This window comes from Schistocerca cancellata, chromosome 3 (genome assembly GCF_023864275.1).
Source record: "Schistocerca cancellata isolate TAMUIC-IGC-003103 chromosome 3, iqSchCanc2.1, whole genome shotgun sequence".
Taxonomy (NCBI): domain Eukaryota; kingdom Metazoa; phylum Arthropoda; class Insecta; order Orthoptera; family Acrididae; genus Schistocerca; species Schistocerca cancellata.
The window spans coordinates 39,498,160-39,560,825 of NC_064628.1; the positions used below are offsets into that span (position 1 = coordinate 39,498,160).

The 62,666-nt window shown below is 43.7% G+C and overlaps 1 non-coding gene across 1 annotated transcript; it reads right to left on the minus strand.

Annotated features, from left to right (window-relative positions):
• Positions 1-40,331: 40,331 nt before the first annotated feature.
• LOC126178673 (U6 spliceosomal RNA) lies at positions 40,332-40,438 on the minus strand. The gene has a single exon (XR_007536555.1). It is a non-coding gene; the product is annotated as a U6 spliceosomal RNA (small nuclear RNA).
• Between the last annotated feature and the right edge of the window lie 22,228 nt (positions 40,439-62,666).

Below are 62,666 nucleotides of genomic sequence, written 5' to 3' on the forward strand. Positions count from 1 at the left end.
TTCGATTCCCGACCGGGATGGGGATTTTCTCTGCCCGGGGACTGGGTGTTTGTGTTATCCTCATAATTTCATCATCATCCTCATCATTCATGACAGTGGTCAGATTGGACTGTGAAAAAACTTGGGACTTCGTACGGGCGCTGATGACCGCGCAGTTGAGCGCCCCACAAACCAAACATCATCATCATCATCATCATCATCACCATCATCGGCTCTCTGAACCCTCTGTGAAGAGTACCAAGTTATATTAAGCGTATATTACAAACGGCGTATGTGGATGTGATTTTATCTCTAGTTTTCCCACTATCCCTGGTTGTCTATTCTACTGCGACCCAACTTATATTAAGCTAGTTTTTGGGCAGTATAATCTGTTGATAGGGCTCTGGCAAATCGCGGGACATTTGTAAAGGAAATCGCATCCAAACGACAGTGTGAAAAATTCTAGACAAATGCTCCCACACTTGAAGACCTGTTGCCTGTCCGCTTTTCTCTCGAGGCCTTCGGCCGACGTTCGTTCAACGATTTTTCTCACGTTTCGCCACGACAAGCCACTGTCAAAGTTTCCACTGCTGGTGGCGGAGTGGAATTGACCGACCAACCACTGCGTCTGACAGAGACGAGTCCCCTACAGATTCAAGGCGCGGGACACACTGAGTCCCATTCCTTTGGTCGAAGAATTAGGAGTTTGGATGAAGAGACTTGGCGTATAAATGAGGCATGGTATAAGTGCGAAAGGGTTCAGAGGAGTCGGAGAAGGAAATTATTATTAGTTAAACTGGCGAGTGGCGAACATGTGGGGGAACTGTGTCCTTGGGATAGTTGCCACGACTTGGAGCTTGAGGAGAGGTCCTGGAATGTTCATAGGAGGAGATGGCATTGTGTTGGATGATGTGTGTCTTTCTGAAGTTTGAGTGTGTTTTACGTATAAAGTATTTGGAAGGAAGCATGGAGCACCCGTTGCTACGCAGAAAAATCGATTTAGGAGATGTTGTTGATAATTCTTCCGAGTTATATGGCCGTGGTCCATGGAATTCTTCTATTCCTAGCGTTTCGTCCAATACTACGTTGGACATCCTCAGAGGTATGACTGGTCCTGCCGAGTCCTGCCGACTGACGAGTCGGGCGTCAGAGAGCGGCCTAAATACCGAGGAAAGTGGGCGTGGTCTAGCTTGCAAATAGTAGCAGAGAGAAAACTAGTCAAAGATAAAATGTAACTATCGATAATAGTCCGTCATAGATAAAAATCACTTATCGATTCTGTAACGCCACTGTCCATATCTCTCTTAATTTCAAGGCCTCTTCTTTTCTATTAAAATTATCTTCAAGTTTATAACTTTCAATAGCCTTCCTATACAGTAGTGGATAATAGTTCGTGGTAGCACTTAAAACTGTAGTTTCAGAAAACTTAACTACACGGTCACCTGACTGAAGTGCATGTTCCGCAATGGCCGATTTATCTATTTTTCCCAGTCGGCAAAGACTTTTATGCTCCTTTACGCTCGTATTCACACTTCTTTTCGTAGTACCAATATAGACCTTGCCACAAGTACACGGAATTTTATACACACCGCTAGATGATAGTGGTGGCCTTCTACCTTTAACAGAAGGAAGTACTTGTCCTATTTTTCTGGTACGTTTGAATACCGGTTTCACTTTATGTTTCAGCAAAATTTTGCCGATTCGATCTGTAACCTTACTAATGAAAGGTAAAGACACCGTGTTCTTCCATTGCTGTGTACCATCCTTGTCCTTTGGCCTGCTGTAATTAGGTCTTAAAACTCTATTAATTTCTTTGTTTGAGTACCCATTCTTTTCGAAAGGCCTGTTTCAGATGATTCAGTTCCGTATCCAGTTCCGTATCCGTATGCAGTTCCAACGTACAATTGGACGAAACGTTAGGAATAGAAGAATTGCATGGACCACGGCCATATAACCCGGAAGAATTATCAACAACACTAGCATCCGGTCGAGAACGCCTTCACTGTATGATTTAGGAGATGTTGAACTATTTCGCTGTTGGTGTCCGGAGCTATTGCACAAATTTCCGAACGTGGTGTAAACCAATTCTAGTTTCACCCTGGTGGAGAGCCCAGCGTTCTATAGAAGCGGATACAGTTGAGAGAGCAGTCCTGGACTTTTATTGTTGTGTAGATTTGGGGAAACGGTACTCGAGAAAGAGTATCAGATAATTCTGCTGCCACCACAGTGTACACAGGATGTTACAAAAAGGTACGACCAAACTTTCAGGAAACATTCTTCACAAACAAAGAAAGAAAATATGTTATGTAGACATGTATCCGGAAACGCTTACTTTCCTTGTTAGAGCTCATTTTATTACTTCTCTTCAAATCACATTAATCATGGAATGGAAACACACAGCAGCAGAACGTACCCGCGTGACTTCAAGCACTTTTTTACAGGAAATGTTCAAAATGTCCTCCGTTAGTGAGGATGCATGCATCCACCCTCTGTCGCATGGAATCCCTGATGCACTGATGCAGTCCTGGAGAATAGCGTACTGTATCACAGCCGTCCACAATACGAGCACGAAGAGTCTCTACATTTGGTACCGGGGTTGCGTAGACAAGAGCTTTCAAATGCCCCCATAAATGAAAGTCAAGAGGGTTGAGGTCAGGAGAGCGTGGAGGCCATGGAATTGGTCCGCCTCTACCAATCCATCGGTCACCGAATTTGTTGTTGAGAAGAGTACGAACACTTCGACTGAAATGTGCAGTAGCTCCATCGTGCATGAACCACATGTTGTGTCGTACTTGTAAAGGTACATGTTCTAGCAGCACAGGTAGAGTATCCCGTATGAAATCATGATAACGTGCTCCATTGAGCGTGGGTGGAAGAACATGGGGCCCAACAATGCCCAACAATGCCTGCCCAAACGTTCACAGAAAATCTGGGTTGATGACGTGATTGCACAATTGCATGTGTGATGTCCTTAGGTTAGTTAGGTTTAAGTAGTTCTAAGTTCTAGGGGTCTGATGACCATAGATGTTAACTCCCATAGTGCTCAGAGCCATTTCAAGCATTTTTTGAACAATTGCGTGCGGATTCTCGTCAGCCCTCCCAACTGGCGGTGACTCGAGGACGTACAGTACATACTGACGAAACTAAAATGAGCTCTAACATGGAAATTAAGCGTTTTTCGGACACATATCCACATAACATCTTTTCTTTATTTGTGTATGAGGAATGTTTCCTGAAAGTTTGGCCGTACCTTTTTGTAACACCCTGTATAGTATAGGCAACTATTGAATAACATACCAGAGGTTAGGGCGCGTCTGGAGTCATACATTCAGTCATTTTTCACCAGCCAATATTCCATTGGAATAGTATAGAAATTCGCTAATTTCTGTACGAAGTACACTCTGTCATGCACTTTGCGTGGGCACACGATGTAGTCGGCCGCCTTCCTCACTTGCAGCCCTGTGTTTACAGCGCTGTTCTTTCCGGCTCGTTTATCAGGGGAGACAAACCGCGCTGGCCGGAGACACGCTTGGCCGCGGCAGCTCCCAGGTGCGTCTGCACCGGGCCTGCGGCGCCCGCAGGTGCCTCTGCCGGCGATCACGCTGTCCGCAGCCGCTCACTCACGAGCGCCGCCGGTCTTTGTTTGGCTTAGCTGGTACGAGGTGCATTCAAGTTCTAAGGCCTCCGATTTTTTTTTCTCCGGACTGGAAAGAGATAGAAACATGCGCATTGTTTTAAAATGAGGCCCCGTTCATTGTCAATACGTCCCAGAGATGGCAGCACCGTACGGCAGATGGAATTTTACCGCCAGCGGCGAGAATGAGAACTGTTTTAAATACTTAAAATTGCGACGTTTTCCTTACTTGAACAGCGTGCAATCATTCGTTTTCTGAATGTGCGTGGTGTGAAACCAATTGAAATTCATCGACTGTTGAAGGAGACATGTGGTGATGGAGTTATGGATGTGTCGAAAGTGCGTTCGTGGGTGCAACAGTTTAATGAAGGCAGAACATCGTGTGACAACAAACCGTAACAACCTCGGGCTCGCACAAGCCGGTCTGACGACGTGATCGAGAAAGTGGAGAGAATTGTTTTGGGGGATCTCCGAATGACTGTTGAACAGATCGCCTCCAGAGTTGGCATTTCTGTGGGTTCTGTGCACACAATCCTACACGACGACCTGAAAATGCGAAAAGTGTCATCCAGGTGGGTGCCACGAATGCTGACGGACGACCACACGGCTGCCCGTGTGGCATGTTGCCGAGCAATGTTGACGCGCAACGACAGCACGAATGGGACTTTCTTTTCGTCGGTTGTGACAATGGATGAGACGTGGATGCCATTTTTCAATCCAGAAACAAAGCGCCAGTCAGCTCAATGGAAGCACAGAGATTCACCGCCACCAAAAAAATTTCGGGTAACCGCCAGTGCTGAAAAAATGATGGTGTCCATGTTCTGGACCAGCGAGGTCGTAATCCTTACCCATTGCGTTCCAAAGGGCACTACGGTAACAGGTGCATCCTACAAAAATGTTTTGAAGAACAAATTCCTTCCTGGACTGCAACAAAAACGTCCGGGAAGGGCTGCGCGTGTGCTGTTTCACCGAGACAACGCACCCGCACAGCGAGCTAACGTTACGCAACAGTTTCTTCGTGATAACAACTTTGAAGTGATTCCTCATGCTCCCTACTCACCTGACCTGGCTCCTAGTGACTTTTGGCTTTTTCCAACAATGAAAGACACTCTCCGTGGCCGCACATTCACCAGCCGTGCTGCTATTGCCTCAGCGATTTTCCAGTGGTCAAAACAGACTCCTAAAGAAGCCTTCGCCGCTGCCATGGAATCATGGCGTCAGCGCTGTGAAAAATGTGTACGTCTGCAGGGCGATTACGTCGAGAAGTAACGCCAGTTTCATCGATTTCGGGTGAGTAGTTAATTAGAAAAAAAAAATCGGAGGCCTTAGAACTTGAATGCACCTCGCACGTCTCGCATCAGGAGCAGTCCCAGGGAAGCCCTCTTAGCGGGATGTCTCCAACCCTTTGGCTCAAACTGAAACAGGTGACGGTGGATCTACAACGATTATAGTGAGGCAGGGAACCCGTGTTAGGAAATGCATATTTATTGTGTTACGGTCATACACAGCGTACACTGCCCAACAACAAAGTGGCTCACATAATTGTTCAAAGCGACGATCCTGTCTCAGTGCATGTACTGCAACAACGCCTTCAGCTCTGCTGCACTCTCTCGAAGATCCCTGGTGTGTGTTCTACCAGAAGACAGGCTGCCTGGAGCGCAGCAAGCAAATCTTCATCAGTTTCTACGGGGATCTCATACACCAACGTTAAGAAGTAACCCCAAAGAAAAAAGTCCTGAGGTACGAGATCCGGCGATCGCGCTGGCCATGGTACAGAACCTCCCCTTCCGATCCAATGATGAGCTTGCTTACTCTTCAGGTGCTCGCGGACGTCACCATCGAGGTGGGCTTGTGCACTGTCATGCTGAAACCACATCCTTTCGCGGACAACAAGGGGTACAGTTTCCAAGACATGTGGCAGCACATCTACATCTACATAGTTACTGCGCAATTCACACTTAAGTGCCTGGCAGGGGTTCATCGAACCATTTTCATACTACTTCTCTACCATTCCACTCTCGAACGGCGCGTGGGAAAAAGGAACACCTAAATCTTTCCGTTCGAGCTCTGATTTCTCTTATTTTATTATCATGATAATTTCTCCCTACGTAGGCGCGTGTCAACAAAATATTTTCGCATTCGCAAGAAAAAGTTGGTGACTGAAATTTCGTAAATAGATCTAGCCGCAAATAAAACCGCCTTTGTTTCAGTGAGTGCCACCCGCGTGTCATATCAGTGACACTCTCACCCCTATTCCGCGATAACACGAAACGAGCTGCCCTTCTTTGCACTTTTTCGATGTCCTCCGTCAATCCTTCCTGGTAAGGATCTCACACCGCGCAGCAGTATTCCAGCAGAGGACGGACAAGTGTAATGTAGGCTGTCTCTTTAGTGGGTTTGTCGCATCTTCGAAGTGTTCTGCCAACAAAGCGCAATCTTTGTTTCGCCTTCCCCACAATATTATATAGGTGGTCTTTCCAATTTAAGTTGCTCGTCATTGTAATTCCTAGGTATTTAGTAGAATTAAAAGCCCTTAGATTTGTGCGATTTATCGTATACCCAAAATTTATCGGATTTCTTTTAGTACTCATGTGGATCACTTCAGACTTTTTTTTTGTTTAGTGCCAATTTCCACTTTTCGCACCATAGAGAAATTCCCTCTGGATCATTTTGTAATTGGAATTGATCGTCTGATGATTTTACTATACGGTAAATTACAGCGTCATCAGCAAACAATCTAAGGGGGCTGCTCAGATTATCACCTAGATCATTTATGTAAATCAGGAAGAGCAGAGGGCCTATGACACTACCTTGCGGAACGCCAGATATAACTCCTGTTCTACGCGATGTTTTACCGTCTATCACTACGAACTGTGACCTCTCTGAGAGGAAATCACGAATCCAGTAACACAACTGAGACGATACTCCATATGCACGCACAATATCAAAAGCCTTCTGGAAATCTAGAAATATGGAATCGGTCTGAGATCCCCTGCCAACAGCACTCATTACTTCATGGGAATAAAGAGCTAGCTGTGTTGCGCAAGAACGATATTTTCTGAATCCTCCGTGTTCGTTATGTATCAATAAGTCATTTTCTTCAAGGTGATTCATAATGTTCAGGTACAGTATATGCTCCAAAATCCTACTGCAAATTGAGGTCACTGTATGGGTCTGTAATTTAATGATTTACTCCTATTTCCTTTCTTGAATATTGGTGTGACCTGTGCTACTTTCCAGTCTATAGGAGCAGACCTTTCGTCAAGTGAGCGGTTGTATATGACCGCTAAGAAAGGCGCTATTGTGTCTGCATACTCTGAAAGGAACCTGACCGGTACACCATCTGGATCGGAAGACTTGCCTTTCTTAAGTGATTTGTTTCGCAACACCTAAGATATTTACTTTTATGTCACTCATGCTAACAGCTGTTCTGGTTTCGAATTCTGGAATATTTACTTCGTCTTCTTTCGTGAAGGAATTACAGAAAACTGTATTTAGTAACTCCGCTTTAGTGGCACCATCATCGGTAACATTTCCATCGCTATCGCGCAGTCACGGTATTGACTGTTTTTCGCCACTCGTGTACTTTACTTGCGACTAGAATCTCTTTGGGTTTTCTATCATACAGGGTGATTCAAAAAGAATACCACAACTTTAGGAATTTAAAACTCTGCAACGACAAAAGGCATAGCTAAGCACTATCTGTCGGCGAATTAAGGGAGCTATAAAGTTTCATTTAGTTGTACATTTGTTCGCTTGAGGCGCTGTTGACTAGGCGTCAGCGTCAGTTGATGCTAAGATGGCGACCGCTCAACAGAAAGCTTTTTGTGTTATTGAGTACGGCAGAAGTGAATCGACGACAGTTGTTCAGCGTGCATTTCGAACGAAGTATGGTGTTAAACCTCCTGATAGGTGGTGTATTAAACGTTGGTATAAACAGTTTACAGAGAATGGGTGTTTGTGCAAAGGGAAAAGTTCTGGACGGCGGAGAACGAGTGATGAAAATGTAGCACGCATCCAGCAAGCATTTGTTCGCAGCCCAGGAAAATCGACTCGCAGAGCTAGCAGAGAGCTGCAAATTCCACAATCAACTGTATGCAGAGTCCTACGAAAAGGTGAACGTTTTCTGTGCCATTTCAGCCAATAAAGTTTTTGGTCCCTTTTTCTTTGAAGGTGCTACTGTAACTGGACTACAGTATCTGGAGATGTTAGAGAATTGGCTGTTCCCTCAGCTCGAACAAGAAGCACAACAATTCATATTTCAGCAGGATGGAGCGCCACCACATTGGCACTTATCTGTCCGTAACTACCCGAACGTCAACTACCCGAGGCGATGGATCGGCCCCCAGGCAGCCCGTGACAGAGCACTTCATCACTGGCCTCCAAGAAGCCCTGATCTTACTCCCTGCGATTTTTTCTTATGGGGGTATATTAAGGATATGGTGTTTCGGCCACCTCTCCCAGCCACCATTGATGATTTGAAACGAGAAATAACAGCAGCTATCCAAACTGTTACGCTTGATATGCTACGTAGAGTGTGGAACGAGTTGGAGTATCGGGTTGATATTGCTCGAGTGTCTGGAGGGGGCCATATTGAACATCTCTGAACTTGTTTCTGAGTGAAAAAAACTTTTTTAAATACTCTTTGTAATGATGTATAAGAGAAGGTTATATTGTGTTTCTTTCATTAAATACACATTTTTAAAGTTGTGGTATTCTTTTTGAATCACCCTGTATTTTGAGACAATCTTTCATTGTGGAAACTATTAAAAGCATCTCGCATTGACGTCCGCACTAAATTTCGAGCTTCCGTGAAACGTAGCCAGTCTTGGGGATTTTGCCTTCTTCTGAATTTGGCATGCTTTTTACGTTGCTGCTGCAACAGTGTTCTGACGAGTTTTGTGTAAGATGGTGGATCAGTCCCGTCTCTTATTAACTTATGCAGTATGAATCTATCTATTGCTGTCGACACTGTATCTTTGAGTTTGAGCCACATCTGGTCAACGCTTACATAATTAGCTTGGAAGGAATGCAGCCTCTCTCTTGGGAAGGCATCAAGCGAATGCGCAGGAACACTAGGTAACGTCGATTAGTCAAACGGAGAGGCAGCAAATAAGGTCCTATTACGTCATCTTGGACAATGTCTGCCCATACGTTGACAGAGAATCGTTGCTGGTGGCTACCAATGTGGGTGGCGTCGGGATTGCCCTCGCTATAGACATGGCTGTTGCGGCTGTTGAAAATACCATCATCTCGGGTGAATGAGGCCTCATCCGCGAACAATACAAACTGTACGAAGTTCAGCAGTATAGCACTGCGGTGGACAATCCACTGACAGACATAAAAACGGGGGCACAAAATCCGTTGGTCACAGAGTTTGGGCACGTTCTTTGTGACAGAAGTGAAATACCTGCTCCACCAGCGTTCTCCACACGGTATCCTTTGAAGTGTGTGTTTCACTGGCAAGTTGACAGGTGCTAATTGGTGGGTGGCCGGCCACACGATCCAACACCATCTCCTCAAAGTCTGGTGTTCGAACACGTCTTTCATGGGAAGCTTGACCGACCCCCTGTCGCATGAACGACCCCGGCTCTCGTAAGTTGGTACCCATGGAGATAAACTTCTTTCAATTAGCATGACGCCTACTGGGAAAGCGTTCTTTGTACACTCATGCTGCTTTACGGGCACTACATCATACCACACCCGTACGTTAAATTGCATCTCTGCCAACTCTCGTGACTAATAACTTTCCATCTTTGCGAGACAGCGGCAGAATTGCATGTGCTGTTGCAATACTTGCACCAAGACTGACGGTCGTTGCTTTGAATAATTACTATGAGCCATGTAGCTGTTATGCGGTGTATGCTGTGTATGTCCACAACACAATAAATATGTATTTCTGGCGATTGGTTCCCTATCTCAATATAATCGGTTGTACTTTCAGTTTCAGTTTGACCCAAAACGTATTCGATATTCGTTCCACTATATTGGGTATGCTTTAAAAAATCCTGCTTCAATGTTTGACATGAAAATTAAGTGTTTACGATGTTGATACCAATTACAAAACAAGCGCTACTTCACTTCCAATGTCCTGAAACGACGATGCAGGATTAACATCAAGAAAAGCAAAACGAGGATTATGGTTCAAATGGCTCTGAGCACTATGCGACTCAACTGCTGAGGTCATCAGTCGCCTAGAACTTAGAACTAATTAAACCTAACTAACCTAAGGACAGCACACAACACCCAGCCATCACGAGCCAGAGAAAATCCCTGACCCCGCCGGGAATCGAACCCGGGAACCCGTGCGTGGGAAGCGAGAACGCTACCGCACGACCACGAGATGCGGGCGAGGATTATGGAATGAGTCGAATTAAATCAGGTGGTGCTAAGGGAATTAGGTTAGAAAACAAGACAGTTAAAGTGGTACATGAATTTTGCAGCAAAATAACGATGGTGGTCGAAATAGAAAGGGTACAAAATGTAGAGTGGCAATGGCAAGAAAAGCACTTCTGAAGAAGAGAAATTTGTTATCATCGAATACAGATTTAAGTGTTAGCAAGTCTTTTCTGGAAATTTTTATAAAGTGTAGCCCTGTATGGAAGTGAAGTAGCGCTTGTTTTGTTATTGGAAGTGATGTACAGTTTACATTACAGGGTGTAAAAATGTTCCACATTTTGCGAGGTGGTAGTGTGGACCAGGACAAGACAAAAAAAATCAGTAAATAGAAGCTCTAAAATGCATACCTTAAGAACTGTGAGCAGTTTTTCATCTTCGTCAGTTTGAAACACGTTTCTTCTACTGAAATCTCTTTGCAGCGAATATATCGTATCTAATGAAAACAGTTTGTTTTCTGACAAGTTTGTGAAATGCTTTTACATAGCAGTTTTATTTTTGCACGCACCAGCGTATTGGAAGCCTATTATTCCAAAAGCGAACTGGCAGACATGATATTCTGTTGTTGTTGTTGTTGTTATAATCTTCAGTCCGAAGACCGGTTTGACGCAGCTCGCCATGCTGTTGTAACCTGTGTAAGCCTCTTATTCTTCGAATAACTACTGCAACCTGCATCCTTCTGAATCTGCTTAGCGTATTCATCTCTTAGACTCCCTCTACGATTTTTATCCCCCACACTTCCCTCCGGTACTAAACTGGTGACTCCTTGTGACTCAGAATGTGTCCTATCAACCGATCCCTTCTTCTAGTGAGGATGTGCCACAAATTTTTCTCTCAGGTTCTATTCAGTACCTTCCCATTAGCTACGTTATCTCCCCATCTAATCTTCAGCATTATTCTGTAGCACCACATTTAAAAAGCTTTTTTTTTCTCCTCGTTGAAACTGTTTGTCATCAATGTTTCACTTCCATACGCGGCTACACTCTATAAAAATTTCCAGAAAAGACTTCCAAACACTTAAATCTATATTCGATGATAACAATTTTCTCTTCTTCAGAAGTGCTTTTCTTGCCATTGCCACTCTACATTCTGTACCCTTTCTATTTCGACCACCATCGTTATTTTGCTGCAAAACTCATGTACCACTTTCCTGTCTCGCTTCCTAGCCTAATTCCCTTAGCACCACCTGATTTAATTCGACTCATTCCATAACCCTCCTTTTGCTTTTCTTGATGTTAATCCTGCATCATCGTTTCACGACATTGTCCATTCCGTTCAACTGCTCTTCCGCGTCCTTTGCTATCTCCGGACAGATTTACAACGTCATCAGCAAACGTCAAAGTTTTCATTTCTTCTCCCTGAACTTTTTCTTTGGTTTTCTTTACTGCTTGATCATTGTACAGATTGAATAACTTCGGCGATACACTAGAGCCTCGTCTTACTCCCTTCTCAACTTGGGCCCCTCTACTCTTCAAATGTGGTGTGAATTCCTAACTGCTTAGGTCATCGGTCCCTAGACTTACACACTACGTAAACTAACTTATGCTAAGAACAACACACACACCCATGCCCGAGGGAGGACTCGAACCTCCGGTGGGAGGGGCCGTGCAGTCCATGACATGACGCCTCAAACCGCGCGGCCTTCTGGTTTCTGTACAAGTTGGAAATAGACTTACTGTCACTGGAAATCACGCCTGCTACCGCCAGAATTTTAAAGAGAGTATTCCACTCAACATCGTTAAAATCTTTCTCTAAATCTACAAACATAGCTTTGCCTTTCCTTAACCTATCTTCTAAGATAAGTCATTGGGTCAGTTTTGCCTCGCGTGTTCTTATGTTTCCCGGGAATCCAAACTGGCCGTCCCCTTGGTCGGCTTCTACCAGTTTTTCCATTCTTCTGCAAATAATTCCGTTAGTATTTTGCAGTCATGACATATTAAACTGACAAATCGTTAATGTTCACACCTGTCAGCACCTGCTTTCTTTGGAATCCTTCTGTTGTGGTCTGACAAATGGAAGAAGCTTTTGAGTAAGTAATAGCAAGCAGCCTATTTCTGAAGCTCGGCTGTTCTACAGTAACACAGTAATGTTTTCATATTTATTTACTGCATTCTGTCGGTCGTTCGTTACAGCGAACAGCCTGCAGTAGAAGAGAGATATTTCACAGTAGCGTAGATGAAAAAGTGATCGTAGCTCTTCAGGTATTCATTTTAGAGACGATACTTACAGGACACTGACTTGCTTTGTTCCATACTACCACCTCTCAAAACATGGAAAACTTTTTTAAATTCCTCTAAACACGGGGCATTTCAGAATTCCCGTTACAGGCTACTAGGCATTGTAGAGTGGACTCAGCAGATATAGTTTTGATAAGGAAATCATTTCCGGAAATGTACCATTTGGAAGTAAAATAAATTTGAACATATGATGACTTTCAAATAATAATAATAATAATAATAATAATAATGTAATGTGTTTCCTGATTAGTCGCCTGAGGACGGGCTGGAGCTCGACGAGGGCAGCTACATGTTCTGATTAGTGACGAAATGTACATAATGCGAAGTAATACTTGTTTTGCGACTGGTATAGGAATTGGAAAAACTTAATACCCTCGATAATACAGTGGCGAGTCAAATAATGGCCCAGGGTAAATCAAAATCGCGATGCACCATCACAACGCACAGCGATGACTGAACTGGCCTGCCCATAAGGGAATATTTTATGCCTATCAAGGGCAGGTAACACATTATTTGCTACATGACCATTCCACAATACGTGCAGATTCCAGTAATAACCTTTTTGGAGCCAGTAACTTCCCTCTTCTCCGCGTTTTTTCCGACGTGTCCCACGGTGAACTATGATTTACTGACTCCGTACTAAAGCGAGATGCACAGAGCGTAGACTGCTAGACTCATATTCAGAAGAATCAGCTTTCAATTCCTCGTCTGGCCAGATCGATTTAAAGTTTCCCGTGATATCCCCGAATCGATTAAGGTGTGTGCAGGAACGAGTACCATGAAACGCACACGGCGTTCTCTTCCCCCATCCTTCTCCAACCACAGCTTGTCCGTCTGTATCGAGCTCGACATCGACGGGATGTTTTCCCTCTTCCACAATGCAAACTTGAAAACTTCAGCAACTGGAGACCCCAACCCAACGTTAGTAAAATGTTAGCCACTCTGTTTCAATTAAGGACAGAATGCATTTAATGAATTAGGCCTAGTGTTTATAATTCTTCTAAATGTATCTCAAATAAAAGGTGAAACTTTTGGGTTTACTCGAAATTTACTCTTCCTTGATTTACGGCACCATCTCACGCATTTGTAAAGTCTAGGTTTCTTCAGTTACCATATTCTGTTCCCACTTCTTTGACGATAAACCATTCTGGTACTGTGATAAATGACGCGTTTGTGGAAAGATTTAAACAGTTTTGAGTACTTGTGTTTGTGTGGGCGAGACTGTAGTTAGTTAATAGCGCGATTATTCGTACAATGTGTATACTGCAACTATCTCACACCCTGCTGGCGGCTATTTTGCATGTAGAACATCGTATTATATGCCCGTGGTTTCTCGCTTGCCGATGCTCGTTCCTTCGGAGGGATAAGCCGCATTACAGACACATTACACTGGCAATATTATAGACGCCGAAGGCCTAACAATCAGTACACACAGACACACACGAGTATCACGTTCCGAACAGAATAAAACAAAATAAAAGTTTGTAGCTAGATGCAACAGCAAAGCCGCATCTGAGAGAACGAAGCGAATGTCAGCCCTTGTTCTCCGAACACCTCAGCCACAACGGAAGGCCACGCAAGAGGCATGGCAAGTAGAAATGGCTACAGACACACAGCGAAACAGATTTACGTAAGGACAACGAAAAGCATCTGCCTGCTCCTGTTACTGTATTCCATGACAGATGAGTGTTTCACGCTGTGCTCACTTCCGAATAAAGCTCTCCAAAGTAAAAAAGGGAGCGAATCCCCCCCCTCCCCCCGCGCCTGGCCGCCAGCAGATGATCGTGCCGCTGTCAATCTGGCGTGTTTTACGTAACGGGTTGTCCGCGCCCGATGGAGGGGAGGAATGAAAACACCGGCACAAGCACCTGTTGGACTCATTCAACTGGCTTGCCCCCCCCCCCCCGCTCCCTCCTCACACTCCAAATGAAGTGGCAGAGCAGGGCGTGCACGACCGGGGGAATGCGCTCCTTGCATCGCGTAAGGAGGGGCGAGGGGTGACCGGAAGCGTCCAATAACCAGGTCACCAACACGGGTTTTACCGCCAACCCCTCTCACAGCATTTGTATATGCCGGAGGGAGCTACAGTGGACGGTAACTTGAGAAGATGAAGGTGCGTTAGCCAGGCCGTGTTCTCTCAGTCGGAGTAAAACCGTCGTGAAGAAGAGGCACCGTACAGTTCAAGCACCGTAGGTATACGAGACAATACATTATGGGGAACTTTTACGTTGGCTACAACGTATCCTGGCACTGGCCACTGGAACTACTCAGCTGTAATTTACAGGGTGAGCGTAAACTTTTCCCCTGATTACGAAAAAAATATTTCTAAGGAACTACTCCAGATAAAGCTGTGCGGTTTGTTGCAAATGCTAGCTTACCTCATAAAATTTTTGTGCATACACTTCCACATGTCCCCTATTCGTTGCCCGTAGAACATGTAGGCGATACTCAGTTTCTCTCCATATCTTTGCCAGAATCTCTCCCGTCACCGTCCTTATAGCATCTCATATTCCTGCCGAAAGACTTTGCACATCAGAAACTGGTGAGTTAAATAATCAAAAACAACACCAGTTAGTTAATTTTTTAATTCTTAGCACTGAACGTTTCGTGAATTTATTCTAATTTTCAAGTGCATTTGTCCACATAAACATTTTTTTTAATGTTTGCATGTGTGATTTTGCTTCTCTTGCGCTGTAGTTGTCGTCTCGAGTTTATACTGCAGTCGCAAAATCTGACAAAATATTCTACGCAGGGACAAACTGAGAGGAATTTTGAAAATAGATACGCTGAACATATCAACTGTTACCACACATAACCAATTTACAAAATCAGCAGTAGCAGCACAAATAAAAAACACGGACACCGATTCAAAAGCACAGACGATCTTACGATAGTCCACCACTTCCCAAAATAGCACACAGTGGATTTAATGGAGTGCTTGAAATGTCTGTGCACCGCAAAAAGCAAGGATAAAAGCATTCTCAATGACAAACTAGATAGCGCATCAGCAAATTATTTCAAATGTTTCTCCTGTGTCTGATATCTGTAGTACCTTTTATAAATACGTGCACACAGATGAAGAGGGAGAAAGAGAGGGACAATGCAATCGATAATTCATGCTCAGTAATGGTAAAATAAATTTTGTAATCGACAACCTGGTATAAATAATGTAATCCACAGAAAATGTAACACCTGTGACTCAGCGTCAAACACTTTGTGAGACCCTAATGTCTTAATACCTGCGTAGCATGTTATATTACAAAAACGAAGAATGGAAGTGACGATTTGCTTGTGTGCGATATTCTATGTACTGCAGCAGGCACAATAATTAGAAGCAGACAAAGAAAAATACCATCTGTAACATATCATACAAAATCATTCGAAGATTCATTTAGTCCGATTTTCCGATTAGAATATAATCTAAAAAATACAACTAAAGTGCTAGAGAGGCAGAAAATCACACATGCAAACGACACAAAAAATACTTATGTAAACAAATGCTCTTAAAAATTAGAATAAATGTTCGAAAAGCGTTGTGCTAAGCATGTAAAAATAAGTAAACGCCGCAGATTTTCATTATTCAGATACAAATGGCGCTGTTGCAGGCTTTCGAGAACATCGATTACGGTAACGAAATTAAGAAACGTTAACGTAACTACCGTTCGATGCTCTTCACATTTGGCGGGATCTCGGTCATAGGTATTCACTTCTTGTTATGCAACCACAGAGCTCAATAAACAATCGTAACAAAATGTGAGCAGAGCTGTGAGTCATATCAGATGCCAGTTCAGACTCACTGGCAGAAACTTAAAAAAATGTAATTCATCTACTAAAACTGTAGCTTACAAAACACATGTTCGACCGATGCTTGAATATTGTCCATCATATGTTTGGTTGCATTAGTAGAAGAGATACAAAAGATCCAACGAATCTCGGTGAGTTTCGTTCGGTCGGCGCGAGAATATTACGGCGGGTGCTCAACAGACCCCAGTGGCCGACGATTTAAGAGCGGCGTTGTGCACCACTGCTGAATTTCAGAGAGAGCATTTCCTTTTTTTTTAATTTTTTTATCGCATGGCGCCTAGGGACCTAATCAGTTTCTTACATTCAAATATAAAACATTTATATACTGAGAATTATGCAACATTCGCAAAAAACGCGTATAATACAGGGTTATTACAAATGATTGAAGCGATTTCACAGCTCTACAATAACTTTATTATTCGAGATATTTTCACAATGCTTTGCACACACATACAGAAACTCAAAAAGTTTTCTTAGGCATTCACAAATGTTCGATATGTGCCCCTTTAGTGATTCGGCAGACATCAAGCCGATAATCAAGTTCCTCCCACACTCGGCGCAGCATGTCCCCATCAATGAGTTCGAAAGCATCGTTGATGCGAGCTCGCAGTTCTGGCACGTTTCTTGGTAGAGGAGGTTTAAACACTGAATCTTTCACATAACCCCACAGAAAGAAATCGCATGGGGTTAAGTCGGGAGAGCGTGAAGGCCATGACATGAATTGCTGATCATGATCTCCACCACGACCGATCCATCGGTTTTCCAATCTCCTGTTTAAGAAATGCCGAACATCATGATGGAAGTGCGGTGGAGCACCATCCTGTTGAAAGATGAAGTCGGCGCTGTCGGTCTCCAGTTGTGGCATGAGCCACGCGTGAAACTTGCCCGCACGCGTTCAACCGTTTCTTCGCTCACCGCAGGCCGACCCGTTGATTTCCCCTTATAGCGGCATCCAGAAGCTTTAAACTGCGCATACCATCGCCGAATGGAGTTAGCAGTTGGTGGGTCTTTGTTGAACTTCGTCCTGAAGTGTCGTTGCACTGTTATGACTGACTGATGTGAGTGCACTTCAAGCACGACATACGCTTTCTCGGCTCCTGTCGCCATTTTGTCTCACTGCGCTCTCGAGCGCTCTGGCGGCAGAAACCTGTAGTGCGGCTTCAGCCGAACAAAACTTTATGAGCTTTTCTACGTATCTGTAGTGTGTCGTGACCATATGTCAATGAATGGGGCTACAGTGAATTTATGAAATCGCTTCAGTAATTTGTAATAGCCCTGTAAATAAAATGTAAGTCACTGAATATTTAGTGGTGACAACAATATTTAAAGATTAATTAAAATCTGGTTTTTATGTAGCACTTCCTTTCTCAGTGTGCGTCTGGCACAGTGCTATGTCCAGAGAAGTCAGCCATTCAACTGCTTCTGCAGGCAGATCGTCTCGCGTCCCCTGTGGAATTTCCTGTGTGCACCGTCCGTCACTATGCGCTATATTGCCTGTTGTTGAGCGCCACAGCCGCACTGAGGACATTGAGCCTTTTTTCACTTAAAGAGGACAGCTTCCGTTCTGGCATGCCATGTTCTCTCGGGCGGCTCCATGATTTCAGAGCCCGGTGTTTTCCTCGAAGTGGTTTGTTTGGATGTGTGTAGGCCGTGTAGTTGTGATTCTGAACGGATGTCCGTTCTGATCCCATAGATTTTTTTTTTCAAGTCATGGGTGGGTGGAATTTGGTTCCAGGTAGATTTCCTAGGTTTAAGCCTATTACGGGATAAGGAGCTCAATGTATTATTTACTGGCAAATCTTTGGAGACCGAGATTTCTTGTTCCACTCTTCTATCATCTGTAGGGGGCAATCTTCGAGAGAACTGGTAACCATGGAAAAGGCGTGGGCTTGAATGTTCCACACGCTAGCCCCATAGTGGAAGATAAGAGTAGGGAAGCATGTTCAAATGTGTGTGAAATCTTATGGGACTTAACTGCTAAGGTCATCAATTCTAAGCTTACACACTACTTAACCTAAATTTTCCTAAGGACAAACACACACACCCATGCCCGAGGGAGGAATCGAACCTCCGCCGGGACCAGCCGCACAGCCCGTGACTGCAGCGCCAAAGACCGCTCGGCTAATCCCGCGCGGCTGGGTAGCATGTTACTTCCTCCCATTCATGTATCGAGAAATGACTGCAACGAGAAAAATCAGAGAAATTAGCGAACTACGGAGGTTTAACGACAGTAATTCTTCTCACGGGCTATTCGCGAAAGGAACAGTGCAAAAAGGGAGCGGTGGAGTAGACAGTGCCACCAAAATTACTGTCCACCGTGTGGATGCAGACGTCAGACAGCCGTAGTCGCATTGTTGCTACGATGCTCCTGGTCATAATCAAGCAAGATACACCACATTTTTTGTGTCATCACAACAAAAGGCCAATGGACTGGTCCTCGACTCTATTTTGGGAAGGTATGAAAACAAAATGGCGAACATGCAAACTGTTACGTTCCCGGCTCATCAGATTTGAATCATACGGTGTACCGTTCAGGAGCTCTACATCAGAACCTTCCCTTTCGCACGCGGGTTGTAGCAAAGTCTGTAAAAGCATTGCCACCGAAAGGCAAGGCTCGGAGAGTTGGTTCGGGGACAGTTGTTATTTTTCAACTAGATGTTGCCAGGCATGCATTAAAAAGTATCCTTTTCTTTCTAATTTGATACATATATACCAAGCTATGTTTACACTCCACCGACGCTGACGTTCCACCCGAACGAAGCCAACAGGGGTTGTCAACAGACCAACAGTGCATGTTTCGGCGGTTTACCTAGCGATCATTGGCAAATATGGCTTCATCACTAAACAAGGTACATGATACATCTGGAGTATCCTGTCTTAATGCCCATGTAAGCAGCGAGAACACATTTTGTCGTTACTTTTCCGTCCGTTACGTTGTCTAGCTGTTACACTATCACTTTCACGTATGTGGTCGAAGAAATTGATAAATACCTGCAGAGATGGTTGACGTCTACAGGGATGTCTTGCCGCATACACCGTACAAGGACGAACTGTACTCTTCCTACACTATCCTTACATTATGAGCATATCGGTTTTCTCTGCATTTGGTAAATCACATCGTCCACTAACGATCTACTGCTTGGACTGTCACATACTAACTACCAAGTGGCAATGCACTCAAGGAAAACAAGCAAACTGTAAGCAAACATGGCAGCATCGTACCTAGCAGCTGCGCAGGTTGAATGATATATACAAACAAGTGTCGGTGCGGGAACCTTTCAAAATACGATATCGCGAAAACGAATCGCACTAGCATCCTGCAACAAACACCACTGACATTCTAATCTACCCTACTTTAAATCTGTTGAAGTCAATACAGACTGTTCCATTTAAAAAAGTGTATGTTAGCACAAAAAATACTCTTTCTAACTATTATTATAATATCTTGATTGACTAATAACACGAGCCCCGGACTACCAACCCATTCTTTGGAAACTGCTCATCAATAGTACTTTCCATTTCCGCAATATCTGCGGTGCAAGTGATTCACCCTGTACACGTACACAAAATTTGACCGAAACTGGCCCAGACGTTCCTCAGTTAAGCTTGTATGTCACCCCCTTTTCACCCCCACCTCTTTAGGTGGCAGTCGGTGCTTAACCCCTCCCTCCCTCCCCCAGAAACCGTTCACGGGTGTGCGCACAACATCTTAACGAAGTTTCAGTATAGTCAGATGAATGGTACAGGAACGCACAAACACAAGGTGCATAGAACGAACAAAAATATTTTTTATGAATGAAATTTCCTCCACTTGACTATATATTGTAATATTAATTTATTTCACTCCATCGCGGTTTGAGCTTCATACCGGGTGCAAAGCTGAAATATGACTAAATGTCATGTCATGTCATCGTCGAAATATTACAACGTATACCTGGCCTTATAAACCAGTAGTAACATGACAGGATATAAGAAGATAAATATACGTAATGCGCTTGAGACTGTGCACGGCAGACACAATTTAACACACTGTACTGTGTATAAGACGGCCGATACCTTGCTCCGATACGCATGCGTCACGTCCGTACGTTAACTAATGTTGACTGTAACGCGGCAAGTCGTTTATAGGACTAGATATATGTTTTAATATTTCGATGATAACATGTCAGGCCCGTCGGAAATTTTGTGATATTTCAGCCTCGCAATGATAAGGGCTATAAAGCACAAATCGCGGTAGTGTAAAATAAATTAAAATTTTATTTTTATTGAGTTCCACAGCCTCAATGTCTTTTGAGAATGAAATACATGGTCCAAGTCGGCTGTGTTCTGTTTATTACACGTACAATTGGCCATTTTCAAAAGTGGGCCATTTTTCGAGCATATATTTTAAACTTAATCCTTCATTTCACATTCTAATACATCACTGGTATCTGTGGACAAGTATACATCGTATTTCTGTTCGTATGTGGCATTGTATTGCATTGTTTTTGTGCAACATACGCAAAGAAATACGCGGTATACTTGTCCACAGGTACCGGCAATGTATTACAATGCCAAATGAAGCGTGAAGCTTAAAATATGTGCTTGAAAAATGACCTACGGTTGAAACTGACTAACTGCACGGATAATAAATAGAACAGAGCCTACCGGACCATTTTTTCATCTCAAAATATTGAAATATATAGTCAAGAGAAATATAAAGTCAAGTGTAGCCATGTATGGAAGTGATAAATGCACGATAAACAGTTTAGACGAGAAGAAAATAGAAGCTTTTGAAATGTGATGCTACAGAAGAATGCTCAAGGTTAGATAACGTAAATAATGAGGAGGTTCTGAATAGAAATGGGGAGAAGAGAAATTTGTGGCACAACCTGAATAGAAGAAGGAATCGGTTGGTAGGACAGATTCTGAGGCATCAAGGGACCACCAAATTAGTAGTGGGGGAAGCGTGGGGGGTAAAAACCATAGAGGGAGACCAAGAGATGAATACAGTAATCAGATACAGAATGATGTAGATTGCAGTAATTACTCGGAGATGAATAGGCTGGGACAGGATAGGGTAGCGTAGAGAGCTGCATCAAACCAGTCTTTGGGCTGAACACCACAACAACAAAATAGCCAAAAGTGGGAAATTTCGTTCAGAAAGTTCTTGGCTGCGAAGAAGGGGAAAAAATTCAAGTTTATGTATTAGATACGTTTCAATACAGGTTGCACACAGACGGCCTCCTGTTATTTATTTCGCTCAATGTCATGTAACGATATTCGGTAACAGGATTTTTTCTCTGCTTCTATTATATGTTCCACAATATCGACATCTGGCAAGTCATTCTTGCCGTTTCCGTTTACTCCTCATAACTCCTGTCTTTGCTTTTAGTTGGCTTCATCTGCATTCTGTTTTGAATGGTACGTCCACGCTACAAATTTTGGATATTTCCCTCGGCGAGTACGTCTATCGCCGAACGTGCAGTGGTGGTCTGGTCTGCAGTTTATTCAGACAGTAACGAGACACACGGACTGGGAGGCCCGGTTACACAATAGACGATGCCGGCAAGCGTTAAGCCGCCGGCACACGGACCGTGCTGTCGAACGTGAACGTTGAGCGCGCTTAGTTCAACGTGCTGCTGAACGCTCAGGAACGATGCGACTTGTGCATACGGCGCGTGGGCCCCAACGTGGTACACGCGATCGCAACGCACTCCGGCGGCAGTTGCGGGAAGTTTCTAGTTCGTAAATCACACTGTTTACTAAGCGGGCGCGCGTAAAATGTGCGCTCTTTTAAAACGCACATTTCCTCCATTGTCCATGAAAAGGAAAGTACCATGTCCAATCAGTAAGGACACAGGCTTATAAAAGTTGCATTACAAACAGTGCGATACAAATTTGCGATACTTCTTCACATAAGATAAACATTATTTCACCATTCCCACATTTTAGTAAAACTCGAAGGTTCGTCTTACTTGATCACTGTTCCTACCCAGTAGCAGAATCTTTGCAACACGTGAATTACGAAGCGTAAAAGAAAAAGGAGCAAAACAGCTTTACACAAGTAGCGCAACGTGTGCTGTAGATCACGCCAATCGTACAACCAAAGAAAGGTGAACCTATATTTACGCATCAAAAATTATGGTATATACTTATATTCAACTAATAATAAAGTAACAGAACCTAATAAAAACGCAGATGTTAGGCAAAAAAATTTACGTACTGACGAGTCACGAACCACCGCCCAAACATAAAAATTTCACTATCAGTAACGCTATTCACCATGCTAAACCAACATTTGGTAGTTAATTGCTATTCCTAGGATCTTACGAATCTCAGTACTTGTTGAAAGCTTTTATCGTAGCTATGTTACTAACTGAAATTTAATTATATCAAATTGTACCAAGAACAATGCGTTTTGGGTGCATCTTCAGTGCATTGGTGCCTTCAAATAGCATACTCTCATAATACGCAAGTTGCAGTAATTCTTTTACCACGAATATGATGTTTCTCATTATTTTATTACAACGGATCACACAGTTAACAACGGATTTTCAGTGATTCTCAATTTGCTGGTGCTCAGAAACGGCATATATACGTGTAAGCTTGAAATGAATGCCAATATGTCGCCTCACAACTTTGTGCTGAAGGGAGATGGCGTGCATGTGACGTAGGTGGTGTTGTGCCATCGCATTGGTCAACGCTCAGAATATCTGACATACCAGATATTGCTCTGCACGTTCGGAAAGGCCCTCGAACGTGCTATTCCACGCTATGACGTCAGAAACTCGGCACGCTCAACGCTCAACGTTCGGATGCACGGTCCGTGTGCCGACGGCTTTAGGGAGGAAAGTCACCATTTGGGCAAACTGTGACAGTAAAAGTGCTCTGCTTAGATCGCTGAGCAGACACAAGTTTCGTGTGTCTAGGTGGGAATCGCGGCGTCATTTTCCGCCTCCAAAGGACGGCGTAAGGGCGATTTCTGCGACGCTGCCGCCATCCCTTTAATCCGGCAGCCAGGCCGGAATGCAGCGAGGGCTGCGAGATAAGCAGCACGGCGGCGTCAGCATCCCGCCCCACGTGAGCGCACGGCCGCCGCTCGATAGTCGCTAGACGAGGAGCAGCGGAGCCGGGAGAGAGGCGCAGAGAAGACGAAGCAGCGGAAGAAGCGGGAGAAGGGAAGAGGAGGCGGGAGAGAGGAGAGGTGGCGCGTAATGAGGCGTACACCCCTGCGGCGCGGAGGGTCCGGCGGCGCCAGACCGCCCTCCCAGCCGGGCTCTGGGCTCTGCTCAACACAAACACCTCCCAGCCCAGCCGCGCTCGCAGCTGTCGCACGACGGCTAGTTCTCCGCGACACACGTCGCTGCACAGAAACACATCAAAACCCCACGTACGGAACAAGGCGCGAGCTGAGAGGAACTTTTGCAAAGAATGCACATTCACACAGGCCAAAGACGGTGCAAACAATCCGTATATGGGGTTAATCACCTAACACTTACCACCTAACACCGTAGAAATGTTGGAACACGTGAGGCAATACTGACCCTACGTCTTATCTTAGAAGGCAAACCTACGTTTCTAGCATTTGTAGAGTTAGATAAAGCTTTTGACAATGTTGACTGGAATAAAATGGTTCAAATGGCTCTGAGCACTATGGGACTCAACATCTAAGGTCATAAGTCCCCTAGAACTTAGAACTACTTAAACCTAACTAACCTAAGGACAGCACACACACCCATGCCCGAGGCAGGATTCGAACCTGCGACCGTAGCAGTCCCGCGGTTCCGGCCCGCAGCGCCAGAACCGCTAGACCACCGCGGCCGGCTGACTGGAATACTCTCTTTCAAATTCTAAAGGTGGCAAGGGTAAAATACAGGGAGCGAAACGCTATTTACAATTTGTACAGAAACCAGATGGCAGTTATAAGAGTCGAGGGACATGAAAGGGAAGCAGTGGTTGGGAAGAGAGTGAGACAGGATTGTAGCCCGTCCCCGATGTTATTCAATCTGTATATTGAGCAAGCAGTAAAGGAAACAAAAGAAAAATTCGGAGTAGGTATTAAAACCCATGGAGAAGAAATAAAAACTCTGAGGTTCGCCGATGACATTGTAATTCTGTCAGAGACAGCAAAGGACTTGGAAGAGCAGTTGAGCGGAATGGACAGTGCCTTGAAAGGGCGATATAAGATGAACATCAACAAAAGCAAAACGAGGATAATGGACTGTAGTCGAATTAAATCGGGTGATGCTGAGGGAATTAGATTAGGAAACGAGACGCTTAAAGTAGTAGATGAGTTTTGCTATTTGGGGAGCAAAATAACTGATGATGGTCGAAGTAGAGAGGATATAAAATGTAGACTGGCAATGGCAAGGAAAGCGTTTGTGAAGAAGAGAAATTTGTTAACATCGAGTATTGATTTCAGTGTCAGGAAGTCGTTTCTGAAAGTATTTGTATGGAGTGTAGCCATGTATGGAAGTGAAACGTGGACGATAAATAGTTTGGACAAGAAGACAATAGAAGCTATCCAAATGTGGTGCTACAGAAGAATGCTGTAGATTATATGGATAGATCATGTAACTAATGAGGAGGTACTAAATAGAATTGGGGAAGAGTTTGTGGCACAACTTGACCAGAAGAAGGGATCGGTTGGTAGGACATGTTCTGAGGCATCAAGCGATCACCAATTTAGTACTGGAGGGCAGCGTGGAGGGTAAAATCGTAGAGGGAGACCAAGAGATGAATACACTACAGATTCAGAAGGACGTAGGTTGCAGTGAGTACTGGGAGATGAAGAAGCTTGCACAGGATAGAGTAGCATGGAGAGCTGCATCAAACCAGTCTGAGGACTGAAGACCACAACAACACCTAACACTTACACCGATAATATTTCGGACACGGAAGGCACGGTCGATATGCGGTTTTCAAAGAATTGAATTGTAGGCAAAGGTGCGTATTTGCAGACAGTACACAGTTATGAGACGTTGACGAACGTGCAGGTTTTTACAACAGCCACAAATTTTTAAATGGGACAACGTCTATCGCAGTAAAATCCTAAAATGAGAACGCCAATGATGTTTGTTGCAGGAAACTAGTGCAAGCAGTTTACGAATTTCCAGAATGAAATTTTTCACTCTGCAGCGGAGTGTGCACTGATATGAAACTAGCCGGCCGCAGTGGCCGAGCGGTTGTAGGCGCTTCAGTCCGGAACCGCGTTGCTGCTACGGTCGCAGGTTCGAATCCTGCCTCCGGCATGGACGTATGTGATGTCCTTAGATTTGTTAGGTTTAAGTACTTATAAGTCTAGGGGGCTGATGACCTCAGATGTCAAGTCCCATAGCGCTTAGAGCCATTTGATATGAAACTTCCCGGCAGATGAAAACTATGTTTCGGACCGAGACTAGAGTTCCGAATCTTCGCCTTTCTCGGAAAACTGCTCTACCGACTGAACTACCCTCCTCACAGCTTCACTTACGCCAATACCTCTCATCTCATACCTTCCGTAAACCACGTCTCCGTAATACAGTTTCTTCGAGGAGTACTGATCTTCCAAGTTTCGCACGGGACCTTGTGTGAAATTTGTAAAATAGGAGACGAGGTACTGGTGGAAGCAAAGCTGTGAGGACAAGTCGTGACTCGTGCTTGGGTAGCTCAGACGGTAGAGCACTTGCCCGCGAAAGGCAAAGGTCGCGAGTTCGAGTCTCGGTCCGGCACACATTTGTAATCTGGCAGGTAGTTTCAGTTAACAGATTGTGAAGATTCTAAACACTGAAAAGTCTCCTTAGAAAAATTATGACTGACAGTGTTGGAAAAACTCCTACATTATTTGATACTCAAACAGCTGCGTAAATCTCAACGTATTCAGACAGTTTTCTCTTTACGTATTCTGATCATCACTAAACTGACACGCAATATTTTTAGCGCAACGCAATGTGACTTTCAATAATCCCTACAGAAGAATGGCCCTGACTAACAATAATCTATACCTTTCATGAATCACTTACCTCAAAAATCTTCGTTACTCGAACTACAGCAATACAGCGAGCGCCAATAATAAATAAAAGATTCTAACTACTGAATGCACTAACTACTGATGGGCATAGTCAGCAAATGAAAGATTTTGTTAGAGAACAAACAATGTATTTACCTTAATAGCGTTCAAAAGTCATTATATATATATATATATATATATATATATATATAATTTTGTGACATCCAATTAAAGAAATTTCCTTTTTCTGACGGACGCACGTCCTGATCGGCCGCTCAAAACTGGCATCTCTCTCCCTACGTCCACCACTGCTGGCGGCTCACATCTTACTGCCCAACACTACAATATCGAATATTCCAACAATGCCAACCAGCCACAGACTGCACACAGCACAGTCAGTGATTTTCATACAGAGCGTTACGTGGCGTTACCAACATAAAAACCTAAACAGCCTACTTGCAACACCGACAGCTGTTTGTTCCACCCTATTGCTTAGATGCTAGGCGTCGATGTTATGCTTGTTTACGTTGTATTGTGTGTACACTGCGATTGTATTGCGACGACCCTGTCACTCACTGTGTAACAGTGAACGTAGTATGACGTGCTTGGAAGATGGTATTTCCCAATGAGAAAAAAGCGGTCATGCTTACGGTTTATGGAGAATGGAGGAAGTATGCCGTTCGTTCGTGCGCCGTGTACGCCGAAAGATATCCCAACACACGTCAACCTCTTCAAACAATTACAGATGATATGAAACGGCGCATTACTGCTGCCTGCGCTGCAGTTTTCGCTGAAATGCTAGAACGTGTTCAGCAGTTATTGTATGGCAGAATGCAACCTTCTAATGACGCTGGTGACGGCCATTTTGCCGGTCGCGGTGACCGAGCGGTTCTAGGCGCTCAGTCCGGTACCGCGCGACTGCTACGGTCGCAGGTTCGAATCCTGCCTCGGGCATGGATGTGTGTGATGTCCTTAGGTTGGTTAGGTTTAAGTAGTTCTAAGTTCTAGGGGACTGATGACCACAGATGTTGGGAAGTCCCATAGTGCTCAGAGCCATTTAAACCATCTGACGGCCATTTTGAGCACAGACTTTGATGGTACATTGGCTCTTTACGTGTCAGGCCCCACAAACGTACTGCATTCGCCTTCGATCGTCTTTCGTTTGTCCTAGAAGATATCCCATTTAACAACACAACATCTCCTGGGACTTATTAACATCTGTGTAGAACTGCACATACGCGCCCATGTGAAATTCACATTAATTTCTGCTGAAACATGGAACAACTGTCGGTGTTTACAATGTTCAAACTACGATATCTCGCAAATTACTTGGACTAGACTCTTGCGACACCACTGATGTTCTAGTTTGCTTTACTCTGATCGTGGTACTGCCAATAGCCAATGCTCCATTGACATATTTGCACCCTTTTAAAATAAATATCTGAAACTCATAATACTCTGTGAACGGGCTGCCTACCATTTCAATCTGTGAAATCAGCATATCAGTGGCTCCTTCCATTATCGAAATATCTACGGCGCAAGTTTTCGTGATCACCCTGTATACATCAACAACTGCCGTAGCAAAGGTCGTAAGCACAGCATCATACAACGCAGTCCCCAACAAACGAAGTAGCCTGTTTCCAGCTACCTATTTGGAAAAAAAAAAGAAAAGCTGAACTCTGTCCGAACAAGTTTCGGAAGTCCCAACGAAACCGACTGACCGCCGTGTCACCCTCCGCCGACAGGTGTCACTGGATGCAGACATGGAGGCACATGTGGCCAGCACACCGCTCTCCCGGCAGTTGTCCGTTTTCGAGACTGGAGCCACTACTACTCGGTCACGTAGCACCTCAATTGGCTTCACAAGGGGTGAGTGCACCCTTTCACCAACATTTCTGGGCAGACCCGAACGGTCACCTGTTCAAATGCTAGCGAAGCCCGACAGCGCTTAATGTTGGTGATCTGACGGGAACGTGTGTTACCCATGCGGCAGGACCGTTGGCGCAGCTACGTATTACACAGAAAAATTAAAAGAGCAAGGCAATGCCATTACACGATATTAATGGAAGGATCACGTACATCGTAATAGCTACTATCCGGAGCTAGGAAGACAATCATACTTTACATAACGAATCAAAGTTATTTATAAACTAGTGACCCGCCCACGCTTCTTCGCACGGGTAGCACCAATTACCTACAACTGTACGACTTATGTGGCATATCCGTAATAAACTGTACACGCAAGTCTCCCTCGTGAATCTGCTCAGCTGTTAGTGAAAGCTATATCAAAAATTCACATACTAGCAAAGAAACGCAGAGGGGGCCATTAAATGTTAAATCAGCGGTAAGTGCACCTGTCGGTACACAAAAAAGGCGAATATGTTGTTATCTTTGTTTATTTTTGTGTTTGTAGCTTTTACAGCCAACAGCTAGGACAGGTTTCATTTCATTAAGCACCCGACTCTGTTCCTGTTTATATTCGACGGCAACAGCCATTTAGTCAGCAAATGGTATCATGCTGGTTTTCTGTCTGTGACAAACAGCCCTCACACCAAGACAGGCATTCACTTCCCTCGTCTTTTTATCAATATACAAGTTCAGTATCGATATTAACAATGATCGACCTTGCCTTACACCTCTAGTGGTTCAAAATGGTTCAAATGGCTCTGAGCACTAAAGGACTTAACTACTGAGGTCATCAGTCCCCTAGAACTTAGAACTACTTAAACCTAACTAACCTAAGGACATCACACACATCAATGTCCGAGGCAGGATTCGAACCTGTGACCGTAGCGGTCTCGCGGTTCCAGACTGTACCGCCTAGAACCGCTCGGCCACTCCGGCCGGTACACCTCTAGTGGTTTCGAATTTTGTATCATCTAGTCAGTGTAGCTAAATTTAGTTTGCTTCGCGTAAAAATAATGGATTATCATTTATGCCGTAGTTCATACCTTACTGCCTCAGAATGAAAAACATTTTATTCTTTTCCAGGCGATAAATACCCTTGTCCGCACTTACGGATACACACGATAAATTGCTTCTCCAGTACCACTACTACTCTTAAACGCAAACTGGTGCTCTCCCAACGTACGGATGGTTATAATTACAGTAAAGTGCAGTTATTCATGAAGGTTCAGGGAGGACTGCAACTAATTTTGGCCGCTAGGTGCAAATCTCGCGCTTACATAATCTCGTAGACATCTCCTGTGCTCATATTGAACAAATTGTGTAAGCGGCGGTTAATAATGAAATTAACATTATAACTTTCTCGCTTGTTTGAGCTTTTCTGCCCACGTCCCGTTCGTAATCCATTACATATGCAAACATTTCCATACGTCTTTCTTGCATTGAGATTTGCACTTGGTGGCCAAATTTGGAACCCATGTTTTCCAGCGTAAAACGGTTCCGCATTACGCATTAGAACACAAAGTTTCGCTGCCAAACGATACTTATAGACCAGACTGGGCACTTTAGTTATAATCACCCGAAACCTTCAAATTTCCGTTTCATTCTTGGATAAAGTACTCATGTACCTTTTTGAGACATGCGATACTACTAGACTCATTATACGATAATTTTCTCATCTCTCTGCTTCTGCTACATATAAAAGCTTCTAATAGAACTTTGACTTGCGGACTACATATGTTGACGTAGAATATTAAGACTGTTTTTCGGCAACCAGTGATAAAACTGAGGTGAGTTTATGAGCAGCGGACATGAGGCAGTGGCTTCGCGCACGTGTGACTCTGTGAAACGACCGATACAGGATTTTGTTATTTTACTGCACGCTCAGGAGAATGGTTCAAGTGGCTCTGAGCACTATGAGACTTAACATCTGAGGTCACCAGCGTCCTAAAACTTAAAACTACTTAAACCTAATTAATATAAGGACATCACACAGATTCATACCCGAGGCAGGATTCGAACCAGCGACCGCAGCGGTCGCGCGGTTCCAGACTGTAGCGCCTACTATGCGGCTGGTCCCGGCGGAGGTTCGAGTCCTCCCTCGGGCATGTGTGTGTGTGTGTGTGTGTGTGTGTGTGTGTGTGTGTGTGTGTGGCCACCTCGGCCGGCGCATGCTCAGGAGAGTTGAGTGGCGTTATGAGTAGTGGCTATCGCCGTGGAAGAGGTCATTATGGCGAAGGGGGGGCTGATAATCCCATCATGAGAATTGCGGCGGCCTATATATCCTAGGTCCTGAATATGACGACAGATTTCGGAGCAAAAATGGTCGTGTAGTTGTTTACAGGTGACAACCTAAAAAGCATAATGGATTTCGTGGGAACTCTGCGTTTGACGCAGTAGAAATTAATTACCATTTGTTGGGCCACCTGTTGAATTCTCTGTGTGTTCTGGGATCGGTTCAGAATGACGGTTGCTGAGAAGTGTTGTGTATCACCGCTACCAGCGAGAACACATGGCTGGCGGGAAAACAAGTCGGAGAATGAAGCTCCACGGTTGGGGAGGGAATGGAGGTTATGTGAGGTGGGGGGGGGGGGGGAGGGAGGAGGAGGGAAGGGCAGTTTTCTGACGGGCCATCAACTGCGAGCTGAGCGTCCATTCTACTTCGCTCCTTATGGATGCGGGACAGTACAGTTACGACGAAAGAACTGTGGCACATTTCCCCCACGAACACGGGAGGGTTGACAATCGCGTGAATGAATTATGGATGACCAGATAACGGGGTCGTCCGGCGAAAGGGGAGGCGACAAACCGGGGGTTGGGGGAGAGACGCGGTTGGGTATCCACGCGCGGGACGGACTCCGATGAAGAGCTCCGCCTCTTATCACGCCGTGCATCTCCTGCTCCCGCCTCGCGGTATCCTCCTGCCGAAACGAGCGGCAGGGCCACCTCCATATACTCCGCACGGGGAGAAAGCCAAACGTACCGGGGCGACACAAAGGGGGAGAAAGATTCTAAAATTACCATTTTCATATAACTGATTCGGCGAGCTTGCCAAAGCATGGTGCCACAATAACTAAATTTAAAATTTATTATACCTCAAACAACTGACAGACATCCACACAATATTTTTAAGACAGATTAGTTTGAAACCTAAATGATACACATATTTCATTAGTATAAGAAAAGTGCATCATTCTACACTCCTGGAAATTGAAATAAGAACACCGTGAATTCATTGTCCCAGGAAGGGCAAACTTTATTGACACATTCCTGGGGTCAGATACATCACATGATCACACTGACAGAACCACAGGCACATAGACACAGGCAACAGAGCATGCACAATGTCGGCACTAGTACAGTGTATATCCACCTTTCGCAGCAATGCAGGCTGCTATTCTCCCATGGAGACGATCGTAGAGATGCTGGATGTAGTCCTGTGGAACGGCTTGCCATGCCATTTCCACCTGGCGCCTCAGTTGGACCAGCGTTCGTGCTGGACGTGCAGACCGCGTGAGACGACGCTTCATCCAGTCCCAAACATGCTCAATGGGGGACAGATCCGGAGATCTTGCTGGCCAGGGTAGTTGACTTACACCTTCTAGAGCACGTTGGGTGGCACGGGATACATGAGGACGTGCATTGTCCTGTTGGAACAGCAAGTTCCCTTGCCGGTCTAGGAATGGTAGAACGATGGGTTCGATGACGGTTTGGATGTACCGTGCACTATTCAGTGTCCCCTCAACGATTACCAGTGGTGTACGGCCAGTGTAGGAGATCGCTCCCCACACCGTGATGCCGGGTGTTGGCCCTGTGTGCCTCGGTCGTATGCAGTCCTGATTGTGGCGCTCACCTGCACGGCGCCAAACACGCATACGACCATCATTGGCACCAAGGCAGAAGCGACTCTCATCGCTGAAGACGACACGTCTCCATTCGTCCCTCCATTCACGCCTGTCGCGACACCACTGGAGGCGGGCTGCACGATGTTGGGGCGTGAGCGGAAGACGGCCTAACGGTGTGCGGGACCGTAGCCCAGCTTCGTGGAGACGGTTGCGAATGGTCCTCGCCGATACCCCAGGAGCAACAGTGTCCCTAATTTGCTGGGAAGTGGCGGTGCGGTCCCCTACGGCACTGCGTAGGATCCTACGGTCTTGGCGTGCATCCGTGCGTCGCTGCGGTCCGGTCCCAGGTCGACGGGCACGTGCACCTTCCGCCGACCACTGGCGACAACATCGATGTACTGTGGAGACCTTACGCCCCACGTGCTGAGCAATTCGGCGGTACGTCCTCCCGGCCTCCCGCATGCCCACTATACGCCCTCGCTCAAAGTCCGTCAACTGCACATACGGTTCACGTCCACGCTGTCGCGGCATGCTACCAGTGTTAAAGACTGCGATGGAGCTCCGTATGCCACGGCAAACTGGCTGACACTGACGGCGGCGGTGCACAAATGCTGCGCAGCTAGCGCCATTCGACGGCCAACACCGCGGTTCCTGGTGTGTCCGCTGTGCCGTGCGTGTGATCATTGCTTGTACAGCCCTCTCGCAGTGTCCGGAGCAAGTATGGTGGGTCTGACACACCGGTGTCAATGTGTTTCTTTTTTCCATTTCCAGGAGTGTATATTACTAGTACGAATATTAATGGCATCATTTTTATTGATCGATATAAAAATATACTCTTCACCTGCACTAACAGCGTAACGCGCGCGCGCTAGCTGACGAGATACGGAGACTAACGAGATCCGTTTTAACGACCCCTTGGGTGTGGTTTTTATGAAGTTTCCCACGCTCATCTAGGCAAATGCTGGGCTGGCCCTCGAAATTCCGCCTCAGAAAATGCGATACACAAACAATTAAAATACAAAGAAGAACAAAGTGTACACATTTCATGGTCGAATGGCGCACGCGACCTCCCTCCCTTATATTACCTTGCTGCCATGAAGAGCATCTGGACACAGAGTTAAATAATAAAATAAAATCTGCCAAATCTTGAAATAATGGACACCGTACATTTATTAATAACGTTACGTTGAATTAAAACGCACACAAAATTTCTGAAAATGTCGTCGGGCAGAAACGAAATTAAGCAGCAAAAAACTGACACATAACACACCTCAAGATGTAGAAACCAGACTGTTACCCGCCGCGTTCGGTAATAATAAATATCACGACTGGATTTAAACGATGCAGCGCAGTGTATGCTGATACGAAACTTCGTGACGCAGTCCTCCTCGAGTACCTCAGCTGGTACAGCATTTGCCCGCGAAAGGTAGAGGTCCCAGGTCCGATACACAGTGCAATGTACTAGAAACACGTAAAAATCTTGTTACGACTCCCATGTAACAGGCGGTGGGCAAGGATGGCTATGGCGGAATCCCTGGTTTGTTTTCAGTAAGTGGGCAGTTATAATACAGAGTTATTGTACTTCCTAAGAGGTGATCGTGAACTATTTTGTAACTGTTTTAGAAAATTTAGGAGCAGAATCCTACATATTTTGGACGTGTTTTACTCTTGTACACTACTATCATACAAATCTTTACTCACCACCAGCATTAGTGCTATAATATGGAAACCACTGAAATTCCTTTTCATTGTACTAATTTTCAATATAGTAGACATATGAATTGAGTGAAATGGGCATGAAAGCTATGAAGATGCAATGATATGAAACCGTTCAGGAATTATGAACTTGCAATGTAATGAAATTGTTGTGACAGGCCTTCAGGCGTGCTGGCAGACTAATCGTAGACTGATCGCTAAAGGCAGGAAATCGGAGTTCGAACAACGGACCAGCACCAATTTTCAATCGTCACGGTCTTTCAGTCCTTCGCTTTTTCCCTCCACTGGTACCCATCCTCTAATTATCGCAGCTTCTCCATCTTTGGTACACTCTGCAATTGGAAAGACGAAACATTCTGAATCTTGCGTTGGATTTGAACCAGCAACCTTTTTAATACGTCTGAAACCTTATGTCGCTACTTTTGTTTTCACAAGTAGTATATAAATGACATTCTATAGGCTGTTAGAATATAACCACGGTGGCTATTTGTGAAATTGGGAACCGACCAGCACGTCATAACTTCTACTTCATTGCTTGCAGACTACAGTTCTGGAAAATTTACCAAGATTTTGCCCATGTGAATTTCAATGAAATGATTACAACACAGCGGAATGGAACAGCTTGTGGTAAAGATCTGAATAATATGATCACTGGGTACCAAAGAGCAACTACTGTTTTTGCAAGGCCTAAGTGGAGCATGTGTTAATATACACTGTTTCAAACAAATGTTAACTTTCTGCCACATACCTCCTGACACAGGACTGCTGTGAATATGCAGGCGAGTATTGTCTTTCACATATTATTCATGATAGCAACATGTCTGATAAATTTGGAAAACCGTGAATTCTCAGGAAACTGATTTTACTGGAAAAGTCAGGGTATTCTGTAGGACTCAGGGATTTCTGAGAGACTCTAGTGGTATTTGCACTGTTCGTTAACGGGAAGAAATATTAATCTTTTACAAATCACTCGGAAATTTTGCTTCGTAAACAATCGATTGTGGAGTCGCAGGGGGAAACTGAAGAAGTACACTGAACTTTCGTAATGTTCGTTGCCAGCTCTGGCGCGCTTCCCGACTTCAGTATCTTCGTTATTGTCCATTTCCCAGTGTATGATTGTGACGTCATCACCGGCGGGTGAGAATTTGCACAGTAGCTGTGAATTCCTCGTTAGGCTTCAATTGCGTTTTACTAATTTCATCGTGAATAGTACTTCTTTCAATTAGGAACAACCATGGGTGAAAAGCTTGCGGTCTGAAACATGCAACCGAAGTGTATTGATATTACATTACAGTGACGACATTTCGAAGCATGTTTCTGTAAGGATTTCTCACATATTCGAGGTAGTCGCACAATGACGCGGCACAGCACGGAACGGCGAAGGACGAGTGAAAAATGGAATTTACAGGTGCGGTAAAAGCTATAAAGTTACAGAAAAGTTGATAATAACTGTAAATCCTAGCTAAAATTAGAATAATCAGTATTAATAAGTGACGAACAACTCAATAAAATGGTGAAGTAAAATAGTTCTCACATTCAGTCTGAAATTCCAAACTGGTAAAAATTTGAAATCACAGGGAAATCTTTCGATGAAACGAAGCTGCCACCCTGTTATCGTTTCTTCAGCGACTTGGGCTTTTGTAGTCTTAGATTCGTTAACTTTGAAACATCGACTTTATTCAAATCCAGAGTTAAGCAGATAAATGGCGTTGATAGGTGGTGGAATAGGTCTGAATACATTAAAATTATGTTTATTCGATTTCGCCCGTTTCTGCTAAGTTACTTCCCTTGTAAGTACAGGGTTATTACAAATGATTGAAGCGATTTCACAGCTCTACAATAACTTCATTATTTGAGATATTTTCACAATGCTTTGCACACACATACAAAAACTCAAAAAGTTTTTTTAGCCATTCACAAATGTTCGATATGTGCCCCTTTAGTGATTCGGCAGACATCAAGCCGATAATCAAGTTCCTCCCACACTCGGCGCAGCATGTCCCCATCAATGAATTCGAAAGCATTGTTGATGCGAACTCGCAGTTCTGGCACGTTTCTAGGTAGAGGAGGTTTGAACACTGAACCTTTCACATCACTATGCGTGAAACTTGCCCGCACGCGTTCAACCGTTTCTTCGCTCACTGCAGGCCGACCCGTTGATTTCCCCTTACAGAGGCATCCAGAAGCTTTAAACTGCGCATACCATCGCCGAATGGAGTTAGCAGTTGGTGGATCTTTGTTGAACTTCGTCCTGAAGTGTCGTTGCACTATTATGACTGACTGATGTGAGTGCATTTCAAGCACGACATACGCTTTCTCGGCTCCTGTCGCATTTTGTCTCACTGCGCTCTCGAGCGCTCTGGCGGCAGAAACCTGAAGTGCGGCTTCAGCCGAACAAAACTTTATGAGTTTTTCTACGTATCTGTAGTGTGTCGTGACCAAATATCAATGAATGGAGCTACAGTGAATTTATGAAATCGCTTCAATCATTTGTAATAGCCCTGTACTCTGTGGTGTTAGATCAACGGCGGTCGAGTGTCGAGGCTCGCTGCTTATCTTTATTATTATTATTGAAGGAGTCCCCCATGCGGCATCACGGAGCTACGCTGCAGCGTGCCAGAACTTCCCACGCCATAAAAGTCCCAGGAGGTCATTGGGAACGCGAGGGGTCGGAGTCTGTAGCCACGAGCTGTCTGGACTGAACACCTAGTGTTAAGGCAGAGGTCTGCGCGGACCAGAGAAACGCTATCTGTAGGCGCACCGTTCGCCTGTGGTATACATCCGCAGGTATTAAAGTGTAACGAATTGCTCTGACTCGTTCGGTATGCCGCACGATAGGCTTGTGCCAGGCCTGAATTTTTTATGTGCTCAAGTCCGTAATCGGCTTTGAAGCTTTGCTGCGAATTTATGGTTGTACATACTTCAATGTCAGTCACATAAAATTTAAATTCTTTTCTTTCTGCCTCTAACAAAGAGTCGTTCAAAAAAAAAGTGTGGTTTATTTAGCCGTATCTTTAACATACGAGTAAATAAGCCACATCTCCTGCTCAGAAGACATTTTGTAATTTTCTTTGCCGTTTTATGGATGGACCTCGCAATTTACATTGCAAAGAATATGAATGTAAAGGGTGATCATCACATCATTTTAAAGCAGCATATCCTGTCATACTCCCGATATGTTCCACAAACTACTACGTTGTGTTGTAATTGCTGAAACGAATTTTATGAAATTTTTTTTGCGGAGCATTTCCGTGATACTGAGTGACATTCTCACATATTGCTTGTTGTTGTGGTCTTGAGTCTAGAGGCTAGTTTGATGCAGCTCTCCATGCTACTCCATCTATCCTGTGCAAGCTTCTTCATCTCCCAGTACTTACTGTAACCTAAATCCTTCTGAATCTATTTAGTGTATTCATCTCTTGGTCTCCCTCTACGATTTTTACCCTCCGCGCTCCCCTGCAGTACTAAATTGGTGATCCCTTGATGCCTCAGAACATGTCCTACCAACCGATCCCTTCTTCTGGTCAAGTTGTTCCACAAACTTCTCTTCTCCCCAATCCTATTCAATACCTCCTCATTAGTTATGTGATCTACCCATCTAATCTTCAGCATTCTTCTGTAGCACCACATTTCGAAAGCTTCTATTCTCTTCTTGTCCAAACTATTTACCGTCCATGTTTCACTTCCATACATGGCTACACTCCATACAAATACTTTCAGAAACGACTTCCTGACACTTAAATCTATACTCGATGTTAACAAATTTCTCTTCTTCAAAAACGCTTTCCTTGCCATTGCCAGTCTACATTTTATATCCTCTCTACTTCGACCATCATCGGTTATTTTGCTCCCCAAATAGCAAAACTCCTTTACTACTTTAACTGTCTCATTTCCTAATCTAATACCCTGAGTATCACCCGATTTAATTCGACTAAATTCCATTATCCTCGTTTTGCTTTTTTGATGTTCATCTTATATCCTCCTTTCAAGACACTGTCCATTCCGTTCAGTTGCTGTTCCAAATTGTTTGCTGTCTCTGACAGAATTACAATGTCATCGGCGAACCTCAAAGTTTTTATTTCTTCTCCATGGATTTTAATACCTACTCCTAATTTTTCTTTTGTTTCCTTTACTGCTTGCTCAATATACAGATTGAATAACATCGGGGAGAGGCTACAACCCTGTCTTACTCCCTTCCCAACCACTGCTTCCCTTTCATGTCCCTCGACTCTTATAACTGCCATCTGGTTTCTGTACAAATTGTAAATAGCCTTTCTCTCCCTGTATTTTACCCCTGCCAGCTTTAGAATTTGAAAGAGAGTATTCCAGTCAACATTGTTAAAAGTTTTCTCTAAGTCTATAAATGCTAGAAACGTAGGTTTGACTTTCCTTAATCTATGCTTCTATGTTGCTTATAGTTCAATATTAGACACATACGTCGTTCACCATGTATACGTTAATTTACAATAATGTTGAATCACGTAAGCGTGCTACGATTTACACTGTAACAAGCACTGCGTAATGTGGTTTCAAATATACTTTACGCGAACAGTGATAGATTCATCGAACATAATTTGTGTCGCATGTGATACAGATAATAAAGCGAAGATTCTAAAGTAGGGCTACTCTTAGTAGGCTTATACACTGTCCAGTCGCATTAAAAGTGGCCACCTGTCAAAAGCGTGAGTAACCAACTTTTATAAAGCGGACCGCTGCGAGACATGCAGGAAGAGTGTCAAGTGAGGTTCTGGAAGCTACTGGGACGTGTGGAGTCTGTGGCCAGCAGCGATAGGTTTCTCGGTCGAGGATCCGTGACGGGAACAACCCGATCGACGTGGTCTCGCAGATTCTCGATGGGTTATAATCCGAGGAGTTTAGTGGGCGGGAGCGGGGGGTGGGGGGGTGAGGGGGTTACAGTAAGCTCATCCTGGTGTTCTTCCAACTATGCACGTACACTGTGAGCTGTCTCTCACACGCATTGTCATACTGGTAAATGATATCGTGCCGAGGAAAAACAAACTGGATATTTGGGTACACATGATCCCCAGTTAGAGATGCATACTTGTGTTGATCCATTGCGCCTTCGAGAATGACGAGATCACTCTGAGGATGCCACGAAAACATTCCCCGGTCTCCTCCGGCCTTGACATTCCGACGGTAGTTACAGGGCTATATGCGCCAAGGGCTGTCAGATGGAGCATGAATCGTGACTCATCTGAAAACAGCACCTGTTGCCACTCATCTGACACCCAGTTGCAAAATGGCTCTGAGCACTATGGGACTCAACATCTTAGGTCATAAGTCCCCTGGAACTTAGAACTACTTAAACCTAACTAACCTAAGGACATCACACACACCCATGCCCGAGGCAGGATTCGAACCTGCGACCGTAGCAGTCCCGCGGTTCCGGACTACACCCAGTTGCAGTCGGTGTGCAAATTCCAACTTTCATCGCCTATGAACCTCAGTCAGCACGATCGCACGAGCAGGGCGTCCGCTGCAGAGGCCCATATGCAGCTAGGTTCGCTCAACGGTCGTCGAGGGGACGCTGCTGGAACCTCCTTGGTTACCGGCCGCTGTGAAAGAGCGCTTCTAGGCGCTTCAGTCCGGAACCGCGCTGCTGCTACGGTCGCAGGTTCGTATCCTGCCTCCTGTGTGATGTCCTTAGGTTAGTTGGGTCCAAGTAGTTCTAAGTCTAGGGGACTGATGCCCTCAGATGGTAAGCCCCATAGTGCTTACAGCCATTTGAACAGATTTATTATTATTATTATTATTATTATTATTCCTTGGTTCATCTGGAAGGTCAGTTGCTCTACCTGCCCGTGCACATCTCCGCCGCTGTCCATCACGCGTCATCTATGGGCCGTGGTGCACCTCACTTGTCTAGCCGCTGGTTCTGGGTAGCGCCATTTTGCCACGCACGACGTGCTTTACCCATGGCGGCATGCGAACAGTTTACAAACTTAGCCGTTTCGGAAATGATTCCGCCTTTGGCCTGAAAGCCAATGACAATGCTTATTTGAACGTCGGATAAATCGTTCCGCTTCCGCATTACGACAACGACTGCACTGTTTCCGTCGGGACCGAAGATTTCTTATGAATAGGTTGCTTCTATTGGTCATCTGAATGCAGTACGTTACCCTAAGACATTCCCTATCGTATCTAAGATGATACGTAGTACAGCTTCTAAGAATATTGGTTTTCTTCGCGGGTGTCTTAAGGAGGTATAAATAATAAACTTCCTGGCAGATGAAAACTGTGTGCCGGACCGAGACTCGAACTCGGGACCTTTGCCTTTCGCGGGCGAGTCCTTACGGCTTTACTTCAGCCAGTACTTCGTCTCCTACCTTCCAAACTTTACAGAAGCTCTCCTGCGAACCTTGCAGGACTAGCACTCCTGAAAGAAAGGAGTGAAAATCTCATTCTGGAAACATCCCCCAGGCTGTGGCTGAGCCACGTCTCCGCAGTATCATTTCTTTCAGGAGTGCTAGTCCTGCAAGTTTCGCAGGAGAGCTTCTGTTAAGTTTGGAAGGTAGGAGACGAGATACTGGCGAAAGTAAAGGATTGAGGACGGGGCGTGAGTCGTGCTTGGGTAGCTCAGTTGGTAGAGCACTTGCCCGCGAAAGGCAAAGGTTCCGAGTTCGAGTCTCGGTCCGGCACACAGTTTTAATCTGCCAGGAAGTTTCATATCAGCTCACACTCCGCTGCAGAGTGAAAATCTCATTCTGGAGGTATGAATAATGATGATAAACTCTCATAGCCCTACTGCCTATCAAGCAGGGTCAGAGGCAGCTTGAAGCGTCAACAGCTTCATTACGGCGTCCTAATCTTCGTATGAGGGTGTTTAACATGTGGAACGCTTCACGACTTTGCGAGTCATCCTTGGGCAAGGGCCATGCTACTCTTCTCTGTAACGTTCCAGTTTTAGTAGATGTACCGCCGAAGCGAGTACTGCTGCCTCCACGTCCCCCCCCCCCCCCGTCCCCCCTGCGGTGGTGGTCACATCAAAGTGACTGGAACGCGTGTACACGTCGTCTGTCCCGTGGCGACTCTTTCGATGAGACTTGGCAGCGACTGTGCTGCAGCGAGGCAGGCGCGCGTGTTAAAGCCCGCGGCAGGCACTGCAGCGTCGGTACGCCCACCTCGCGGCCAAACCTGCTCCGCGGCAAAACAAAGAGCAGGAGGCCGTCTGCCGCACAGGTCGTCCACCTGCGCTGCGCATGCGCCGAGCCGCCGCCGCCGCTCCTGCCCTTCTCCCTTTCGCAGTCTCCGCGTGAACACGCCGATCAAAACTGCGCTACCGCCCAAGACACAAAGTGTTAACTGAAACAACAAATTATTGTGACCACTATCTTATGTTATGCTTTCCACGGGGCGTTTTAGGTGGATTGTACCTGCGTCATCACGTAGATTTGTGTCAGTACGCATGGGTTTATTGTTTCTACGGTTTTTGGGGGTAACCTGTGGCACTGTTCGGCAGCAGAACACAAAAGACTATTTTAGTACAAAACTCAAAGTTATGTGAATGTTTTGATTTTATGGGTGAACAGAAATATTGTTGTGTGCATAGTTCCGCGTAGTCAGCGCGTACACAACTTTCCCACTAGAGCGCGCCCCGCTAAGTACAACAGCGCAGGCGCAGCGCTCGTCCGTCTCCGCACTACGAGATGGCGCTGTCATAGAGACGGACCAAATTCTGCATCCGCCGATCCGCGTATTAATATGTAACGCAGCCAATGAGATTGCTGCTAACGTAGAACCTTTTCTCCTCGCGGATCACACTCGCGCAGTGATACCTGAACGCGCGAGGTATTATAACGAGTGTACAGACCTCCGATTAGTCAGTCTGCATTAGTCTGTAGTCAAGTTTCAGTCTGCGCCTAGTAAGATTATCATATTCCTGTACATAGCCATGAAGATAAATGTATAGACACTTTGTCAAGTATCAGAAATATGTGAGAATAAGATTAACGTACCAAGACCAAAGGTAATTCAGATTGTCAATTGTAAACAGCATCCAGAATCAAGTTACGGCCGTGCGGTTCTAGGCGCTGCAGTCCGGAACCGCGTGACCTCTACGGTCGCAGGTTCGAATCCTGCCTCGGGCATGGATGTGTGTGATGTCCTTAGGTTAGTTAGGTTTAAGTAGTTCTAAGTTCTAGGGGACTGATGACCTAAGATGTTAAGTCCCATAGTGCTCAGAGCCATTTTATTTCAAGTTGCGTAATCTCTATGATTTTTATTATTTTAATAAATGTGTGTGAAAATTAATCAAGTTCTGTTTAAAGTTGGCCACCGCCAATCTGCTACTCTAAGCGTGCAAGTGGCATTTCTATCGTCTGACCTAACGGCAGAAGATAAATACGCCACGATAAGACCACGAGACATATTGCTGACACTCGCCTACTTCGTTAGACCGACAAGTCAAATAATATGATGGTGTGTGCACCGAAGGTCTTACAGTACGCACACCACAAATATAAATTTACCAAGAGCAGGCATTGCCAAAATTGTCACAGCATTTATAATGGCCAAACTCGAACAGCGTTCAAAGTACATTATAAGGAACATTGCAACTGAAATTCCAATCTTACAGCCTTGGGTAAACATTTGGGAACAACTAAACGTGAGATTCAAGATAGTATGAAAGTCATCCACAACACCGCAGATACAGGTCTTGTGCTACATGTTTTGAAAGAACTCAAAAATGGCTCTGAGCACTATGGGACTTAACACCTGAGGTCATCAGTTCCCTAGAACTTAGAACTACTTAAACCTAAGGACATCACACACATACATGCCCGAGGCAGGTTCGAACCTGCGACCGTAGCGGTCGCGCTGTTCCAGACTGAAGCGCCTAGAACCGCTCGGCCACACCGGCCGGCTTGAAAGAACTGGAAAGTTTTGTAGAAAAGAAGGAAAACCCGCAAAATTTATGAAACGAACAAATTCAATTTAATTTACATGAGTTTTCCAGTTACTTGATGAAGTACTGTGCATAAACAAACAAAATATAATACCTGCCGTATTATCGTATCAGAAATATTTTCAAAAATAATAATTGTGAATGAATATTTGTAAAGGCATTTTTAAATATGTACTTTTTGCAATGTGTTTTTAAAGATTATGTAATTTTTACGGATGTATTTTGAAACATAAGCAGGTATGTACAGATATAAAATGTTTATACACAGGCGATATAAGAAGCGATTAAATTGTAAATTTCGTTACCTCCACTTGTAAATTATCTTTGGATACACTGTACCACGGACGTTACAAATACTTTTCTACACTCAATTTAATCTTTGACGCTGTCAGTATCATCATTCCCTACCGTACGTTAAACGTACTTTACAGGTAAGTTAAGCACTACAGTACGGCCAGTTTAATATTTAGTGCTGTCGGCGAACTTTAAACGTAAATCACCATACTGGAAATAGAATATGTACTTTACGTAAGCTCAGTGTAAGTTTTCCGTATTACTCATTTTGTATCTTTTACAGTGTATATTCCGATGATGCTCTTGTTCATTTGAAGAGCGAAACCGGTAAACAAAAATATTAAGTGTGATATGTGGCTGTTTTCTAAAAACTTACCAATATAAATGTTATTATCTTTCAGCGAAACAAGCAAGAAATAAGGAGGAGAGACACTCGAAGTGATGGCGAGTTGAATCGCAGATTTTAGATTTGTATGACTGACACATACCCATTTAATTGGTGGGCCACACAACACTAATGAATTCCCTCATTTCTTCATCGTTGCCGGGATTTCTGTCACGAGAGATGACAGATGACTTGCAGCTCATGCAGTGCATCAAGTGGTTAAATTCCAATTAAAGAGGCAGGCAGCCTGTGAAGATTAATATAATTCATATCGCCGTGAGTTCATGCATTCACGTATCGGACGTACGTTGATTATATTACCAGATTCTTCACTTCACGAAGACTATACATTGCAGTAGATAGAAAATCTGACATTAACTAAGACAGAGGAAGACAGGACGCTAGAGCTGTTTCTCCCCTTCATCGTCGTCGGGATTTCAGTCACGAGTGATGATCGATGATTTTCTGTCCATGCATTACACCAAAAAATTCGAACTCTCTTCGGTGTTCTACATGAGCATTTCCATAAACTCAAGTATTTTATTAATTAGAACATATACTACGGACAGTTACCTTTTATTATGTTTTGTACCTATCATATGGTAATAAATATTTCTTTTGCTGACGTGCGTCTCAATTCGCTTTTTTATCAGGAAATATCGGCTATTATTTTGCGCACATGAGGCAAGACAGTTTTTTGTGTAAAAGACTGTTGAAGCACGCTATAAACAAAAATGTGTGCACTTGAAAATGTCGAAGTTTGTCAACAGTGGTTAAGTAAACGAAAGTGTTCAGTTATTTGCACGTGATATTCATCATAATTCTGATTACGTGTTATGCTGTGGAACGTTGCACTTTACACACACGCACACGGAGAGAGAGAGAGAGAGAGAGAGAGAGAGAGAGAGATTGCATCCGCAGATAATTCAATCATCTAGTTGATTCCTGACATCACTGGGTTCATGGACAAAGATATTTATTCTACACTTCAATTCCTTTTCTGCTATTCTGAGTGTAAGTCACATCTCCTTTTATTCTTATGTTTATTAATATTATAACATTTACAGTATTGGCGGAAGAAAATGTTCAGTTTATTTCTGAATTTCATACAGATGTTCCACCGTTAATGCCAATAAATGGCACAAGACTGTCAGTGTTTCACTGAAATGAAATGATCGTATGGCATTGTTGGCCGGGATAAAACTATACAAGTCCGCCCAATCGCTTTGCAACACTTGTTGCCTGTACAAAATTTAACGCATAACTACCGAACGAATGTATCAAATAAATCCGTACATATTATAAAAATGTATGTATGTGTGTGTCTGTGTATATTTCACAACTTCTGCAAAACTACTGGACCGATTTCAACTAAACTTGACACACATACCCTTTACTGTCAAGCAACAATTGCTACGGCGTTAAGAACTATCTACGTATCACTGTTCAGGAGGTATGACACCATAAGCAATGGGATGGGAGAAAAAATTCCGCATCATGCATGACGTTTAAATTTATTACTTTTTTGCTAATTCCATTCACAATATATTTCATAGGCAGTATCCATATGAGCCGCTGAATGCGCCTACATAAATATCTCATTGTACGCCACATTGTTCAAGAGATGACATAATAACACTGAGATGCGTGAAAAAATGCCACCAGTACATTTATTCTCTACTACTAACACATTCCTATGTTCGAGTTGACAGCTCTCAACTGCGAAGTGCAAACCGGCTCCAAGCGAAAACAATAGCCGTCTATAGAGCTATGAAGAGACGTCGCCATGGAGACGTTTATAATATCGCGTTGTAGATACGCAACGTATCTACACCCAGCTTACAGAAACAGTATGTCACTAGTAGAAAACTGCAAAATGAATACCAGGACAACACCCGATTTGTCAGCAAGTAAATACAGGGTGTTTCAAAAATGACCGGTATATTTGAAACGGCAATAAAAACTAAACGAGCAGCGATAGAAATACACCGTTTGTTGCAATATGCTTGGGACAACAGTACATTTTCAGGCAGACAAACTTTCGAAATTACAGTAGTTACAATTTTCAACAACAGATGGCGCTGCGGTCTGGGAAACTCTATAGTACGATATTTTCCACATATCCACCATGCGTAGCAATAATATGGCGTAGTCTCTGAATGAAATTACCCGAAACTTTTGACAACGTGTCTGGCGGAATGGCTTCACATGCAGATGAGATGTACTGCTTCAGCTGTTCAATTGTTTCTGGATTCTGGCGGTACACCTGGTCTTTCAAGTGTCCCCACAGAAAGAAGTCACAGGGGTTCATGTCTGGCGAATAGGGAGGCCAATCCACGCCGCCTCCTGTATGTTTCGCATAGCCCAAAGCAATCACACGATCATCGAAATATTCATTCAGGAAATTAAAGACGTCGGCCGTGCGATGTGGCCGGGCACCATCTTGCATAAACCACGAGGTGTTCGCAGTGTCGTCTAAGGTAGTTTGTACCGCCACAAATTCACGAAGAATGTCCACATAGCGTGATGCAGTAATCGTTTCGGATCTGAAAAATGGGCCAATGATTCCTTTGGAAGAAATGGCGGCCCAGACCAGTACTTTTTGAGGATGCAGGGACGATGGGACTGCAACATGGGGCTTTTCGGTTCCCCATATGCGCCAGTTCTGTTTATTGACGAAGCCGTCCAGGTAAAAATAAGCTTCGTCAGTAAACCAAATGCTGCCCACAGGCATATCGCCGTCATCAATTCTGTGCACTATATCGTTAGCGAATGTCTCTCGTGCAGCAATGGTAGCGGCGCTGAGGGGTTGCCGCGTTTGAATTTTGTACGGATAGAGGTGTAAACTCTGGCGCACGAGACGATACGTGGACGTTGGCGTCATTTGGACCGCAGCTGCAACACGGCGAACGGAAACCCGAGGCCGCTGTCGGATCACCTGCTGCACTAGTTGCGCGTTGCCCTCTGCGGTTGCCGTACGCGGTCGCCCTACCTTTCCAGCACGTTCATCCGTCAAGTTCCCAGTCCGTTGAAATTTTTCAAACAGATCCTTTATTGTATCGCTTTTCGGTCCTTTGGTTACATTAAACCTCCGTTGAAAACTTCGTCTTGTTGCAACAACACTGTGTTCTAGGCGGTGGAATTCCAACACCAGAAAAATCCTCTGTTCTAAGGAATAAACCATGTTGTCTACAGCACACTTGCACGTTGTGAACAGCACACGCCTACAGCAGAAAGACGACGTACAGAATGGCGCACCCACAGACTGCGTTGTCTGCTATATCTTTCACATCACTTGCAGCGCCATCTGTTGTTGAAAATTGTAACTACTGTAATTTCGAAAGTTTGTCCGCCTGAAAATGTACTGTTGTCCCAAGCATATTGCAACAAACGGTGTATTTCTATCGCTGCTCGTTTAGTTTTTATTGCCGTTTCAAATATACCGGTCATTTTTTGAAACTCCCTGTAAATATGTATTGAAGTAACACAACTAGGCGCTGGTAAAAGGGCTTTGGCAGTCGCTGTCCTGAATAGGTGCCTCGCAGTGACATAGAAACGGGCGTGGCGCGGGCAGAACCTCTCCCACAGGCCAAATTATAGCTCCCGTCTATCTGCAGGAATCAGACACCCGCCTCCCCCTCTTCTCGTTTCGTTACGTGCGCTTATCGCAGACAACACCAACTGGTTGCAACTTCACACCCAGATGAAGCGTGACACCTGCTAATAAGCGGCGATACACATCAGACTGGCAGTGCTGATTACAATTTATATTCTACATTTACGTTTCTACATCCGACTAGTCATTAGCGCTGTTACCTGGCATTCGTTGTCGCTGAGCGAAACAATGCGGAAACAGTGCCTTCATTTCTAGCGAAAGAAAAAGGGCGCCACAGTTTTCATTAGCCTGGAAAAAGAAAAGAATGAAAAAAAAGCCCGCCAGGGGCAGTAATCAGCGCCTGTAGTTGATATTCGCCTTCATCGGAGGAACAGCTCTATCATTCTCTCTTCCTCTCCCTTTGTTAATGTAAGATTTTCTATCTACTGCAATTTATTGTCTTCGTGAAGTGAAGAATCTGGTAATACAATCAGCATATATCTGATATGTGAATGAATAACCTCACGGCGATATGAATTAATAAAATCTTTACGAGCTTCCAGCCACTTCAATTGGAATTTAACTACTTGATGCAAATGGAAGCCCAAGAAGGCTTTGTTAGCGATCGTCACAATTATCGCAACTTTGGTTGTATGCCCGATGAGGCTTTTGTGAGATTATGGCTGTTACTGTTGCCGTTCAGTGAAATGCATTTCTCGATGGCTGCGAGCAGCGACAACGTATATGGAAATACCATCATACCAACAAGCGTTTAGTGTGTATCAGAGTGTAAACTGCTACCAGGCAGTGCAAGCGGACCGCTGCCGAGAGTGGGGTCGCAGGGAGTGGTGTGGGATTGCGGTTTCCCATTCCCTCGACGGCCGGTTATTACACAGAACAAGTTCCGATTGGAAAATCGTGGGGGTAGGAAATTGGTTATCTCTTTTAAAGGAATGGTGTTAGGATAATACTAAGGAAACTACGGGAAACTGATGGCCGGATTCGGATTTGAAATCCGTTTTTCTGCATGTGGAGGGTTGGAGGGGGGGGGGGGGGGGGGCGCACGGATAGGGGCGGGGGATTCAGCAGTTCAACCACTGCACTGCGTCATTTTTACGCTACCGTCCGAAAATCCCCAACGAAGCAATAAGCACATTTTTGCTCTGAATAATACTCAACACTGCAGCCAAACTTAAATTTAACCGCTTTACAATGGCATTGATTGAGATCTACGATTGTCTCACGAAATTCACATTTCCTCACAGTAGTTTAGCACGTCGTCGTCCTGCAGTACGCGAATGTGCCCCCATAATTTATTACATTAGTTTGCGTGAATCATTCTTTCCAAATTCTACGTTTCTGCTGGGTGTCGCAGTGACGAAATATCACCTGCATTGGTTTGGCGGAGTATGTAATCCATTTCCGACAAAATGATACAGTTTTTATTTACAAAACTGGTTAGGAAGGAGTATCTAGAACAAATTAAATTCATTACACTGTTACGACACTATACTATTTGTACAGCTATTACTATAAACATATACGTTTTGACAATTGTCACGCTATCGAATTTATACTGTTCTGAGATGTTCACCAGCCTATACTACTAGTACTTGGGAAACAAAGCACTGCTTCAACAAATGATAAGCGCTGGAAAATATACACGCCAGCACTACAACTTCATTTAGAGCTCACTAGGATAGTGCGCAGTTAACATGTGTAAACTGCGTCTTTTTTGTTTTTAGGCCTCCTTTTTCGTAGTCGCTTTTATACGTACAAGTAATAGAGGATATATAGCGTCTTTTGCGACAGTAATAAGTCTTACTTGGACCATACGGGTTTATTTTAAAGCACCCGAGTCACACTGTAACAACGTGGTGTTTATGAGCTTGGCGAACGGAATTGAGAGAAAAATCACATTGTTACAGTGACCACTGAGATGCTTTAAAATTAAGTGAAACGCGTATGGTCTCAGTATAGGTTGCGCATCATATCAGCACCGACTCAAAGGAAGACCTCGGCGCTTGTTGGTGACGTCACGTCAGCTAGGCACGGCGAACGCCAGGTCTGTTGCAGGCAGAAACGCCTGGGCGTGCTTATCACTATAAATCTCTTATTTTTGGACAAAATGTTTGGTATTGTTTTGAATCCTGCTGTTTTATTTAGATGAAAGATTTTCTCACTATCGTAAAGCTACAAATGAAGATCATAGTTCTGTATTACTGAATCCTGTCGAAACAAACGTAGATCAATATGAGAAGATGCTTTGCTCCATTGCAAGCTTCGGAAATTTTACATTCAAGTAACTATATTTACTCGATCCATTTTGTTATCGAAACTTACCCCAACACCCTTACAATTAACTCGTTTCTTTTATTTATTTATTTATTTATTTTCGTTTGACATCGTCACTGGAAATGTTAACTAAGTTACATGTGTAAATGTCCAACTGTTGCCAGTCATTAGATTACAGTCATTTTCAATGAAAGGAATTCTAAACAGGAAACAAAATAGCTTCATACATCGAAAATACTGCTGAGCTTAAACTTTTTTAAACATGCACATTAGAAAAGATAAATATTCCCCTCTTGCAACTGAAAGGAGACATAAAAATTTTATTTGATTAAACAAGTATCTCTCTTTTGCCTCTTCTTCTGTGCCCCACCCCTCCCCCAACGTGTACAATCGCAAGATATTTCATTAACATTCAGTGCTCCTCACCCCATAGTCAACCAAGATACCTAAAGAAGAGCACCAATATGTTCACAGTTTCTTGTAAAAGCAACCCAGTACAAACGTAACTTCCTCAGATTTACAAATAAGGTAAAGAAGCACGACTTCTGTTGCTGCTGGACCATGAAGTTATTTTTGTATGTCAATCCTTAAAACAGGTGGAAATTTAAGTTCAGGAGTACACTATTTGTTAAGAAGTGTAATGAATTGCACAATTAATTGATTGCAGAAATCTCTCAGAACAATGTGTGTTGGTCAACTACCGCCAATAGTTTCACATTTTCCTGTGCCAGAGAGGGAGGCACAGGCATTATGAGTATGCCTGCAACAGACCTGATGATGATGATGATGATGATGTTTGGTTTGTGGGGCGCTCAACAGCGTGGTTATCAGCGCCCGTACAATTACCCAATCTTTGCTCAGTCCAATAGCGCGACTTTCCTGGATGATGATGAAATGATGAGGACAACACAAACACCCAGTCATCTCGAGGCAGGTGAAAATCCCTGACCCCGCCGGGAATCGAACCCGGGACCCCGTGCTCGGGAAGCGAGAACGCTACCGCGAGACCACGAGCGGCGGACTGCAACAGACCTGGCGTTCGCCGTGCCTAGCTGACGTGACGTCACGAACAAGCGCCGAGGCCTTCAAAAATGACTCTGAGCACTATGGGACTTAACATCTGTGGTCATCAGTCCCCTAGAACTTAGAACTACTTAAACCTAACCAACCTAAGGATATCACACAACACCCAGTCATCACGAGGCAGAGAAAATCCCTGACCCCGCCGGGAATCGAACTCGGGAACCGAGGCCTTCCTTTGAGTCGGTGTGGATCGTATACGGGCAGCCTTAGTGCCATCGCGTTTGTTTCCGCTCTTGTTTCCTTGCGTTGTATACAGGGTGTACATGAAGTCTGCAAAAACTTTCAATTATTTATAGCACAAGAACTAAACATTGTACTGATATCATATATATATATATATATTGCGTTTTGAAGAGAAACTCTGAAAGTTTTTTTACGAACATTCGATATGCGAACCATGAGTGACCCGGCAGACGTCAATATGATAATCGAATTCTTGCCATACCCGTCCCAGTTTGAATGGCATCGTCGACTGTGGCAGTCGCTTCCCGTATTCCCTTCCGGAGCTCTGCTACATTACGTGGTAGACGCGGTACGCACACCAGATATTTAATGTGTCCCCACAGGCAAAAGTCGCACAGCGTGAGATCTGGTGATCGAGGAGGCTATTTCATGAAACAGCTGTCGAAATCCAACACGCAGAAAGCTCGCTCCACACCTTCGACCATAAATATAATAGACTGGCCCTGACGTCATTTTCGTGGCTCCAACATCTCTGGGCTGAAGTCACGTGAATGTTGGCAAAACATGGTTGTTTCGTGTTGCGCTTATGGCTGTAGTCAGCGTTTTGTCGGGGAAATGGCATTACATTTCACGTGTAAGTGTGTCTAAGATGGTGCAGATGCGTTTATTGAAATCTGCTGAAGTGACTTTTATATGTTTTTTTACACTTGAAATAGAGTATCACGTAAATTAAAGTGTTGAAAGTGATGCCTGTAAAGTCAGATTGATATTACATTTTGGAAAGTATCTGTGATAATTCGGTTACAGAAGTAAGTATAATCGTTTCTCGTTGCTACTCATAGGTTCCGTAAGGATGAAAACCGAAGGCAGCTTTGAATACAGGCCCTGAAACGGAAAAACTTTAAGCCGTTTGCACATACGCGCCTTTGCTCGAAGCACTTCGCGGAGAAGTGTTTTGATAGGTTAGTTATTATTTACAATATATATATATAATTTGTATTTACAGTGTCTGTCATTTTTAAACCTAGGCTCCAAAATTATTTTCTGAAACTGCAAAGTCTCACCTTTCACCTAAAATATCATTTTTTTTAAACTGATAGTTTAAACTTTTGTAAATATAGTGGGAACTGAACCTTTGAAGTGCACCTAAAATTGATACTCTAAAATGGACCTGCTCCTAAAGTAAACAATTTTGACACCTATAGTTGACATAATTCCCATAGCCCATTTTCTTTTATAAGTGACTAAAGCTCGAAACGTGGCGAATACAATGTTTAAAGTTTTGACACGAGCCCACTCTTACTGTTTAAAAGAATTTTAACGACTTTTTACTATAATTGATAGTTTATGGTAATTTCGTCCCGCTGCCCACCAGAGTGGCGTTCGATGTATTTGTTAGATTTTATAAATGGTACTTTGAACAAATCCAGGTCAAATGTAGTTCTGGCATAATTTTTCACAAATAAAAAAGTAGTTTTTGTTGGAAGCGTTTGGCAGTCAATTGAGAAATGTGGGGAATATCCGATACAAACATAGGATGGCAGACCGCTGATTTGAAATCCCGCCACGTTTTGCCAACAGTCACGTGGTTTATGTTGGAGCCACACTAGCCCCATAGCTTCTGCACAGCAAGGCCAGTCTACTAGTATCTATGGTCGAAGCTCCGCACCTGAACTCGCCATGTTTGCGACTAGCGCTGACTATCGGCAAATTACCAAACTACGCTGTGGCGCCATGCATAATTAAAAAAAAAAAAAAAAAAGTTTCCGGGTTTCTCTTTGAAATGATATATGTATGATATGTGTACAACTTTATATTCTTGAGCAACAAATAATCGAAAATGTTCCGGGACTATATGTACACCCTGTATATCAGAACAGTGAAATGCAAGAGAAAAGGCTGTCGGGAAAACGTGTCAAGCGAAAAGACACAATTAGTAAACACTTTGTTACTCACTGCCTTCCACCTCAACTTCGCGCGACAGGCAGAGGAAACGTGTTAGCGACGAGGGCGCCTGCGCTTTTTCTCCGTCCACTTGTCGTTGGGCGATAAATTACACTTTACCGGGGCCCGGCGTGCGGCGGAGCCAATAAAAAGAGCGAGCGGGCCAATCTGGCGCCTCGGCACACACGGCTATCAGCACAAATATTTGAGCAGCAGTTTGCCCCGCGCCGCGCCCTGCTTATTACCAGGCTTCCGGCAGCCACGTACTGTATACATGTCCACCCCGGCGTGCCCCGCCCCGCCTTGTCCTTCACCCAACCCCCGTCCCTCTTTAAAGGATACTCAGTTCTGCAGTCTGATTCTATACCCTTTTTGACAGTTATTACGCTACTTGGTACTTGCAAGTTATCCAGTATCCATATAAATAAAAAATGCCACTGTTCACTGGCTTAGACTCACTTTGTGTAGAAGATAATCTAATGTTTTAATAATCTGGCAGGAGCAGTGCCAATTATTGCGTTATTTCATGCCTATTTTATCACTGTTAAAAGAAACAATTCACTTTATTGCTACCATGACCGCTCCCACAGGAAGGAACCCAAACAGCGTGGGCCTGGTACCCCCCCCCCCCCCCCAGTTAACACAGCAAGCAGTTACGAGGGACATTTCATAAATAACACGCACAAATTTTTTACTTACAAGTTTATTTTTTTCACTATTTCTTTAGAGTCCTTCAGTATGGTCTCGCTGCTTCTCTATGATTGAATCTCAACGTCTCGGAAGCTCTATTATTCGATCCAGGACACCATTTCTATTCGTCTGTCGAATGGTTCTGGTAACGGTGGTAGGAAGTTCTTCCAGAGAAAGATAACGAGTCCGCGCACAGGTTTTTTCAACTTCGGGAAAAAGTCGAAATCCGGCGGACTCATGTCCGGGATGTAGGGAGGACAGGGCAACACTTCCCATCCGTATTCGCGCAGTATTTGGGCTACAACACTGCCGACATATGAGCGAGCATCGTTGTGGAGAATGAGGAGCCCAGTCTCGAGCAACTGAGGTCGGGTTCGTGCGCAGGTTTTGCATGAAGTTGCGATAATACACAGCTGTGACACTTGTTCCACTTCGAACTCTGTCACAATGATTCCTTGCAAAAAATCATCATTTGCTCGAGCTTCGACTGAGCACGTCGAAATTTTTTTAGACGTGGGGAATCTGAAGCCTCTCCACTCACTGGATTGCGATTTCAGCTCCGGTTCAAAGTCTCTAATCCACGTTTCGTCAAAGGCGATAAATCGGCGCAAGAATCATTGGCCTTCACGGTCGAATTGTTGTTTGGCCAAGGTTGCAAAGTCCACGCGTTTCTGGTTCTCTTGAGCTGTGAAACTGTGGGACCCATGCCGCAGAAACTTCTCTCTCCTTCAAATCAATAGTCAGAATACGGAATACTTAAGCTGGGGGAATTCCCGTGGCTTCAGAGACTCCCCACTAGTCGCACTGAGACCTCCTTCAAGTGCAACTGCCACTTCTGATCTGTTGTCGTCTTTGGCCTTCTGTGTCTTGGATTATTGTCTCTGCTCATACATCCACCACGAAAAGAACTAACCCAACATGAAACTGTACTACGGTCGAATGTAAACTCACCATAAGCTTCACTTAACACGCTGTGGATTTCTGTCGGCTTTTCGCCGCGTCAAGTTCCGATCTAGATGTACGACCTCTGTTCTTCAACAGTCATAGTACCCGAGAACCCTGCAGGGTCCATTTCTCTCTCTCCCCAGTTTTATGTTGGAGTACACAGCGAAAAAACAAAAACACGTGATTCTTCCTTACGGTCCCAGCTAAATTTGACGTAATTTTCATTGATGTTGCACCAAACAATGCAGTAAAACCAACCTGCGCATTATTTATGAAATGTCCCTCGTACCTTCAAAACTACAACATACATACAAATTTCACACATGAGTTACTTTCAGAGCGCCACGAGCTCCAAGTTTAAGATATTACTGTAACATAATACAGTCGAAAATACTGATATTTTTTAGTCTCCTCTCTGAATATTAATTTTCATCATTTCCTAAATACTGAAGTACATAGAGGTTCGTGAGGAGGTGCACGGCGTTAAGAGATCTGCAAATGGCATACCGTTCATCAATAGACGTAGAAAGTACGCTATTTTGATAATCGGTAAAGTGATGAAGCCCACTGTAGCTTTGCATTCCTAGCGCAGGATTCGGGGAGCGGAGGCATTAGAATCCCTTACATTCACCGCAGCCACCAAATTGCAGTGTGCGTGTAACCTGCGTGAATTGCGATCGTCGCCTCTTAATTTTCAACATGTCAACATTATCCAGAGTTACCCAACAACAGACACGTTTTTATTTTTTTTTCCTAGTTATGGCGATATTCGGTGTCACCATGACAATAACGACGAAACACGTCTTGCGAGTGACCGAAAGACGACCTATTTGTCGAAATTTAAAAGTTAGTCGATAGGGAGTACTAGTCTCATATTACGTGAAAATACACATTTTTTTCACGAGATCAACTTTCACAATGGCGCTTCCAAACGATCTTGAGAACCATTTAGCAACGGGGAACACTTTAGTAGCATCTTGTACGAATTAATTTGTGGAAATTTAATACCGATATTGAATGTCGGTGACTGTGCTATTTCTTCTGTTTTACTAGTAATATTATGTAGCTGGATAAATGGTCCACCTTTCTCCATAGGGATTTTCTCTGCCTCGTGATGACTGGGTGTTGTGTGATGTCCTTAGGTTAGTTAGGTTTAAGCAGTTCTAAGTTCTAGGGGACTGATGACCATAGATGTTAACTCCCATAGTGCTCAGAGCCATTTTCTCCATAGTCTTCTTCTTCTTCTTCTTCTTTCGTTTCACCCTCTTTGGGGTATGCAGGATCAATCATTTCTTTGCACGTTGTTCTTTTCTTGGGGTCCAGTATTTCTTCATTCTTTCTGATCTTATTTTCCTCTCTTCTTCCGAGATGCAGGGTTTGGACTTTTGTGTAGATTTGTCTTGGAACCTTATGTTTTCATCTTTAGTAATTAATTTAGCTGTTCGATCAATAAGTGAATTTTCTGAAATCTTTAATTCTACTGCCGGCTGGACTGGCCGAGCGGTTCTAGGCGCTACAGTCTGGAACCGCGCGACAGCTACGGACGCAGGTTCGAATCCTGCCTCGGGCATGCATGTGTGTGATGTCCTTAGGTTGGTTAGGCTTAAGTAGTTCTAAGTTCTAGGGGACTGATGGCCTCAGAAGTTAAGTCTCATACTGCTTAGAGCCATTTTTAAAAATTCTACTATGTCTTTCTCAGTTTCTTTAAAACAGTTGGGTTTCGATTTGCGGTTACGCAAAAAGTCAAAGATTTGTTTAGTTAATCTGTTGGAATTCATTCTGAGAAGATGACCATAAAAATGTATCCTCCTTTTTCGCATAGTATCTGAAAGTTTTTCAATTTTCTTGTAGAGAGTTTCATTTTTGATGTATATAATCTTATTGTCTTGAAATTTTGGACCTATGATTTTTCTTAAAATTTTTCTTTCCTTTAGCTCAAGTTTCTCCATTTGGCCTTTGAAATTCATGTTTAGTGTTTCTACTGCGTAGAGTGCTTCTGGCTTAATCACTGTCTTGTACTGTGTAATTTTGGACCCCCGTGAAAGGGATTTTTTGTTGTATGTATTTTTTGTTAGCTAGAAGGCCAATTCAAGTTTATTTTTTCTGGATTCCATTGCTTTGCTTTCCCCAGTATTCCAACTAATCCATTGTCCGAGATATCTGAATTATTTTACTATTTCAATCATTTGTTCTTGAACTTTGAGGTATTTACATGAATGCTTGAATGTTTGTCAATATCTTAGTTTTTTCAAAGGAGATGTGATGACCTATTTTAGCTGCTTGTTTCTTTAGTTCAAGGATTTGCTCCCGTGCTTCTTCCATTGTTTCAGCAAACAGGGCCATATCATCTTCGAAAGAAATGCAATTTGCTTTAAGGTTCTTCTTTTTGCAACCCAGTCTTATACCACTCCATAGTATTTTAAATATTTGATAAAAATTTCCGGTCAATAATTTGAACAATTCTATATCTAGTAACATATATTGGAAATAAAATATAGCATTTTTGGATACAATTAGGTATTATGTAGTCATAAAAGGACGAAAAAATCATAGAAATATTATGTACCATTTTTATGTAGTGTTAATAAAGTCACGGTTGAAAAGATTCATTTGACACATAAATATGATAATATTTAGATAAGTAAAAAAGAGTAATTGTTAAAAAAAATATCTCAACAATATGTTCCTTGACGACCACATAGCTCTACTGAAAACTCAGGTTTGTTCAGCACATCAGATATGAAGTCTAAGATTAGACTTTGTTTCCACAGTGGAGGCGGTTTCCTTATTGTTAAACGAATATTTCTTCCCACTAAACCAAATAAGGGAATAAGTCACACTAGGAACATGTTCGAATTCCAACTTGCCATTGTGGATGCTGCATAATTGTTCTGGTGAAAGATGGTTTTAACTGTTGCTTGATTCAGGACTGTGATGGTAGATCCAAGTGTCGCCCACGGTCACGAATCTACGATTTTGTTTGAGGACTGCCACATTCAGCGTTGAATATTCCTCCGCATCCCTTTTTGGTCAAACGTCAGGAACCGTGACACCCAGCATATTTCGTGTATTTTTTGCTTTCCTTCTTCGCTCTAAAGAATGTAGAGCACTCGTTCAGTTGAGATGCCTACAATATCAGCTATGTGGCGTATATTCATACAGCGCTCTTCCATTATCATACCATGAATTTATTCAACGGTTACGTTCAAGTACCAGCCGGTGTGAGATTCAACTTGAGTGATGTCATAACCACGCTTAAACTCATTAATCCATAAACGAATACTCTCAACGAGCAGTGCCGGGTCCAACGCGAGCTTAGCCCCGTTAGGTTTCGATCTGCGCAGCTGTCGAATCTTTCAAACGTCCGTGTTTAATAACAGCACGAAATTCGTTTTTCGTCATCTTCTACGTCAGCACGTTGCACTAACGGTTTCAAACGGGAGTCTTGTAACACAACTAGCGCCAGCAGGTCTAATACATTCGATGCTTTAAAAAATAACTACAAGATTCGTGCGTATCTACGCTGGTACGATGAAATATTTCTCTCTCCTTCTGTGAAACTTGTCATCTTCGTGTTTAGAATCACCTGGCGACTTGTATAGAAATGCCAGAATCAAAAAGTACACTTTGTTTTCCTGTCTGTCGTTGAACCACAGTCAGGTTCAAATGGCTCTGAGCACTATGGGACTCAACAGCTGTGGTCATTAGTCCCCTAGAACTTAGAACTAGTTAAACCTAACTAACCTAAGGACATCACAAACATCCATGCCCGAGGCAGGATTCGAACCTGCGACCGTAGCGGTCTTGCGGTTCAAGACTGCAGCGCCTTTAACCGCACGGCCACTTCGGCCGGCCCACAGTCAGGAAGAATTAAAGTAGCACCTGAGTGGTACAAATCATATCATTCTCTTATAGCTCGTCTCTTTCTTCTGCGATGCAGTAACCCCATGACACGCTCTTTGGGTAGCAAATGGGACTTTGACGGTAATCCTGTGTGCGCCGTATAAGGACCTCTACAATTTCAGTCTATGTCTCCAACTATTCAATAGGCCATCACTCTGAAGTGCGTAGCAGAGAGTATCTTTAAAAACTGTTATTTACCTGGCGCTATATGAACGAGTTCTGCGGGCAGAAGAATATTCGTGACGCAGGTGCTTACAAAATATTCAGCAGCTTTCTACAAGTGCCTAACAGTTAAGATTTTTCCACATTTCTGTATAAAAGATGTGATACAGACAAGCGATGTGGCCATTCCGCACTTCTCCGCACAAACTCGATGTTTCCTGTTGGTAAACACACTGCTGTTTCCCAGTATCCTACCAACGAACCGCAACCTGCCACTTGCTAGACCTAAAACTGAGCCTGTGCGCTCACTGCGCTTCTTATTGTTACTCCTAAATATTTGAACCTTATGACTAACTAATCCTATAGTCAAAGAATACCATGTGTTTACGTATGTGGAGTACAGCATTGCGCATTTCTTCTCACTGAGAATCAGATGCCAGGCAAAATTTTGTCGAGTTCTAATTGGATCTTACCGCATTATTTACCGAATGGAAAGGAGGAAAGGAAGTTTAGTATTTAACGTCCCGTCCACAACGAGGTCATTAGAGACGCGTCCTACCTCTCCGGAAATTTTCGATCCAGTCGCAAGCTTGGTTAGATATCGAATACAAACGAATTTTCTTTACAAGGCGTCGATGTAACTCTTAATCTAAAACTTTTGGAAAGCATAGAAACACCGAACCAGCCACAAATACCACGTGTGAATTTAAGAGCGCTAGCCGTTTCGCATGGCCCATTATTTCGAGACTCGTGCTGATTCCCACGGGAAAGGTTGTTTCGGAACTACCATAACTTTTGAACTCAGAATGTGTTTAGGTTTCTACCGCAGTGAGATATTGCGTGAAGAATTGTGTCAGAATTCCACCAAAGCAACAGCTATCGATGTGAGACGGGAATTCTAACTACCTGTACACATCTACAACTTATGATGTGAACTCCCTGGAACACGTGTGCTCTCGGTCTGGTCTAGGCAGGAGCGAACGCTGCGGCTAGAAACCTGTTTGTGGCCCTCAGTGACTTGTAATTCCACACTGGCACCTACGCCGAGAGACGTCGAGCCCTTCTGCTGCTTTCAGTAAAGTTGCGCAGGCGATGTTACAGCGCGCACCTGCAAAGTTTGTGGACTATCCACAGCAGTTTGATGTTCTTATACGAGCAGACGCCTACGTTACAGTCTAACGGCAGGATCAAAGATCTCGTCCCCCCCCCCCCCCAAACACACACACAATCGTGGGACAGTCAAAGCCCACAGCCGCACAGCTCTCATTACGGATACAACGGTAAACTGCCAGATGTCCCTGTACCGACACAGCAGCTGGCTCCTTTGTCGCATTCATAATGCTACAGAGTCCCTACCCACAACGGTCCGAAACCAGAGACATTTTCGTGGAACTAGTGAAATTGCAGTACAATCAGTGACTTAAGGGGCTCCGGAAAGGCTCAAAATAATGAAAAGTTCAATTTTTACTTTTTTGCGTTTTCTGAATCTGCAGACTATTACCTTTTAATGGATATATAATTTATTCAATTCCGAAGACTACAACTATTTTTAAATTTTTTTTGAAATGTGTTCTACATGGGCGTGACCCACTGTGGCGCTGTTAAACTGCTGTCAAATGGTGTCATTATTAACGTCCGTGTTCATCAGGTACATTTTAGTGATGTGAGATGCAATAATGGAGGTAATAAAACCTATTTTTAGAGACTTAGCAGCACCTGAACTGTTGAAAAAGTGTATTCACGGAAAAACTCAAAACCCCAATGAAAGTCTAAATAGTGTTATATAGTCGAGAATCCCCAAGACTGTATTTGTTGGAATAGAAACACTTCACTTTGGTGTGTATGATGCTGTTGCGACTTTCAATGATGGCAACATTGTAAGGTGCAAGGTATTTAGAAATATGGGAATGAAGATAGGTTCTAACATGGTACGAGCGATGCTTGCTTTAGACAAGGAACGCCTTCGGGCTGCAGCCAGGGCTGTAAAGAGTCTAGAAATACAAGCAAGAGTAAACAGGAGGAGGAACAAGAGGAAGCTGGAGGAGGAGTTTGCAGAGGATGAAGATAATCCAGCCTATGGACCTGGAATGCACTAAAAAGTTAATCCAATCTTTGTCGCTCGATTCCCAAAACTTTTATTTTCTCATACTAATTATATGTTTTCTAAGGATCTTCCAAACATATTTGTTTCAAACTTTCAGTAAATGTTACACAGTACCTTCTGCATAATTTAACACAGCCTTTTTCCAAAAAAAAAAAAAAAACTGTATATTTTTTAATATATAAATAAAAAATTGCAAAAAAATGTTGTGAATTTTCATTACAATTGAAAAAAAATAATCTTTAATAACTGAACTAAAATTTTGTAAAATCCCTGTGAAAAGTTGTAGCCCATATTCCAATAAATAATCTGTAAAAAGTTCAACTTCCTACCTCAAATACTTTGTGAGGAAAGATGTAATTTATAAGCGTTATTTTAACATTGCAAGTTAGGGCGTTCCGGAGCCCCTTAATAAAGAAAGAGCAAGAACATCGGGAAGTTGAAATCGACGGTCACCTCTAAAATGCTTAAGTTTCATTACGGTCGAGAAACGGGAGTCAGAGTATTTTTAGCGCAGGATGTTGTCAGGCTTCGAATGAGCTCCAACACAATGTGAGACTGAAAATACAGCACAAGAAATCTTCACTTCAATTCACATGCGTTGAGGGACACATGTGGTATTTCTTAAATCCTTCCTCACACTGTCGAACGTTTCGGTTTCATCAGGAAACTTTATTAAGATAACTGAAGGCTAAAGGCTTCGAGGAAGACTTCTTGGAAGATGGCGGAATAGAAAGCTAAGGACGACTGGTTCGAGAGACAATCACTGGACGTAAGTTACTTTCATGTCCAAAGAACCTGGGGATTCTGCGTTGGCATATTACGAACAGCAACATTTCTGCAGCTATCCTGTAGCCAGATACCAGTTGCCAGTTGTAGATTGTATATCTGACGAGTATTACAGTTGGAAACTGTGGATTTGTCTTGAGCTACCGTTAACAGACGGCGGACGAATACCCGGACTCCTGTTCATCCAGCATTTCTCAATGAGAGCGCTTACCGACGTACAATCGAACTTTACACAGACTTTCCGACCTTTACTACCGAACATTTTCGTGCTTAAACTCTTCACAACATGATGAAAGAAAAAGAGGTTATCGTCTGCTACATTTTTACTGTTCGTGCAGCAAAACTTCAGCATCAGACGTAACGTTCTAATTTATTATTTCTTCAATATCGACTGTATTGGCAACAAAGTTTGCCGGCAGTGTCGACGTATACCAAAATTGTATCATAGCACGACACGTAGTTCCGGAGATATGAAGTCAAAAACACTGCGTGAAAAAGTAGCTTTTGCTCAAAACGAAGCGTAAATTAGCTACACTATACTCATCCAATGTTTCATAGCGAGAGCATTTAGCGACTTCCAACAAACTTTGAACATAATTTCAAGCCTGTCCTACACTTTTTCTTCCCTTACGCGCTTAACTTCAAATACCCTCCCCCACAAACCGCAAGGTGGCTTGCAGATCACAGACGTAGATGCAATACATTAACGCATTTGTAAAGTAGTCATACGTTTGGCGGTGTTTCATACATGGGAATTTACTGATACTTTATAAATGGGGCGTTCGTTCTTCTTTCAACTCATGATCTTTGCAATTATGACTACACTTCAAATGTACGATTTTTTTGGGCCATTTTTATCAATTGCACAGGTGAGCAAAAATACTGACAAATAAGTCAGATTAGGTAGGCGACGTGGAATCTAGAAAAATTCGCTAGATAACCACAGATCGCCAAAGTACCGTTGTGGAGTTACAGCCATCAAGCTGCAGCCAACCAGTGACGGGAGCGCAAAAGTGTGAGTTTTTAACTACTTGTTCCAGTTCGTATACTAAAAACCGCAGTTCCTAGTTTTATTAGCTCAGTATTATTGTTTAAGCTAAGCAGTCAAAGGTAAGTAAACTTTAAATCCCTATCCACTGTTGATTGCTTCAAACGCTATTTTTCTGTAATTTCTACTGGGCAAAACCAGACTATTAAATCCACTATGCCAGAAGTACTGTAAAACCATTAATTTGTCAATATATGCCTAACAAGCTGCACTACGGAGCAGCACTGTGGCGCAAAGTCGTCGACATTTGGTACTATAAAGTTCAATTGTTTACTGATGAAATCTAAACGTCACGTGTTTTAATCTTTGATAATGTACGGAGAGCATGAACTGAACTTTTATTCTAAGCGGCGGATCACAGACTGTAGTCTATGGTAATGGAAAAATCACAACAACATTGCTACAAATTTATCATCATCGAATAAATGGTTGAGGCACACTCTCCAAAATTCCTGCTGTGTTGCGAATGATTATGATCAAGAGCATTTTTGTCGCAAAGAACGTGAATGATGTTTTGAGGTAATTCGTCATTACTGAATTCGAAAATAAAATCCGTTTCTGCTTATGAGGCTCAGATTTTGTGACACGGCAGCCTCTGTCTACAACATAACTTGAAAGTGCTCACACTGATTAGTTTGGCATGTCTTATTTAATTTGCTTTTATTTATTTTTTTGCAGATGTAACTGTTGGTAAACAATCGAAATACAGAGTGATTTAAAAATAATACCACAACTTTAAAAATGTGTATTTAATGAAAGAAACATAATATAACCTTCTGTTATACATCATTACAAAGAGTATATAAAAAGGTTTTTTTTCACTCAAAAACAAGTTCA